This window comes from Teleopsis dalmanni, chromosome 2, assembly GCF_002237135.1.
Source record: "Teleopsis dalmanni isolate 2A chromosome 2, ASM223713v2, whole genome shotgun sequence".
NCBI classification, from domain to species: domain Eukaryota; kingdom Metazoa; phylum Arthropoda; class Insecta; order Diptera; family Diopsidae; genus Teleopsis; species Teleopsis dalmanni.
Genome location: NC_051847.1, coordinates 181406940 through 181479028, shown reverse-complemented (window position 1 = coordinate 181479028; position 72089 = coordinate 181406940). Strand labels below are relative to the sequence as shown.

General features: G+C 28.1%; 7 protein-coding genes across 9 annotated transcripts in view; 4 read left to right on the top strand and 3 right to left on the bottom strand.

Moving 5' to 3' along the window:
* Positions 1-5959, top strand: part of LOC119684879 (protein single-minded-like) — a 10700-nt gene extending 4741 nt beyond the window's left edge. The window contains exons 4-8 of the mRNA XM_038099012.1: positions 1-99; positions 160-359; positions 2579-2685; positions 2803-2950; positions 4818-5959. The exon at positions 1-99 is cut by the window's left edge and continues 90 nt beyond it. Coding sequence (XP_037954940.1) covers positions 1-99; positions 160-359; positions 2579-2685; positions 2803-2950; positions 4818-5835 — 1572 coding nt within the window. The 3' untranslated portion in view covers positions 5836-5959. The remainder of the gene's footprint in view (positions 100-159; positions 360-2578; positions 2686-2802; positions 2951-4817) is intronic.
* Positions 5960-10923: 4964 nt separating this feature from the next.
* Positions 10924-18611, top strand: LOC119685159 (V-type proton ATPase 16 kDa proteolipid subunit-like). Its single transcript, XM_038099372.1, has 4 exons — positions 10924-11101; positions 11512-11604; positions 17471-17663; positions 17736-18611. The coding sequence occupies exons 2-4, from the start codon at positions 11517-11519 to the stop codon at positions 17938-17940; spliced, it is 486 nt and encodes a 161-aa protein (XP_037955300.1). The 5' UTR covers positions 10924-11101; positions 11512-11516; the 3' UTR covers positions 17941-18611.
* A 2123-nt stretch (positions 18612-20734) lies between these two features.
* LOC119685161 lies at positions 20735-21711 on the top strand. The gene is made up of 3 exons (XM_038099375.1): positions 20735-20875; positions 21105-21191; positions 21315-21711. Exons 2-3 carry the CDS (start codon positions 21114-21116, stop codon positions 21633-21635), a joined length of 399 nt encoding a protein of 132 aa, XP_037955303.1. The 5' UTR covers positions 20735-20875; positions 21105-21113; the 3' UTR covers positions 21636-21711.
* A 2350-nt stretch (positions 21712-24061) lies between these two features.
* On the bottom strand, positions 24062-38698 carry LOC119685158 (ionotropic receptor 93a-like). Its single transcript, XM_038099371.1, has 16 exons — positions 38593-38698; positions 36154-36306; positions 34246-34382; positions 33642-33750; positions 33196-33578; positions 32950-33117; positions 32786-32888; positions 30620-30765; positions 30323-30490; positions 30201-30269; positions 29986-30141; positions 29753-29903; positions 29465-29685; positions 26299-26396; positions 25918-26237; positions 24062-24194 (listed from the first exon to the last, which is right to left on the bottom strand). Exons 1-16 carry the CDS (start codon positions 38696-38698, stop codon positions 24097-24099), a joined length of 2586 nt encoding a protein of 861 aa, XP_037955299.1. The 3' UTR covers positions 24062-24096.
* On the bottom strand, positions 26567-27718 carry LOC119682355 (CCR4-NOT transcription complex subunit 7-like). The gene has a single exon (XM_038095771.1). The coding sequence runs from the start codon at positions 27461-27463 to the stop codon at positions 26567-26569; it is 897 nt and encodes a 298-aa protein (XP_037951699.1). The 5' UTR covers positions 27464-27718.
* On the top strand, positions 29589-58564 carry LOC119685160. Of its 2 annotated transcripts, XM_038099374.1 has the most exons (4): positions 29608-29670; positions 57061-57185; positions 57960-58069; positions 58137-58564. In XM_038099374.1, exons 3-4 carry the CDS (start codon positions 57969-57971, stop codon positions 58477-58479), a joined length of 444 nt encoding a protein of 147 aa, XP_037955302.1. In that variant the 5' UTR covers positions 29608-29670; positions 57061-57185; positions 57960-57968; the 3' UTR covers positions 58480-58564. The 2 variants fall into 2 exon arrangements, with proteins under 2 accessions (XP_037955301.1, XP_037955302.1); XM_038099373.1 differs by lacking the exon at positions 57061-57185 and having other exon boundaries at positions 29589-29670.
* On the bottom strand, positions 45511-56261 carry LOC119685157 (glutamate receptor ionotropic, kainate 2). 2 transcript variants are annotated; one of them, XM_038099368.1, is made up of 13 exons: positions 56040-56261; positions 55593-55748; positions 51112-51206; positions 50938-51027; positions 50704-50861; positions 49959-50634; positions 47122-47291; positions 46804-47064; positions 46609-46740; positions 46342-46540; positions 46171-46282; positions 45930-46061; positions 45511-45872 (listed from the first exon to the last, which is right to left on the bottom strand). In XM_038099368.1, the coding sequence occupies exons 1-13, from the start codon at positions 56131-56133 to the stop codon at positions 45577-45579; spliced, it is 2571 nt and encodes an 856-aa protein (XP_037955296.1). In that variant the 5' UTR covers positions 56134-56261; the 3' UTR covers positions 45511-45576. The 2 variants fall into 2 exon arrangements, with proteins under 2 accessions (XP_037955296.1, XP_037955297.1); XM_038099369.1 differs by having other exon boundaries at positions 45577-45872; positions 45942-46061.
* Positions 58565-72089: the final 13525 nt, after the last annotated feature.

The following is a 72089-nucleotide window of genomic DNA, read 5'->3' as shown; positions in this document are numbered from 1 at the left end:
CGAGCTTCGCATACGATCGAGATTGAGAAAACTTTTTTCCTGCGCATGAAATGTGTTTTAGCAAAACGAAATGCCGGCCTTACTTCATCGGGTTATAAGGTATAGTTATACTTTTATAGAATATTGTGTCTTACTTAATATATATATTAATTTTTTAAGGTAATACATTGTTCAAGTTATCTGAAAGCGCGTATATTTCCTGACTGTGGTGATGGTCAAGGTGGTTGCATACAAAATTTAGGATTAGTTGCCGTTGGTCACTCGCTGCCTTCATCTGCGATAACAGAAATTAAACTACATCAGAATATGTTCATGTTTCGAGCTAGTATGGACTTAAAATTAATATTTCTTGATGCTAGGTAAGAACTTAACATACGCTTATAATAATTATAATTGATCTAATTGAACTTGATGCTGTTTAAATTTTTTAAAACTCTAAAAATTCATCACTTACAGTTTTCCTTATATTTTTTTTTTATAAAACTTATATTTGAACTGTTTCTAGTATGTCTTCCAATTAACAATCTTTCGGTAGAATTTTTTTTATAATACTTAATATAACATTATATAATAAGTAATGAAATACGTTTACATAAAAAGTAGAATAAAAACAAACAAATGCCTATAATTCAATATTTTGATATTCTATATCCTTAACCTCCATAGTTCGAAAACATGAAGCCAGGCTCGGTCAGTCTTACTATATCTCCTATAGTACATGTCTACGGTGCTCGATGAAAACAGACCAAAGCACCTGTTGCGTTTAGGCTTATCTAAAGCCGGGCTTAATATATTGGGCGTCCCATTCTTAAACACATTCGGCGATATTTTGAGCATAAGCATTAATTAGATACTTGCATTTATCTATTCCAAGGAGTGTGGAAACAAAACGGCTTTCTTAGCTAATTAACGCGGAGGTTTCGTTCCTCCTTTTTTTTTACGTACTTACCCGATGCTGTTAAAAAATTGATGAAACCAATACATGTACAACATATTTCTTCTGTCAATTTTTGATCATTTCAATAATTTTTAATAATAATAATGATAATTTTTTTTAATAGAAATTTTTAATAATTTTTTTTTTTGATAATTTTTTTTTTACATTTACACGAGGATTTTATTCTTAATGCTAGAAACAATGAAAGAGAAAGTTAGAAATTTATATATAATTTGCGATTTCTTGTGAATATCAAAATAAGTGTTAAATTAATTTTCAAAATGTTTCTTTTGCTTTTCTACACGAACACAATCAAGCAGAGTTCATGTACCCGAATTTTCAATCTGCAGAATTCATCAAGTATAGCAAGCATCAAAAATTAATGCACTAAAATTAATCCTCAAAAATTACTTAACTGTTGCATAAATTTATTTTTCGATCATTGAAATTATTATAACCTCCTCGGTCCTGAAGGCTTCCCACAAAAAAAAAATTCTTAAAATCTTTTAGCTTTTGTTTATATGTATTCAAATAAAAAAAATAAATTAATTAGACGATTTACAGCAAAAGGTGCACTAAAATAACAAACACGAAACTATTAGTGAGCTGTACAGATGGATATATAGTAGTAAAACCTTCACAAAACTTCCAAAAAGGCAGTAGAAAAGTGTCCAGCCGGCTGCACGCCAGGACCGAAGAGGATAAATTAGATTCTATTTAAAAATAAAAACAATTTTATTTAAATGTTGACAAATTTTCAATCTGCAGAATTCATCAAGTATAGCAAGCATCAAAAATTAATGCACTAAAATTAACCCTAAAAAATTATTCGATCTTTGAAATTATCATTAATTAATTTATATTTAAAAATAAATACAATTTTTATTTTAATATTGACCTTTTGTATACTATAGACCGGAGAACTAAAATTTATCTACGTTCATTAAAAATCAATAGCTGACATTAAAATTGATTGAATTTTAATAAAATATTTCAAAATTTAATTTTGAAATTTTATTTATAGCAAATATTTAATCACCACACTTTCACTTTAAAAAAACTTACAAGTGATAAGATATTACATTACCATCCACATACATTACTCGTTATATTTAAAAACACATGTTTTTTCTTCTTTCTTCTAAATTCGAACCACCCACTGAACAATTTACATACAAACAATGCAGAAAGAAGTTTGTAAGAACTTAAGTTGGTGTGAAGGGTAGAAAGATGGGGACAGGAAAACAAGAAAAACAAATCATTTGCCACTTGAATTTGATTTTTTATGCTTTGTTCGTTGTTGCTGCCGCCTACCCACAAAATGGGGCGCATAAGAATTTCCCATGTGTCTGGCATTACCGACACTCAATTACCCTCATGATGGTGCTTTGCTCTTTGTCAGTGAAACAAGAGAACAAATTTCAAAGCACAATGTATTTAAGTGGACCCGACCTCTTGCGTTTTGCTTGCTTTGCTTTTTCCATTATGCTTTTTATGCATAATTGAATCTTAGTTGGCAGAACAGTAGTGCGAAATACCCATTTATTTTTTATTTAAATTCAGAAAAAGCAAAAGAACAAACAATAACGCAAACAACAAAAACAATAATAAAATTAAACAAAACACTTTATTTATTTACAGAGTATCACAACTTACTGGTTATGAACCGCAGGACCTTATTGAAAAAACGCTGTATCAGTATATACATGTCTCGGATATATTGTATATGCGTTGCTCCCATCAGATATGTAAGTGTGTATAAAAATAATAATAGCGGCAGTAGTTAGTTATTCTTTACTGCTCTTTATCCCATACGAATTTTAACAAAATCCTTTTCTTTCTTCTATTTTTTTACAACACTATAGTGATGTATAAAGGACAAGTAACCACCAAATATTATCGTTTCCTAACAAAGGGCGGCGGCTGGGTTTGGGTGCAATCCTATGCGACTGTTGTACATAATACACGCTCATCTCGTCCACATTGCATTGTCAGTGTGAATTATGTCCTTAGGTATGTAAATAATTATAAATGTACAAAAATAATATTAATTTAAAAATTAAATAAATAAATGTCACACTAATGGCATTATGCAAAACAAACCATCGTATGTCTTAAAATAACAACATTGTTGGGATTGAGTAGAATTTTAAAGTTTTTGCTATAACAAAAACAATTCAAATTTTTTAAATTAACAAATAAAAAATGAATCTATTTAAAATTGTATTAAAAATCCTATATTCTATTATTTACAAAAATAATTGTGTCAGATATTGGAAATGTAATTGTTATAAAGTGGGCTTACTTGTAAAAATTCTTACAAGTATGAAACAAACAGTTCTTATTTCATAGAATCGAAATTAAAAAAAAAATTCCTATAATATTGTCCTAAAGTTATAACACTTTGAGATAATAAAAGAATTGAATAATGGGATTCAAATAAGACCAATATAACAGTCGGATTAAGGTTAAACTTTAATGACTAACTTCACTGATTTGAGGCTCAACTTACCCCGATATTATATTTTTTAACTTAATATTTAAATTTTTAAAATGAGAGTAACCGCACCACATTTTTGTTTAATTTTTCAATTTATATTATAGCCACATAAAACCACACAATATAACAAAAAGAAAATGAAAAAACAAAAGACTGCACTGATTGTCATACCTATGCTTTCATAAGCAATCACTGTCAAAATTTAATACTATCAATAACGTAGATATTCTCATCACTTCGTTCAGTCATGCAGTCAGCGCTCAACTTAGTTCTAATTAAAACATTAGAATTAACAACAGCCAATATGCCAGCTAGCATCTACATCTATTCTTCTATTCTACTCAAAATATTATTCTATTCTTATGATTTTATTACTTCATTTATCATCACGAACAACTTCAATCATTAGAGAGTTTTTCTATTAACGAAAAACATTCTATTTCATATTTTAATGCTGTTTTCGATTGGAAAATCTAGGAAAACTTTTCCAATCGAGATTAATTTTTAGTGCAATTTTCATTTTTGATTTGTAAAACTCGAGCGAAGTGTATAACACACCAGATTAATTTATAACACTCTAGATATTTTGTTAGAGTAGCAAGATCACCCTGAAATTAACAGCCGTTTTATATGACTATACAGATAAAGTGTGATTTGATTTGACAATTTATTTATATAAAATATTAGATTACGCTAAAAACGTTAAATCGGACAACAAAATTTGACAGATCCAGACTAAAACTAGATTGAATATAGATTTACCAATCGAAAATGAAATAAATTGCATCAGAATCTTCGTTTCAATAAGGGTCCATGAAACACTTGAGTAATTTTTGATGATTAATTTTGGTACATTAAATTTTGAAGCGTGCTACACTTGATGAATTCTGCAGACTAAAAATTTGTGTACATTAATTCGGTTTGGTTGTGTGTGTGTGTAGAAAAGCGAAAGAAATATTTTCTCAAGTAATTAATCATTAATTTTGGTATTCACAAAAATCCCAAATTATATATAGATTTCTTGCATTCACTGTTGACTGTTCCATTCTGACATTAAGAATAAAATGCGAGTGTATATGTAAAATAAAAAATATTAAATTATGTCAGAAGAAAAATATTGTGGTTGTACCATATTGTTTTCATCAATTTTTCAATAGCACCAATGCATGAGTAAAATTTTAATCAACTAAATGCAGTAAACTGTGCGAAAAATGTTATAAAAACTAATTTAAATCCTCAATTTTATTGAAGTGTGAAGGCATAGGCCAATAAGTTGCTGATTTTAGACACAAATAATTAATATATTATAACTTTAAAATAATCTACAAAAGAAAAATAAAATATTAATGCGTAAAAAAATAAATTGTTTTCTCATTTTAGTGAACAAGAGGCCAAAGACTTACTTTTAAATGAAATTCAAACGGGCATAGTTAAAACGGAACCAATCACTCCTACCGCAAGTATAACACCAACCTTACATGCAGTACACTCAACTCCATCACATTCTGTGGTTATGAGTAATGGATTAGCAGCAGCTAGTGTCGTACCAAATACGCTGAGTTGCAGTCCTAAGCTGGAAGCTTGTTACGAAGCAGCTGGACGTTTACCGAATGCTGTAACACCAGTATTAGCCAGTAATAGCAATGGAAGCAATAACAATAACAGTTACTTACCGCAAACCCATCAACATATACAACACGCCCACCACGCTGCGCACATACATACGCACCCACTGCATCCACAAGAAACAGTTGGACATGAAAATCTAAGCTATACACAGCTATATCCTGTTAATGATCTCGTAGTTAGTTCCAGTAGTAGTACGTTAACACACGATATACAATTTCCTGACACTACAACAGGTAGTGGCTACTACGGTAATACCAATAATAATAATAATCCATATTATTATGATGCAACTGTGGATGTGGCGAATGCTTCTATTATACGACCATATTCCGCAAATTCGAATAGTTGTTCTAGTAGTTCGGAGAGTGATCGACAAATGTCCACCGGGAATGCCTCCACGGTGAACGACACATCACCGCAAACTACATACAGTGAACTAAGTCATAATTTTGAATTAAATTATTTCTCCGATAGTAGTTCACACCAGCATACACATCACGCCCCGCAGCATTATTCACACGCCCATCAACACACGTCACATGATATGCAACAGCACATAGCAAGCAATCATACCGCAACACCACATCAGCAACATCACCACCAACTACATCATCATACACAACAACAACAGCAGCAGCAACCCGAACAACATCATCCGCACGTTGTGGCCAACAGTTTCGCGGATAGCTTTAAGAACGTCAACGGACCCCATTACACCAGCGTCATTGTGGAGCCCCAGCACTATATAGCCAATGATTTTGTGCATTAGCAGCTGCTGTTCCCCTGCAGAAGCCTTTAGTGTTCATATAAATATTATATTAATACGTTGTTGTTGTTGCAATGCTAGATTTTAGTTTGTTCGTACATGGCTGAGCCATTTTTATTTTTGAAATATTTGCATTAAAACTTTTATTATATTATTAATTACATATATTTTTCTTAGATATACGTATATTATTTTAAATCATAAATTATAGTTTTATTTTGTTATGTTGCAATCCTATATCAATATTTTGTAAGAATTTCATTTACATATTTTTGTTCACATTAAATTCGCACCAAACTACATGTAAGCGTACAATTAATTGTTAATGTTTAATATATAAAAATTATATAAATTCAAATTAAAATTTACAACAGAAATTAAAAATTATTTATTAAATAATGAAATTATTTTTAAGCTAAATTGTTTATTGGCTATATAAGCGAATTGGTAAATATTTATAGCGAAATGTATATATACATAAAACTGTCATTTAAACACAACTACAAACATACATAAACAATAAATTGTTTAATATTGATCTTCACACAAAGAATACATAAATACATGAATACATAAATAAATAATTATAATAATTGTAATTGTATTGTAATTAAATGTAATTTTTTTAAACTAATACTACGCGTAATGATAAATAATAAAGTGATAAAAATATTTATAATAAAAACATTTTATACAATTTTTTTATAATCTTTATAATCTATTAAGAAATATTATTAATTTATACATTTTAATGTGTTGACTAGGGTTAGGTACAACAGGTAGGTACATAGGTGAACTACAACAACAAATATTCTTTTTATATTATTTTAATTAATTGAATTTTTGGCTGACCATACAGCTGTTTCGAGTATTGCCAATTACCCATCATCAGTGCTCTTCGAAATAATTGTTACATTTAATTATTCGTAAATAATTTTTTTTGAGACTGCAAGTACCAGGAATCGAATTCGTGTCCTGCCAAATTGGAAGCTCAGAGTCAGCGCACCTTAATCTATTGACACAAAGCCGTACTTGACTTTTTATGTTCGCCTATTTTTCTGGAGTTTTGTTATTTTACTGTTAAAGTTTTATTAACAAATTGACTTATTGTGTTTATATTACAACGAAATTATAAACTAGCTGTGGAATAATTGAATTAAAAAATTAATTATACTTTTATTTTTAATTGTTTAATTTCAGTGCTATTCTGTTTGTAGAGGCATTATTTGTTGCATGATTTATATATTCTCTCTTATGTATAGAACCTAATCTAAGAAAGTAATGCTGAGAAAGTCATGATACTGTTACTCTACTAGTCGCACGGGCAAGACCAATATTTTGTGAATATAAGTTGTAATTTAACGTCAAATTTTTCAGACGGAAGTGACTATTATATTTATTAGAAACTTAGTATATTTCATAAAGAGGTTTTTACGAACAGTAGTGAACTGCAATGTATATAATTTTTTAAAAATATTCAAGAAAGAATGTCTCACGCCGCACTTATAATTCGTTATAAATTATTAATTAATTACTGATGTCCCTAAAAATATGCAATTATTTGGTAACAATTTTAATAAAATAGAATAAATAGAATAATTTCTTTATAACAAAAGAGTGTGTTGAATTATTATTAAATTCTATAAGTGTTTAGATATTCCTAAATAATCTTTCTCACGTGCCTCTTGCTGATTAAAATAAAAACGTAAACTGAGGCCATTATTGATAAGATTTGAACAATGAATATGAGGAACTATAAAAATTTTTTTTATTTTATAAGATAGCTTTATATACATTTTTTGTATAATATTAATCAAACATTGAAATAATTTTTATTGGAAATTAAATTAAAATGCGTTTATTAAGATAGATTTCACTTAAACATCTCATATTGATTATAAGACAATCTATTGCCTTTTGGTTTCAAATTTTAAAGTAAAAATTGAATTAGAATGTATTATTGACATAGGTAAAAATTATATCGATAGGCTTATTCAGAAGTTATTAAACTAAAACACTCTCAAACTCGTCCTTTGCTTTCGGTTAAAGCTTTTTCGGTATTAAAATCAGGTGTTGAAAGAAATGAGTGTAGCAACATCAAATTCAGAACACCTTTGGGCATATTTTTTATTAAGGATGGATGGTACTTTAGAAGAGCATGTGCTGTAGGGAAATTTGATATTCATTAAAGTTTTGATAAGTTTAAACTAAATCAGCATTTCTATTCTTGTGCAACAAAAGTTGTTTGAATTACCTTAGATATTTGATACCGGTCCAAAATTTTAAATTTCGGAAAACTTGTTTTTAACGTTTCTAAGTGCTAACACGATTTGAAAAATAAGAACTCCTTTAATATAATTCTTTAAGAATCCTTCTTTAATATTTTTTTTCCGTTCTAAGGTTTGTTAGTTCCCCACTACCATTGAATTATTTGTGTATAAAATACTTAATGAATGTTACTTAATTCTTGTTAGTTAATTAATTAATTATTTTCATTTCCAGAACCCTAAGTTGAAGCGATTTTATAACCTATCTATACGCATGTATAAATTTCTTAACCTTGTAGTTCTATATTAATAATTACTTATAGTATAATTAAGTACTTATAGTAATATATATCTATTAGAATTATTTGTCTATTGATATTTTTCATTTTTTAACTTTTAATTATAATGCGATAGCGTACTTATGAGTTATATTTCACTTTTTATATATAGATTCATAGTATGAAATCTGCAAAATAAATTATTTTTACTTTTACTAAATACTTCCTTAAAATTTTTTAATTGTAGTTTACACAATAATCAAAAATTTTTTATTATATTTAAAGCTGAAATTGCAAAAATCACTTAATGTCAGCATATGTGACTTTAACATTCTAACATTTGATATTAAAATAGTTATGATGTTATTTGATTCCAAAAAAAAACTGATACTGTTAATGATTATTAACTTATATTAATACTGTTGTAAGATCTATAATTGAATTAAAACTTTTAAAGCTCAATAGGATATGCATATACACGTCACTGTATTTTGTAGTTAGTCAACAATTTTATTTAGCTTCATGATTTTTGTACTTGAACTACTACTAAATCCCCGACTTTAGTACTAAAATTCCAGTATCCTGGCTTCCAGAGAGTGAAACACTGAGACTTTGATTGATCTCTTGTGCCACTTATCGACTCTAATTCAACGGAAGACTTCCCTCGTTTTTAAAAGGGAAGCGGAGTTCATATTCCATCTCTTCAGGCAGAACCATTTTGTTAGTATGGAAGCGCAGGTCATAATGGCCCCTCCAATAATCTCTTAATAACTGCAGATGAATTTTATTGTGGATGGATATCTTACAGTTGTTGTACGGACTTCACCAACTTTGGCTTTGGGGATCAACTGGAGTGTACCACCAGTAAAGACTTCGTTCAGCTACAAACCATTACAGATATTATTGTAAACCAACTTATACAAACACGCATTATTTGTAAACTAAAATAGTCAGTCTGGTTTGTGTTCTATGAAGTAGTCAATAAAATATACTTAATTTAAATCCATTAATCTTAGAGTAAATAGACAGTTTGTATTACAAATGTGACCATACTCAACTATTCCAAATATTTTTGATAATAGTTTAGACCTTTCTTGTTCAAAGTTATCTATCTTTGTCTTATATATAGTGCACAATTGATTTGTTTATCTTGAAACAATACTATGAAACAATACTAGTCACACTGTCGTTCATGGAACTTGTACCAAAATAGTAAAATGTTGCGATGTGGACTTGGACATAATTATTAATCTTTCATTTTAGTATTAAAATTTTCCATGCACTGAGCTTTATTTTAAAATTGTAAATTGTTTAATAAGAAGTGTTTTTGGTCATTTTTAATGATTCTTAAAGTATTATAGCATATTTTCAAATATTTGTGGTGTTATATATACATAAATAAAGCAGAGAGTTTTGGTAGTTCAATATATATTATTTCTGTCTGAAATAATTGCTGGTTTTACCATGCTGTTTTACTGAAATACACTAAACAGTGGCGTTTTCAGAGGAGTGAATATGAAATTGATCCTCCTCCTTTGAAAATTGTATCTATAGATAATAAAATTTAAATACATAGTCAAAAAAAAAAATACTTTCTAGTATAATCCCTCCTGAATGAGTGCAGTTTTAACATCTTTCAGAGTTTATAAATTTGCATTGTTAGATTTGCAGATCCACTGTTTCCTGATATCAAGTATACTTTATATTCGTATAAAATGTAGTGAAAGCATTCAGTCTTCTCTGAACCATTTTTGGATTAGTTGTTACAAAACTGTATAAGTTAACTGCAGCATGTGTAATTATACTATTGTAGTATAAGTATAAGCATAAAAATATTTTATATCTTGTATTACATTAATATAAATCATGTGTTTTTAAATAAGCATAACGTTGATTCAAGAGTAATAGGAATACAATTTTACAGGGGATGAAGAAATTACTGTAACATATCACTAAAGAGAAGATTTTAAAAATATTATTTATGCATATTTTAAAAATAATGCTTTTTTTAAACATAAAAAACATAATAAGAATTTTAATTAATTATAAAAATTGAAATTTTATGCATACATATATATCTATAACAGATTCTTTTATGAAATAGTTTAAATATTAATTAAAAATATTTTAAATATTTTGTTATATTCAAGCAAAGCTCATAAGACAACATTAAAACTTGAATTTAAAAGATTTTAATAGATATATAACAAAATAATTTTTAAATTTAATATGCCAACACAAAAAGTAGTGAATTTTCCGCACACAACATAAAATAATTTAATACATAGAAATGTGCACGCACAGAAAAGTACACACTTCCAGTGTAAAAGTAGCCATTATCGTTCTAACGGGCAAAGCTATTCAAACGATTTACGTGAAAAGCACCAATCATATGACTTGCACGATCATATGATTAACTTATAAGACAAGGAAACTCCCATGGCGTATTTCATATGCGCAAGCGAGATGCTTGTATTATTTTGATCAGGTGGGAAGCTTTTCAGTTAATATTTCCAACAGGAAATGTTGCTTTTAAAAGAAACTAACAAAACACCTGAGACGAACACTCAACGACAGCAGAGCCAACCGGTTGAATCATATTGATTCTAGCGACCAAACCTTACAATTGTGCGCCTAGCCAAATACTTTAGCCACAACAAAATCGTTAAGATTTTAAAAAAATTTTAAATTTTCCATCCTTGTTGAGAAAAAAAATTTAAAAAAGTGAGTGTTGATGTTAATAAAATTAAAAATTAAAAATTAAAAATTACTAAAATAAAACAATACATTTTAGTGAAAGTTGTTATTATTGATGTGAAAATAATTCATAATTTAAAAATAAAAACATTTAAAAATAAAAAATAATTTATATAAAAAAATAACTTATTTAAATAAAAAATTTTTATATATATTTTTTATATAATATAACATTGTAAAATATTTTAAATAAGTGCTATTATTTAATATTTTATAAACAAAATATATTTATTATATTTAATTCTTCAAATTTATTTAATTAATAATTTTAAAATTATTTATATTTAGTGATAAAAATGTATTGATTTATTTAAAAATATAAAACATTTGAATGTGTAATTAATGTAATTAATGTACTTATAATTATTATGTTGCAGACAAAATGAGTTCCACAGATACTACCACAGACAATCCAATCTACGGACCATTCTTCGGTGTTATGGGTGCAGCTGGTGCTATTATTTTCAGTGGTAAGTTAACGAATTTAATATTTAATAGGAATCATTAATAATTAACTTATGAAAAAGGCAGTAAATTATATATATTTTTTATGAATTATATTATAAATTAGTTTTTTTTATAATATTTAGTTTTTTTTATAGTATTTAGTAGACTTTTCATATATTTATTTTCTTCATTATTTTAAAAAAAAAGGATTTTTCAAATAAAATATTTTTTAAATTGATTGAAGTTTAAAATATTAATGTGTTTTACTATATAATTTCAATTATATTATTAATTATTATTATTATTAAATATTTGAATTATTTACAAATTTTATGATATTTAAGATGAAAAAGAAGTTATTTTATTTTGTTCTATTCGTGGCCAATGTATATCTACTGCAAGTTAATCTCTTTAGGCCACATTTTTTTACTTTAAAGATATATCACGGGGTTCTAGTTAACGATAGAGAGAAAACTAATTGTCATAATAGGCCATTAATAATTTCAAACCAAAATAATAAAAAATATGATATATTAAGAAGAGTTATAAAAAATGAAAGTTGTAGTTATTACTTTATACTTTCACATATTGTTACCTTTTTATTTAAACATATAATTATTTTATAGATATTTTTCTAATAGGGCGAAAAATATAAGCAGTATTCTAATTTTCTCAATTCCCTTAAAGTATATAATAATCGTTTGACTTATAGTGTAAAATTTAGAAGAGGATAATTAATTTCGAAATAAGATTGATCAATTAATAAAATAAAATTGTTTGGTATTTTAAATGTATTAAATATTTTTACATATTCAGAAACAAATCAAATATAAGTTAAAAAAAGTTTTTTAGTATATTCAATATAGATCTAATCAATATAGATCTCAGATCTAATTATTAATGATTTGAATTTATTTTAAATTTATAGAACCAATAAAAATTTTCGAGTTATTTAATGAATTTGAAATACAATGTAATATAATTTTATATATATAATCTTTCTTAATAGATAGCTTTATTTGAATATTAATAGGTGATTCTCCATACTCCTCAATAACATAAGTTAGAAACAAATGGGAACCCACAAAGCACACAATATATTAATAACATCTCAATTTTAATTAATCTAAATACATTATTAATATACTATATTAAAAACCATAATTATGGTTAAAAATCAAATCACTTCTTAGTACACATTTTGAATAGACTGGATTATTCTAAAGAAAATATCCACAAGTGGTTTCACCGATAGGCATGTGATAAATGTCATGTGATTTCACTTGTGAGCCACATCAAGTCTATTCGTATCTGATAAATAAAACTGCAAAGCTACAAAGTTTTAACCACAAAACAAAAAATTAAATTAAAAGTACTTATTCTTTTTAATAAAGTTTATTTATTAATGCTCACAACTCTTCAAATTTACAAAAAGAAATACTTAACTTAGGAAAAAATAACAACAAAAATATTTTAAAATACTACTTTAATAAATAGAAAATAAATGAATGATTAGATATTGAAGCAATTGATTTTAATTTTACAAAAAAAAAAAATAAAAAAAAATTGTTATTAACAATTATAAAAATTCATTTAATAAAAAAATTGTTTAACAAGCAATCGAGAGCACTTCGCTTTGGTTGAGTACGTTTTTGGGGTTATGTGCAATAACATTGTGAGAACACATACGGTTTGTTTATTTATTATGTGTAGTTATTATCAATATTAGATTATAAATATGGTATACAATAAATACTTCTTTGTTCCATAAAAGTTGCTTTATTATGATTATTTTTTTTTTTTGATTAACATGAGTTTCCTTCAAAGTTAACTGATATCCACATCTATTGACGTATACATATCTGAATTTTGTTTGTACATATATGTACGTACACCTTAATGTAAATGGCTTATCTGACCATTACAATTTTTATACAGTTAGTAACATATATTATTTATGATTGCTGGTTTCATAAATCTAGTTAATATATATATATTTTTTCATAATTTTTTTATCATAATTAAACTAATGGACATATAAGTCCAAAATCTTTATCTGGTTTTCACTGAAATTAATGAGGCCTGATCTTTAACTTAGAAATATTGTAGGCTTACTAATAGGCTTAATTTGCAGTAGCTAACTCAGAACACTTTCTTCTGGTATAGCAGAAAATACCTCATAGATTGTACTAAAGCATTATTTTTAATTTGTGTTAGCTAGCTTAGGAAATTTTCTCACAGATCTCATAGATTTTACTGCAGTATTAACTCTTCTTAATATAATATATAATTTGAAGTATCTATTTTCTCTGGGTATAGCATTTTCTCTGGTATTTTCTCTTTTTCTGAGAAGATCTTATTATTTGTATTGCAGTACCTATTTTCTGTTCTTAATATAGTATACAATTTCTAGAAGTTAGCTTAGGAGATTTACTCCTAGCTTAGGAGATTTTATGATACAAAATTTTCAGTGCCTATCTTGAGATTTTGTTCGGGTATAGCAAGGATCTCGTAGGTTTTACTGAAATAAAACTCTTCTTAGTATAAAATGTTACTATATTATTATAATTATATATAATATATAAAATATATAATATATATGATATAGCTATTTTTTTTGGTTATAGCAAGGAGGATTTAATGAGCTCTATTGCGGCATTATCCTTTCTAAATATAATATATAATTTGTAGAAGCTAGCTAGAATTTTTCCGGGTATAATAGTAAATATATGATAGGTCGTAGTAAAGCATATTATCCCTTCTAAATATAAAAATTAGTAGTACCTAGATTGAGATTTTCTCCCGGTATAGCAGAAAAGATTTCATAGGTTTTACGGCAGCATCAACTTTGCTAAATACCATATAATTACATAGGTATATTGTTTTTTGCAGTAATAGCAATTCAATATATTCAGATCTATCAAATTTGTGAACTTTCTATATCATGTTGCATATATTGTGTATATTATCCAACCTTTAATGTTCTATTTACTTCACACATTTTAAATATATATGCAAATATATAAACCATATACATAAGAAATGCATTACTAACAAAAAATGAGTAAGCTTAGTTTATTGAAATATTGCAATAAATTATATATTATTATTATTATATAGTTTATTGAAGTTATTATATCATAACAACCTTTCAGTTACAACTTGTGCAATATTTATATTAACATTAAAGTTAATATTTAGTTTATAAGGTAATATTAAGTTAACTTATAACTTATCACTAATAATGATAAGTTATATCATATTAATAATAATATGAGTTAATAACTTATTATTAATTTTATATTAATAACAATCTTTATGCAATTTTTTATTTAACCTAAATATTACTTCGGTTTTTGTTTAAATTAAAAAATGCAAAGTATTTTACTTGCCGCAAAATAGTTATTAACTAATAAGAACAATAAATTAACGTTGAAATTAATATTTAGTTAATAAGTTGACATTAAGGTTAACATTGAGTTAATAAAGTTAATTATTAATTTTATATTAAAAATAATCTTTATGTAATGTTTTGTTTAACGTAAAATAAAATTTTTATTTGTTTAAATTAATAACTGTAAAGTAGTTCACTTGCCGCAAAATAGTTATTAATTAATGAGAAAAGACGATTTGTCATAGCACCGCACCGATTTCATAGTTCAAACTTACTGAAGTAGGAACCAAGTCAGCAAAGTTATTAACTTAAACACGACTTAAGTCAGTATTGACTTAATTAAGTGATGACTGTTCATAAAGTTTTCTCGCCTTATAATTATTTATTTATTATTTTTAAACATGAAAAGAAAAATATATATAAAATTTAAAAAAGAAAAATAAATATCAAAAAAAGAAAAATAAATTATTTAAAAAATAATAAAAGTCTAATTTGTATATTGATTAAGTTTATTTTTTTTTTTTTGTTTCTAATACATTCATTGTTAGTAATACACAATCATAACAATATCATATCACATAATCAATTGATTATTTTTTTTTAAGAATTATTTATTTCTACGAAAAAATCGTCAACACTAGAAAATGTCTTTAAGACCTTAAAGAAAAATGAATCAATCTTGTCATATCAATAGAATAATAAATTAAAAAAAATTGTAGCGACGATAATGAAAATTTGTCAAGATTAAAACCAGCGTCAAAAGTAATTATCAACGTGTTCTCCACGTTAATAGACTAAAATGTGAGTAAATTAAATTAACATTCAATAATTTTGACTGTAAAATGTCAATTATATGCCTTCAGCTAACAATTAAGGTCGTCTCAGTATTGAAGCACAACTGCACTTGATCGAATTATGGTTTGGTAACTCGCATGAGACACGTATAAATCTTATCAGACCCATTATCAGCCACAACGGCAATTAAGTGCTTTAGGCGATAACATTTGTTTACTTACAAAATACCCTAAATACTCTAAATTAGTTTGCTTTACTTAAAGAAAAAAACCAATAACTCAATTACATGTAACTCCCGATGACTTAAAAAACAATTGTACATACTATAGTATCGCAAAAGTAGGAGCTTAAATATATTAAATAATGTTTGCGTAACAAATAAATTTTTATTACATTCATATCAATTGCACATTTGTTGAAATCAAATTATTAGATTAATAAGTTTATTTCAGAATATTTTTAGTCATCTACATAGTAATTCTGTTATAAGAGTTTGCTATATTACAAAGTATATGAAAATGTTAAAAATTATTAACACTGGATTATTATTTTTTATCATCTCATATATTTATTTCAAAGTGAAGATTTATTTGTAGAGATGTTCTTTACAGAAATCGTAGTTCTTTTTATGTGTGGTGTATATGAGACTGCAATCCGTAATCCTGTACTTCTTTCTCTAAACAAGCTAGGCTTCACAAAATTATGCTACATTATTATGGACATTTAATCTATACTTTTATTAGGAGCTTATAGTGTCTACATAGCTTAATCGATTAGGTTGTTTATTGATCCTAACTCCGTAATATCTATTTTTCAACTCAATTACTGAAAAACATTACATTAAAATCATTTGCTATCTACAAAAACACATGACCATAACTTTATTCTTGATCTATAACATATATGGGGCACCTTTTATTCCCAGACCGTTTTCTCATTATTAATTATTACTTTAGAGACATTTCATGGCGTCAATGGTCGCTTATGCTCGATTTCAGATTACCAGTTATTTGCATTTTCTTTTAAATCAAGCCAATCTATATATATTTGGCAGCTAAAATAAATTATAATAATAGTAGTGATCTATATATTCAAGGACCGGTAAGCTTTAATAAGCATTGTCAAGAATATTATTTTTATGCCGTCCGTCACTCATCGAGATAATTTAATATAGTATAGTTATCATTACCTTACTAACTGATTTGACATCTACACTGGTTAAAATTTGACAAAATTTTTATGTTCGAAAACAAAAATGTATTATTTTCGAATTTTATATCCAAATAAAATTTTAACGAAAAAGTGAGAGTGTACGCAAATATCTGACCAAAGTTTATCCAGAGTCATAAAATTATAATAAATATAGAGATATCTGGCGTCTGATGAAGATCACTGACATCTAGTGAAGATTACTGACAACTGATTTATATAATTTAAAACGAATACCAGTAATGCAGATACATATAAATATATGAAATGTTAAAAACTAGAAACTGTTATATATATGTATTTGTTATATACCTAGAATGTAATATAAAAAAAATTTAGAGTATGAATTAATAATTATATGCAAATACTACATTAATAGTTTAGTTTTACTTATTGTAAGTTGACGTAATTATAATAATTAAATCTAATAAAAATAAAACAAATCTGATTTTACCACAAAGTAAATAATATGAATTTTCTTCTATTCATAGCAATGGGTGCCGCCTATGGTACTGCGAAATCTGGTACTGGTATTGCTTCCATGGCTGTAATGAGGCCTGAAATGATAATGAAGTGTATTATTCCTGTGGTCATGGCGGGTATTATTGCTATTTATGGTTTGGTCGTAGCCATTCTAATTGCTGGTGATTTAAAGAGCGCATCAGATGGTTACACCCTTTTTGAGTAAATCAATTCATAATTATATATAACAAATAATTATTTATCAATAATCAATTTTGTTTTAATATTTAACAGTGGCTTTATGCATTTGGGTGCTGGTTTGGCTGTAGGATTTTCCGGGTTAGGTGCTGGCTTTTCGATTGGTATTGTTGGTGATGCTGGTGTACGTGGTACAGCACAACAGCCACGTCTTTTCGTTGGTATGATCTTGATTCTGATTTTCTCTGAAGTCTTGGGTCTTTATGGTCTTATCGTTGCCATTTATCTATATGCCAAATAAGTTACATGATATTTTGCCTCGCAAGTCGTACAAATCATGTGCTACTGCAGCAACAACAAAAATTAATTACCAATTATTAATTAATGTTCGCATTTTATGTTAAAAAAATTTTATGAAAAAAATTTTGAATTGTACATGTAAGTTTAGAGTAATAAACAGAAGATTTTAAATTTACATGTACAATTTGAAAATTTCCACCAAAAGCAACAGTTAAAAATAATTTTATTCACAAACTCGATTTAAATTTATGTATTTTGTGTATCAACTAAGCAAATACAACAACCATGAAAACACACATGCGAAACACACACACTCAAACATAACATACATTATACACTGTAATTAAGTCTCAATTTATTTATTTGTATTATTTATTGTTGAATATATAAATAAAGTAAGAACTATAAATTGTAAAATATATAAAAAAACTTAAACAAAAAAATTGTAAACGAAGAAGAAACAAAAAAGAACAAAAAAAGAGCAAAATCCCTTTTAAACGAGAAAAATGCTTATCACAGCAAAAACAGCAACACTGGCAGCTTTTGCTGAAGTTTTTGGTGAAATATTCGTGATGCTGAGAATATGACACAATTAAATTGAAAACATTCGGTGTTGTTGTTTTTTCTTGTGATTGTAGAGAAACTGTATTATTAGTTATTTGAACAAACAAACTATGAAATGAATATCAATAAAAATTGTATATTTAAATTTCCAACAAAAAATAACTTTTTATTACTCTCCCTAATAGCGATGTAGCTAAACAGATATATCGAATTATCAAGTCATATAAAACAGTTGTTAAGTTCAAAGAAATCTTGCTACTCTGGTAAAATATCTAGAGTATTATAAATTAATTTTATAGTAATTTTCCACTGTTTACTTAGTAAGTGTAACTTACTTAGTAAATTTCGTTAACCATACAACGAGCTTCCGTGCTTTCCAATTTACTTAAAAATAAATCAAGGAAAATTAGACCAAAAATGTCGAATGCAAGCCTTTAAAATAAATTTCCCACAAGGCATATTATCAAAATTAGAAATATTTGTCATATGCTGAGCTGTAAACCAACGCGCTGAGCAAATAAGTATTCAATAAAATCTTTGTTTTTATTAATGCAATATGCAATGGATATATCAAATATATATATAATTAATTTAATATATCAATTAAAAACTCTTTCAAATGCAATAAGTAACTTATGTCAATGGAAACGACAAAATCTTAAAGTTACCTAAGTAACTTACTAAGTAAGTAGTGCAAACGTGTCATTTTAGTAGAATAGCTTATTTTACAAAGATATATATGATTATTATACCTAACTTGTCAAATAATTGAGTTTTGAAGTTTTACATTTTTTATGTTAACAATAATAAAAAACAATACACTCGCCATCTAGCGTCCACTAGTATATGCAATATTTGTATTGAGTACAATGTCGGTTAGCAACAAGAGGAAGTTCTAAGAGGAAGAGGAGACTGTACTTGTTTTTAGTGGTTTTTAATTAAAAATGTTCAACTCTAAAATCTGAAATCTCGAAAACTAAGCTTAAACTGACATATGCCATAATGGAGAAAACTGTTTTTACTAAAACCAATAATTTCACAAGCATATGTGGGAAATTTAAATCGTGCCTTACAGAGTAATAAAAACTTTGAATTCGGCCCTCGTAAATTTAAAGTGCTAAATTATTAATTTGTAAAGGGTATTGTGAAATAAAAATATATCAAAGAAATTTGTAAAATCTGACAATAAAATTTATATTCAAATTAAAATTTGATACTATAATTATATAATTAAGAATAAGAATACGAAATTTAGGACGTGTGCGAGTTAGGCTAAGTTGATGCTAAACCAAATGGGAGATTTTTTGGGATTTTTTGCACTGCACACATTTAGCCATTTATCAACACGTATCGACACATCACTACATTATCGGCACAACTTAGTATTTCCCTCATTTAGAACGCAACTTAGCCTAACTCGCACACGACCTTAAATAAACATTAAAATATTCAAAAATATTTGTTTTTTTCATTTACAGTGAATCTAGTCTGCGCTAGAGACCGCTATGTAAAAATTGTTCGTAAGATTATTGTTAAAACAAATGAACAAATTTATGTAAATGAAAAAAATGTCACAAGCTATGTACAATAAAAAGTGTAAGTAAAATAATACAACATTAAATCATTAACATCATTAATAAATAACATTATTTATTAAAAATAATGTCAAATTTTTATTCGATTGCTTTTGGGACATTCAAAACTTTCTCATTAGTGCCTTTAAATTGGCGATCAGCCATCAAAGTGTCCGATTTGTAATACTTAATAGTTGGTCTATTTCTGATTCTATTCTAAATAATATATTCACAAATATTTTACCAACTAGCCTTTAAAAAACATTTACTGTTAAAAATATTCTCTAGATAAAAAAATATATTAAAGCTAGTAAATTAGTCAATAAAATTTCATTTATAGCATCCATATTTTAGTTAAAGGATTTTATATTTTATAATATGTTATGAGAAATAAATAACAGGATTATATAAAATATTAAAATAGATATAAATATAATAAATAACTTCTACGAAAGTTTTCACATAATAATGAAATTTATAGCCATTGTAAATAAATTTGTAACTAAGTAGGCTATGTTTACATTTATATGTTAAATATACAAAGTATAAAATTTATGTTTTAATCATTTAAAACAAATTAAAAACTTTTTATATTTAAAACACATAATTAAATGTTATACACATATTTTACAGATTTCAAAATATATTTTTGCTTTTAACCGCTAGAGGTCAACTCCAACCAATCTGACATTTGTTAACGTCAAATTTTGTGTTCGAAACGAGTCTCGTTTTTCTGATATCGAAACTCCGACAGCTCGGCCATCTTTCTTTTTCGTAAATCCTCACACAAGTGACAAGGTGAGATATAAAAATTATAAAATATTTGCTAAAATTTCGCAATATTGTGTATAAAACTGTGTATAGATAATGATTTTTCGATCGTAATCAAATATATAATAAAATATTTAGTATGTCTGCGGTACTTAAATAGTTAATTATAACAAACGGCATCACACGTGTTGTGCGCTGAACTGACAAATAAAATAGTGTTTAGTGAAATTTACAAATAATTTGTTTTAAATTTCAGTAAAGCAACATGCAACTGTTCGTACGTGGTTTGGAGAATATTGAGGCTCTTGAAGTCCAACAAGATGCCAACATTGCCGCAGTTAAGGTAAGTACGATTGAATGAAAAAGTGATAGCAACAAGGCGTTTATAGTCGCTTTGTAGCTAACCTCACATATAAATATTTTTTTAGTTAAAATTTTATTAATTGACGTATTCTATTTCGTTTAGGCTCAAATTGCCCAATTGCATGGCTACAATACTGAGGAATTCAATTTGAATTGTGAAGGTACTCTCTTGAACGATGATACCAGTGTATCTGCTCTTACCTCATATGAGTTGGATATCACCATTCCAATGTTGGGTGGTAAAGTTCACGGTTCTCTTGCTCGTGCCGGTAAAGTAAAGGGCCAAACACCAAAAGTTGAAAAGCAAGAAAAGAAAAAGAAGAAGACTGGCCGTGCTAAGCGAAGAATCCAATACAACCGTCGTTTCGTTAATTTCGTGCAAGGTTTCGGTCGTCGTCGTGGTCCCAACGCTAATGCTTCTTAAATATTTTTGTATTTAAATTTCCAGATGTTTGAAACATATTGAAAATAAAATAAGGATTTTCCACATTACAAATTAATGTCGCTTTGTATATTTTTAAAAAAGGATTTGGAATATTTGTGAACAATTTCAGTTGGTGATGATAGAGATAAAGCCAATATGATGATATAGATGTGTTTAAAAAATCGACGAAGTAAATAATATATTTTCATGCAGACGAATGTTTAGCATAACTTGATATTGTTTATAAGATTTTAAACATGTGTGTAATCAAAATCAAGTTAGAACTATTAATAATAATGATTGAAAAGTTAGTAATATAAGTACTTATAAGATTTGTTCGCAAATATTCTAACAAAAATACATATATGTAAATATATAATTATTTTATATATTATGCAGCTACGTGGAGTGGAACAGTAGTAGAGTAATAGTATAGAATGTTGCGGTCGGATTTATACGTTCTGCAGCCACTGGTTTCTTCAAAACACAATGTGCTGTTCGCCTTTCTCAACATGGATATCAACAAAAATAATAAGTCGTTATTTATAACGTTTTATTTTTATTAATTAGTTGAACCACAATATAGCTAGTATCCTTCTTCCAAGTTTGCTGCTTGGTTAAATCCATGGAATTATGATTGGTGGTCGAAAACTTTAAAACGTGTAATTGGTAAATACAACCTAATTTGCAGCTGACAACTGATTACTAAGTTTTTTTTTAATAATCGACTAATAAGAGTAAACAATCGAAACTACATAACATATTTCATTTTCATTATTTTTATTATTTTTTAAATTTATAAAGTGAAGGCATATATTATCTATTGACTATTCGTTCATGTTGTATTTGTTGTTCTTGAAGTCCGCGTAGAAAGTATTGAACGGTATTTCCTTGTCACACTGGACGAGTGGTTTCAGAACGTCTGGATCTGGCCATTGTTGATGCAACTATTCCTCCGTGGTTGAGTTTTATTGTTGTAATGTTTGTAATTATATATTATCAATTATTAATAAAGTACATATAAAGCAAATTAAAATATACTTTATTAGGAATGAATTGTCGTAATATCCAGTTTAATGCAGCTATGGAATACGTAAAAAGAATGAGCGAAAATAATATTTAAAATACCTATTTGAGATGATAGCGTAGGTAAATATTTTCTATTTGCAATGATTCTGCTTTTTAATTGAAACAAAAAACAAGTTATTAAGTATGACGATAACCTGGACTGTTGCGTCAATAACAAGGTTCTAATTGTTTACCAATTATTGATCAGACTTAACTATGAACAAAAGTCATTCCAAAATAAGACATCTACATAGAATTGTATGCTTACATTGGTTCTTGTAAGATTATTCACAGATTCATTGCTATCGATTCTAGCATGATAAGACTATCAGTGAAGCATTAGCTACTTTTGGTTTGATATTGGCTGAAGCGTGTTACAGCCATGCAACAGGAGTCTTGAGAAGAGTTTCCAATAAGATATTCGATATACTATTATTATAGATCAGTAAATAAATAGATGTACATAAATAGTATTACACATATATTATAGAAATATTTTTTTATTTGATATACATATATATATCAAACATTAATATATATCACATTATATATATATAACATTATATATATCAAACATACATATATCAAACATTTAAAATTAAGTTTAAAGCATTTCAAGAAAATTATATAAATAAATAGTAAATACTAAATTTATTTCTAATATATATTTATTTCTTATCGCACTTAATATAACAAAACTTTAAAATTGAGTTTAAAGTTTAACTATTGAATATTATATAAATAAAGAGGATATATTATATTTTCCATATATATATATTTTTTTATTGCATTTAATATAACAAAAATTTAAAATTGAGTTTAAAGTTTTACAATTGAAACTTATATAAATAAAAAGTTAAAGTTTAACTATTGAATATTATATAAATAAAGAGGATATATTATATTTTCAATATATATTTATTTTTTATTGCACTTAATATATCAAAAATTTAGTTTAAAGTTTTAAGATGGTAACTTTTATAAATAAAACGAATATATATTTATTTTTTTTGCACTTTTATCAAAAATTAAAAATTGAGTTTAAAGTTTTACAAATAAAATTTATATAAATAAAAATGATATATTATATATCCCATATTTATTTTTTATTGCTCTTAATAGATCAAAAATTTAAAATTGAGTATAAAGTTTTAAGATGGAAACTTATATAAATAAAAGGGACATATTATATTTCCAATATATATTTATTTTTTATTGCACTTAATATATCAAAAATGTTAAATTGAGTTTAAAGTTTTACTATTGAAAATTATATTAATAAATAATAAATATTATATTTGTTTACACAATAAAAGTTAAATTTTAATTGAAACTTTTTTGTTAGTAATTTTGCTCGATAAGTTTTCTTTAAACGTGGATCATCATATATATTTTATGTTGTAAAAATAGCTCTATTGTTTTCTCTGTCTACGACGTATAGTCGATAAAACCAATATTCAATAAACAAAATGAATATAGAAATTGCGAATCCTGAAAAAAAAAAAATTTTGCGTTTATATGATATATGTATATGTATTTATTTATAATAATACAATAAAAAATATAAATAAATAATAAATATAATTTAAATAATATAATTTAAAATGAATATAAATTAATACATATAAATGAATATATATAATAAATTTATTTATAACAAATGATATGAGATGTTTAATTTGGTAATTTTTTTTTTATAATGACGTACGGTTAGTGTAGCCAGACTTTTCAATTTTAGTAGAAGAGTTCTAAGGAAAGTATTTTAACAATTTAACATTGAAATTATTTTTTAAATAATTTTTCACGTTTTTAAGATTTGCAGTTAACCCATGTGAAATGATAAATTTTCCCTAATGGAATCCAATGAGGTCTATCACTGATTTTATCTAGAAAATAGGAATACTGATATTACTACTAATAGAGGAAATCACATATTCTTGTACATTGTATTAATTATTTAATATTTAAGATAACGTGTTAACGTGGAAAGAATAACTTCAATAACTTAACTTTTAAAATGAGATTTGTTTTAAATAGGGCTGAGATGAGAAACTAATATCGGGGGACTTTCAAGTCCTAGATCGACTATAACTTTGTTTATTTCTTGAGTCATGTACATGCATATATATACCTACATTTAGTTATGCGATTTATTTCGGGGGGTGGTGGGTGACTAGAGCATTTCAAGCGCATTGAAAACCTGCAGGATTAACGTAAAACAGTACTCCCGGAAGTAATTTGGAAAAAGTATATTATATATAACTTCATGTAAATCATATATATAATCTTAAATTCAATAAGAATGTTCTTGTAGCCGGCAGGGATTTGCCTGTTGAATTGTGCTGAAAAGGATTTGGTCGTCGAATTCGAGGAGTGGCCCCAAATAAGTTTGTATGTTAGTATTCAATTTATTATAGAAGAGTACTAAATAGAGTACAACAGGGTTTAGAAAGCAAATTACATACAATTACAAAAAAAAAAATTTTAAATCGAAGTCTTCAGAAGTCGAACCTTTTCTTTGCAAAAACTACTTCGTGTTATGGAAGTTAGACTGTATACTAATTCTTAATATATACTAGGCAATTAATTTATTGTTGAGAGGACGAGAGGATATAAAGATATACAATAGTACTGAAAATATGAAGATCGCTATGAGTATTACTTTTTTAATAGATGATTGGTTTGCCACTGGTTATTGATTACTGAGCAAATTTTACCACACCAGTTGTGATTTCACCTTTCAATAAAAATACGTTTAAAATACTTTCATAAATCTACATTTATGGCGACCAAGTGCCTTTTACCACTCCAGCTGGGATTACACATCTCACAAGGTCCCAAGAGTGGTTAGATCTAAATTCCGGAGTTCGTTCAGAAATCAGTTCGACGTTCAAGTCCCTTTCAGCACACATAACACGGACTACACAGGAGCCTTGTAAGATATAACAACAACAAAAACAACAACTACTACAGCAAAAACAACAACTACTATTACAACAACGACAAAAACAACAACTACAGCAACAAAAACAACAACAAATCAATTACAACAACCACAACAACACCTTCCACAGAAAACACGTTGAATAGAATGTTGACCAGTAATAGTAGGCAGTATCGTCCTTAAGCAAACTCGAAATATTGCAAAATTTTAGATTTGTTTGATATACATAAATATGAATAAATATTATAATGATTTTGTTAAAATATTCACCTAATAATAGTACGAGAAAGCATCCTTGCATATCATCTAAATTTACTTTGTGGTTGGTGATTTGTCGGAGTACACCTTTTCCATTGCATTTCTCCATTGAAGGCAAATTCGTTTGGTGCCACCTCTCAATGAAACCCATTTGAAAAAGACGCGTTATTTTTTCATTGATCAAGTGCAGATATGGATTGTTGCTAGGCATAATTAAGCCGACTTGTTCATCCACAAAATTCTCTTTACCAAGTGCGAATTTACATTCTTTATCCTTGTCAAGATGATTTTGTACGATTAGTTGTAAATTTATGCGCCAATCAATATTAACCCTTTAGAAATAAAATCACTAAAAATAAAAGTATAAATTATTACCGAAAATAATATAACTACCTTTTACCACTTTTAACTGCATTAATGTCTTCATCTTGTGGATTACTGTAGATCTTTGCTCTAGCCATATATCTATTAAAATCAGTTCGCACAGAGGTCTGCATTAGAATCGAATTTAATAAAATAAAATCAAATTAAAAAATATTATTTTCAATTTAATGGATATTATTATTATTTTTAAACATGAACTAGACTAACATTGATAGATAACTTTAAAGAAGCATATAAATAGTTTATTAGTATGGAAAAGCTTTTTGGATTGTTAAATTTATTCAGATTGCCAACAGACTGCGGGGTGTGAAATCTCGTAGTGGTAGTCCAAATAAACTGATGTGGGCTCAAATTGCATATTTTTAATTTCTTTATATAAAACACACATTTTGAAAAAAACCATTCCGGTTAGAAGAGCATCAGAACCGGCTTGGTGACGTGGCCCGATACGATGTAAATCCAACTGATCTGCTAGTTCTTGTAGACCACCTCGCAAAGTGCTAATATTTTTCATCAGATATTTTATGTCGTAAATTGTGGGAAAATACAAACGTAAGGTCTCAAAAAATTGTCTCTCTTCCGCTGGCAGCGTTGTGTTTGTTAGTAATCTTATCAGATAGCCAAAATCGTAGCCGGAGTGAAAACTTACGAACTTCACATTTTTCATTAACACCACACCAGACATCATGAGCAGTTCCGCAAAATCCGTTGGATCTATGCCGTCTATCTCATGCTGTTTGAATTTAATACCGGCATTTTGTAGCAGTTCAATGGAGTTCACAGCGTACATATCACTACGAAGACTGAATTTAAAATTAAATTGCCAAGTGGAATAATCAGCTGGTTGCTTGCCGTTTTCGTCCATAAACGCAAAACCAATTTGTATAATGTTTAATAAATTTACATTGACCCGCAATTGTTGATAGTGAAAGTCGCCAGATCTGCCACCCAATGGTCGCGCAACAATTCCCGGAAACTCTGTATCCAACGCAATGACAGGATACGTTTGCACAACTTTACGTATTTTACGAAATTCATCTTCAAGGTTGTACCGCCAAACTTCTCGAATCAATGGACTTTTTTTATAATTTATAATTGGAATTTCCTTTGAATTAGCAAAACTGCTTGAAGAAAACTCTGACATCATAATACTGGCTAACTCCAAGAACTGCATTAAAGCTACCTCAAAAACATTTATATCATAACAAAGAAATCCTATGGTCAGAAGCAGTCATTTCAATATTTTGAACAAGTTTTAAAGTCACTGATTCGTGGCACAGTTTTACGAGTATTGCTTATATACAATATTCGTTTTCTTATTCTTCTTCCTTACCATATGCTTTCAAATTCGTTTCGTATACGTTTTAAGCGGCCTATAAATGCAAATACAAGCTCAATTTTTCACCCACCCACCGATTGTAATGTATTGTCAATACTTTGTTTTCAAATAGTTAAATTCTGTAAATACCTACTTTATCGATTTACTTGATTAATTAATATTACCATGTTTACATTTACAATTAACCAATTTCATTAGCACATATTTTTGTTTGGATTTGAAATGGATTTTGTAAAAAAATCTCATTGTATGACAATTATGTGCTAAATGATGGCGTTCATTGCGTTAATTGTGATTGCATAAATGAGTTGCAGGTCTATAAACAATAGTTAATAAATTGATAATACATTTCTTACAAACATATGTTTATTGTGGTCGGTAATTACATGTGCGAAAAGAATTTCAAGTTGAAAATTATCCATAATATAAATATATTTATATATTTAATAAATGGAGTAAGTTAGAAAAATTAACAACTGCAATTTATTTGAAATAAGTATGTACTTATTAATTGATTTATAAAGCCGTTTCTCTAAACTAACATAATAATATTCAATAACATTACTTGCAGAGTGCTGCGAATCCACTAAATTCTGGCTATAACTATTTTAAAGTCAGTTATAACTATTTAATATAGTAATTAATATTAAACACTACTGTAAGTAAACAATATTTTTTGTAAAAACATGACAAAACATAGCTTGACAATTGACAGGTAATAAAATTTCAACATATCTATAGTTTTATTTATTATAACAAAAAGTGAGATATAAATAAATAGTCCATAAGCATCATATGAAGACAATTGAGAAATTGTGAGCATAAATATAAAAAATTTTAATCTTTTTGATTTTATCAGTATATTAGATTATACTGGTGTTCCCTAGAGGATCCACCATTGGCTCATTGTGTTATCAGTATATTAGACAAAATCAGTATGCGGTTGATATCTAGCGAGAATATTTATTTTTTAGTCTACCAACATTATACGTGGATTGTTATTTCCATTCTTTTTGGTCCTTTTCTTGTGTTCCGGTGTGTAGTAATCCTTGCATATATTTCATAATTTTATCATTTTCAAAACTATCTAAGCTTTTTTTCTGTTAATGATTTACACGACAAAAATATAATTACATGAAGTTCATAACAATGGTAACTAATTCTTTTTTATTAAAGTTCACCACTGTAGTCATTTTCCAATGCGATTATTGCATTTACAAATTTTTCAGCTAAACGGATCTGTATCATCTGTTATTATAACAAGTTATATTGATCACATGTGTGATTTTTAAATAAATTTATATATCATTTAATATAATGTAATATAATATAAAACTGATAAAAAATTAATTTCAAAAACCCAAATAAGTATTTAAACATTTTTATTAACTAAAGTTAGTATCTTATTAAGTGTTTTCTAATGTTTTCGAATAGCAGTTGCTAAAGTAGTTCTCTTTCAGCTGCTTAATATTAGCACAAAAAAACTATTAACTGTTAATTTTTATTAGTGTAGGAAGCTATGCATTCGACACTCACAATAACTTTACAACTGTACGTTTAAAAAAAATCACCGCCTTCATTTGCGAAATTTTATTCGAAATTAAATTTCTGAGGCGCTCGGAAGCTAAAAAAGTTTGTTAAATGTAAATTGATAATTAAAAATATAATTAAACGATATATATTCGCAGTATTTATACTATTTTAAATATTTTACTATCTTTAATATTTTGATATAACTAATAATTTGTTTATTTGGCCGCTTTGTCGTATTTTTCTTCGTCGAAGTTGCACGCAACATTATATGTTAACCCGTAAATTTGTTGTTTTTTAACTTACCGCTGCGTATTTTTCAAATAAAGTTCCATTTCGTAATCCAAATTGTTCAATATTCTTGCCTTTGAATAGTTGAAACAGATAATCAACTCCAGGTTGAAATTTGGGAAAAGTTAAAAAGGCCACCAAATTGCCGCAATAAGTTGTCACCAGAACAATAACAACAAGCCACCAGAAACCGATAACCAGACGACCGCTATCAGCTTTTGGTAAGTACATGCCTCCTGTGTAATAAATTTATATATTTAATTTAAAAATAATCCAATGTATATTTAGTTTATTTATATTAACCTTGCTGCAGTAGTGCTCCGTAGACATACCAAAAACAATTTCTCAAAGTGCATAAGCCACGCATTCTTAGGTGCTCCATTGGCACAAAGTAATTGATCAAATATAGCACTGGTATAGTTAAGGCCATTGCGCCTAATAAGCAACCCCAAGTCTAACATTTAAAATATACGAAAATAATAATATTACTTTTCAAATGTTTAAACTAATATAGGTTACTAAAAAGGTTACTTTACCTCCAGTGTAAATGGTGCTGTGAAGAGATAAATTCTGCTAACTTCATCTGGTCTGCGCAATATAAAGGAATATCTTTGTACACTTATAGGCTGCGTATAATTGAAAGGCTTTTTATGTGGCTCATCAATAGTAGCAGCGACAGCAGCCATAAAAAACTGAAGAGTTTTATAAAATATTAAAAGTAAATATAATATTATACTAAAGACATATTTACTCGACTTCCTTGCATTAAATCTATGACATTATAAGGTATTATATGTGTCAAGGAGCCCGTTAAGGTATTCTATATAAAATATTTCCTATAGTAAATGAATTAAATAATAAATTAAATATTACGTTTTCATTATTATAGAGTAAATCGTCTTCATCTACTCTTTTTACTTCATAAAAGTGATATGTAAAGTTTAGCATGCGGCTGAGCTCCTTCAGAATTTCTATAACAATGCCACTATGCTCTACAACAGCACCTTTGTTATCTTTCTTGAGTATTTGCCAAGGTGGATTCTATACAATAATTATTCATTCATTAGTTATTAAGAATTCGTTTTGTAAATCGCATTATATAATATATATAAGTATATAATATTAGTATTAATAAGTATTAATATATAAGTATATAATTCTTCAGCTTACATGCATAGTTACAATATCTAGAGTAATATTTCGGAAATAGTGTTGAATGTGTGGAAAAGTTAATTCATGTGTCACAAAACCATTAACTGGACTCCAGTAACCAATATTGATAAACTCAAAATTCTTATTTCGTCCCTCTCTTGTCACTGTTGTTATAAAATAATAATAAATTTGTAAATTTTTAAAATACATCCACGCTTCCATAGATAAATTTCAACGATTAACAAAGAATGCCAAAAAAGTTTAGGTCTTTCAACTTCAAGAAGTTAGTTTGGTTTTTAGTTAAAGAATACATATAGTAACTTTACTAAATTACCAAATAAAGAGGTGTTTAGATCACTTTTTAAATGATCAGATTATAAAAGTATTTAGACCAATTTTCGTTTGTTACTGAAATCATTATAATAGCACGCTATACTTTTATAGACAATACTATATTACTATTTCTAGTGACTATAATAGTCACCACAAACTATTTTTAATTTGGTTTGTAGTATATGTGTTTATATTTATATAAGTATATATATTTCTTTATTTTCTAATAAAGTTTATTACAAAGTACAGGGATATAATTATGAAATAATATAATTACTAGTTATATTAGTTATTTTAGTTTATTTAGTTGTATTAGATATTAGTTATTTTAGGTACTATAAAATAGAGAAAATCGTTCGTGATGAAGAAAAATTATTGGTGTTAAGTTAGGTTACACCGGCAATCGAAAGGAGCCATTTAGGCCTATTGGCCCACTCTATTACCGTATAAAAAAGCTCAGAGGTTTGAATACCACCTTGAACTTTTAGCAAAGTTTAAAATGCTATTTACTGGGATGTCTTGAAGTTGGACAAGATCCTTAAAAAAAGAGAATCCTATAATAAGTGTTGAATCCAAAAAAAAGTCCTTAAGAGATACACGAAATTTTTTGAACGTTTTTGCTATAGAGATTATTACTGACAAAAATTTAACAAATATATATAACACATTAATTACTACAATTAACTATTTCTTTCTCATTTTACTATTTATAAAAGCTTACGATTTCTATGTGCGATCAATTTGTCAATCCATTTTTTGTCAGTGAAGATAAGTATATGCAGACTTATCATTTATATAACTGCGCGTTTACACTTGTTAAACTTTGGCAAGATTTTTATATTCGAAAGCAAATACGTATTATTTTTGATTTTTCTCTGGGGTGCTAGGGTTCTCTAGAGTTAGATAGAGTGCTATTGAATCACTATCTACAGTAACAACTTTTTCTAAAAAGTATATTATTTTTAACCACTTTGCATTGTTATTATGCTATTCGATTAATTAGTTCATTATTCGAAATCGTGTTTAACACAATTGTTTACTGTTTTTTAAATTAATACAGATATCAATAAATAAAATAAAATTAAATAAAATATAAAATAAAATTAAATAAAATATAAAATAAAATTGAAATTAAAATAATGAAAATTTAATAACAAAAAAAAAAAAAATTAAAAAAAAAAATAAAATAAAATAATTTACATATGAATTCAATTAATACAGATATCAATGATATACAATAAAATGAAATGTATATTAAAATATAAAATAAAATGTAAAATAAAATGTCAAATAAAATATAAAATAAAAAACTAAATGAAATATAAAATAAAATATAATATAAAATAAAACAAAATAAAATAAACTAAAATACAATAAAATAAAAAAATAAGAATAGAATAAAAATAACACATAAAAAAAATATATAATAAAATTTAAAATAAAGTAATGTGACTACAAGAAAACAAAAAACAAAGAAAAATAAAATATAAAATCAAATATAAAATAACATATAAAATAATATATAAAACAATATATAAGATAAAATATTAAATGAAATATGAGGTATAATAATATATAAAATATAATAATATATAAGATATAAGAAAATAAAAGAAAATATAATGTGAAATGTTAAATAAAATAATATATAAAATAATACATAAAATAAAATATGAAATAAAATATTAAATTTAAAATATGTAAATGTAAAATAAAATTAAAATGAAAATAATGAATATTTATTAAAAAAAAAAATAAAACAAAATTACATATAAAAGTTGGGATATGTAAATAGCATTTGATAATTATTGAACATTTTCTATAAATCGGGTGTGTATATCTTACTTCCACCAGGACGAAATTTATAATGTTCCTGTGTACGTCCCCATGTAATCGCAGTAATAATACGCCAACGTGAACAGCTTGTGCAGCTGCTCTTTAATTTCAAATAATCCTTAAATAATATACATATATAAGTTATAAGCTTAAATGGTTAAATTATTTTATAATTTTACTTTCATATAATTTAAGATTTCATCTTGCTTCTCCTGCTTAGTGTAACGTATGGATTCCCATTCTTCATCAGATATTTCACCATAAATCGACTGCTCTTCGTGTATCATACGTGATATTGAAGTTACGAAAGCCATTGACAGTTCAGCAATTGTGCAGTTTATTGAATGCTAAAAAAGCATATATACTTACAATCAGCCGTAATTGATATAAACTTAATAAAATCAAGAAGAAATTGTTTTACTAACCACACAACTTGGGTCTGTTTCATTCAAAGCAAACGCTATATTAGTGCCTTCAGCTAAGTTCTGTGTAACTATAGCTGGATCGAAACTTTTGTATGTTTGCTCATCGCCCAGAATTATGAAAAACCATTGATTGTTTATATGGAACATCTGCATGCTATCAGCAATTTCTATGATCTCGTCATGAAATTTTGATACTATCAAGAACTGATGATGATTCTCAGTTGGTTTGTATGTAAATGGCGCTAATGCATTTCTGATCGCTTGACGTCTTTTCTGACCGCGCAGTGTGTCGTCGATTGTATACAGTAGGACTGATATTGGTGGTATGCGACTCTGACTACTCTCAAGTACTACTGATTTAATCAAATTTGTATTTTCAGTCACTGTATTTTTAAGAACAAACATATTAAGTTTTTATAATAATTCAATTTATGCGAAGTATTTACATATAGTTTGGTCCAATAAGACAACAGCTGTTTTCCATTTTAGTATTTGTTGCATCTTAGAGTCCAGTAATATCTGTGAAAACTCTTCTCCATTGTTTACAATGGGTATCTATTTTAAATATAAATTAAAAATATCAAATTTTGGAAACTAGAATTGAGTTATGTTTAAAATAAAGATAGGGAGCCATTAAGCCACTTTTTAGTGGTTACCCACGAAAGAATATATTCCCGTAACCACTTTTGTGGTTACCCAAGAAGGATATCTCCAGAATATCTTGTATTTCTTCTTTTAGTTAATAATGTCTTTAGTATTTATAGTATCGTTTTGTAAATTGTCCTAACAGAAACTTGTAGAATTTATACCGATAAACTGACAGATCTTTTAACGACAAATAAGTTAGGAGATTAGGAGAGATTATTAAACAATTTTTTGGTTTTTAATCTATAAGCTCCCTTCGAATTTTTGAGGTTTGTAACGCTAAGTGATGATGACAAATGGTTAAAACAAAAATTTCATTGCTATTTTAATTTGATTTGATTGAGTTCAAATATATAATTAATATACGAATATCAATAATTAATATAACATATTTTTTCTACTTACCATAATGGCGCGGTTAAGTGGTAAACGAGGACAATCGGAATCTGTTATAGCTATTAGTAGAATGGATGAGAGATGAGTTGCTTCGTAGAATTTCCACGTGTTCTCGCAATCAGTCACAGTCATAGCAGCAAGAAAGTCTTTATAAAAAAATGATATAAAATTAAAATTAAACATTAAAATATGTTGTACTTTTATTTTAATGAAGTACACAGTTTGAGTATATTTTAGCTACTATTTTTATTTAAAATAATGTTGTGTTTTTATACAAAAATATTTTAAGACTAATTTCTACATCAAGGTTAAATTATTATGATTTTAGTGGACTGTATTACATTTGTCAAAAAAGGTTAAAAAAGGACGGAAGTCCCAACACTTGGGATTTTCCTCCTATTATTTTTATGAATATATTTTATTTTAATAATTTAATATGGTTGCTATTTATCTATATTTTTCCTTAGTACATTATTCTAAGAATTTAGGTGATAATATAAACTATAGTAATATGGTATAAATTCATGTTCATGATTGAACATTCTGCCGGAGGTCAAACTCATGTTCGTGATTGAACATATGTTGAGCGAGTTTATGTTAGAACAGCAATAGTTGATGATAAAAAAGTTGCATTTTTAGTTAAAATTCACTTACTAACATTTATTTATTTGCAAGTATATATATACGTTATTTTTTAAGTTCCGAAACCTTTATGGGTCAACTGTTTATGATTTCTATATTGGTAGAATTTTGCTTTTCAATATATAATGCTGTTTAATATATAAGCATGGAGACTAGGTTTTGCATTAGTCTATTGCAAAACTCTCCTATCTGTTCTATCACTCTGACCATTATATGCATCAGAAAGCGTCTATCTATCATAAGCTCTCATTTCCTTAACTGTTTATTTGACATCCTTAATATGTAATTTAAAAAATTACCCACCTTATTAAAGTGATGAAGTGATTGTTACATAGTCAAAAATATGTGTATCTCCGTTCAAAATTCCTTCAGTCAGCTAACATTGCTTAGAATTGTTCTACGATAGCATAATAAGCTCACTTTTTAAGGCCAAGTAAGTCTGTTTTATGTCAGACTGACAGTTACTGACTTTTATCTTTTTATATATGTATCTGTTTTTTTTTCTATCTATATATTTATCTATCTATCTATATATTGATCTATCTATCTATATATTTGCTTATCTATATATCTATCTATTTATCTATCTGACTATTTATCTATTTATCTTTATTTATCTATCAATTTACTTATCTATCTATTTATTTATTTATCTATTTACCTATTTGTCTATTTATTTATATACTTATTTATCTATTTATCAACATATTTACTTATATATTTATTAATTTGTCTATCTCTTTATTTATTTACTTATTTATCTATTTAACTATTTACCTATCTATCTACTTATCTATTTATCCTTGTGTGACTGGATAATTATTATTATTTCTAGGGATTTGAAAAAATTAATTCTTGAAAATAGAAATTGCTAGCATAAGACTAAAATAAATAAAGACTTCAGTCGTTATTATTCATATAGAAAGTACTACTAATAAATAAATTGATCACGTATTGATTGTATTTATATAATCTTAGTGTATATGTTTCAGAATTTGTATTGGTTGTACCATCACTTCCTTCTATGTGTGGGCATCTTGTCTGTGTTTATCTTATTTTCTGTGGTTCTACGATAAGTCTTAACTTAGTCTTCACTTATTCATAATTCAATTTTAAGAACTCTAATAAGTTGAAGTCTCATGTCTATCGCCATTATGTTGTGTTATATTGCCGACAATTTTATAACTGCTTATTTGTTTTATTCTTAAATTAACTCAATAATGTTTTACCTGGTTTTAATGGTTTTTAATATTTAACCGTGATAATTCAGCATACCTTTCTTTAAACGTACTGCATTCCAGTTGAAGTATTTAACATTAATGCCACCGTTTTTTAAGTTTTCTCGGATAATGTCACTGAGAATTTTTTGAAAGCTTGCTAGTATATTTTCTCCACGTTGTTGCATGTATTCTTGATCAACCACAACGGCTATAAGATATATTTTATTATGTTATATTATATTTGTTTAATCGATAACATGTAATATTTTGTTGAAATTATTCTTTATGAAATCAAAATTTGTTTGAACGTATGTAAAAGGTTTATAGCTATTGATTCAAAATCTGATTTTCAGAAAAAAAATTACAGATAAATGTTCATGTTCTTATATATTTATTTTAAATAATTAAAAATCTCTGCAAACGCATATATAAGTTTTAAAAAATTTGTGTTACTTCAAAGAAAAGAAAAAATTATCGAAGGCCCACCACCATGTCAGATAAATATAGTCATTGTTAATCTGTTTTGAGAAGTTTAATCTAAATCCAGTTATAACTCAAAACATGATCTATTGGGCAAATGCTAATACCTTATCTCAGTTCTTAGAGATGTATGTAATATATTGGTTCAGTTGGAAGCGCGTTTGTGGCATTCATAACAGGGTCCATTGTCATTCATAATATGGGTTCGTAAATATTTTTTATTTATTTATTTATTTTGGTATCAAGTTATTCTTTTTATCTTTTATTTTATTCATCTTCTCTAGCAAAATTGCCTTATTAATTATGATTTCACAGTTTGTAAATATATTGAAATCTATTTAAAGTAATGAATCTATCTCACTTAACCAGCTGTATTGTTTTTCAGTAGAAACATAACTTAAAAGCGTTATTATTTTTTAGAAAATTGAGCTCAAAATTGATGAAATAATTTTTGACACTTTCGAGGTAGATACTCACTCAGTCAGTGTTTTAATTATTTATTTAAGAATAACATATGAAACTTCTTGATATGACAATCACCAGAATTAACTAGTTGATGATAAAATATTTTTTTCTCCTAAGTGGAGCGAAGAGCCTTAACTAGTTGATATCAAGACATTATTATATTTTCATTCTATTATATTTTTTCAGCATCGTTTTTCCTACTTCATATCGTTTCGAATGTACTTGCAATATATGTCTCCTATATAGTTATTAGTCATTGAGTGAATCTAGCGGCAGGAAATTACCTGCGTAATCAAACTGTGGTTTGTATGCTTTCATCATCTCTGATGTCGGTTAAATCTTCATTTAAAGTCCTAAAGTTATATTTTGATGTTTGAAAAATAAATTTATTCCGAAGTAGAATATTGTATTTGTTTCTGATATTCGAAGCCTTTGCAATAAATTTAAAAATTTTACAAAGGTTAGACAATCCTAACCTATCCTATCTAGAGTAATCCTAAGAATCTATTAAGGTATGCTAGACCATTGTGTTGTCATACAAATTTAGGACGGTTTTAAACTATTTCCAGCTTTTAATAGAATCTAAATTGTTCTTCAGGGGACGCACAGTGTTAATTGTTGTTAATATTGACCAATAACTTGTATGGCAGATGAGCATAAAAATAGGTAGACTACGGCCATACTTTTGAAATTTCTTACTATCTTCAACATTTTTCCCCCATATGCGAAATTTCAGTAAAATCGCTCAACATTTACTAATATTGGCCGTTGATCTAGTTACACTGTGTGACGTTTTTGCAGTTGACTACAATCTTCTATATAATAAGATTATTACACCCTAATATGTATGATCTATGATCTATGCATGTGTGCTGGATAATGATCAAACAGATGTGAATCACTTTCCTCATCTTTAATACAGTTGTGATTGAATGGAATATTTAATTTGCTATGACTTCCTGATACAAATTGACTCGTCATCAATTCTAGTGTCTGCCGACGGGCTCGCAATAATACTCGTATTAATTAAAATTAATTAAAATTTAATAAAAAAATGAATTTAGTAAACCAATAAGTGGTTTTCTGTTAGACAAAAAATTAAAAGTTTGGGACTCCCCAAGTCATTTGTCTCTGAATACCTAAATTTTAATTTTATTTATCATAATTTGATTAGCAATAATATGAAAGAGGCCTCGCAAAGCTAATGGCGCGATCCCCACGGTTGGATTAGCACCAGTGACGGTAGATCCTAATACTATATGAAACAGATATATCTAGGTGACATCGCAACGACATCGCTAGAAGAGTGAATATGCGTGTAAGTTACTGTAAATCATTGATCTAAAGATGAATTTGTGTGCAGATGTCTGCAAATCGTTGAACGTTACATCTTCTATACTTAACGTAATTTTTCGTTAAATATTTTTATAAAATTTTTTATTTTATTTATTCTTCTCTAATTCCTCTTTAATTATATTTTATTTCATACACTTCCACAAAAAAGTTTCACAAAAATCCATCACAATTCCATCAATAATTTTCGATTTACCCAATGAAGCGTTTGCACTCAAAAATGATGAAAAATCGTTTGCCTCAGAATGACCGAATAGAATCGGTGCTATAACCAAAATTGATACCAATTGAAAACACTTCATAACGCCACGAGGTTCAAATGAAAACTAATGCAATTGGAACTTTATAAAAAGGATATTTGGTTTGGTAAAATGTTACCACATTTGGTATTCTAATACAATTAATTTCCGATTGATTTTGCGTGTGTAAAAATATAAATGCGCTAATATCCTTGTTGATGGTGTGATGAAGTATTTCATGAAATTTTAAAGCCTCAAACTAGAGAAATCCTCATGTGATATGAGGTGCACTGATTGTTTACAACTTGATTGACATTTTGTGGTTTTGCTATTGAAATACCAAATTAACTGCAGGTGTCCTGAAATGCAGGGGCGGTTTTGTTTTCAATTGAAAGGAAGTACATTGCATGATAATCAATTATCATTGATTTTGATATGAAAAATTTTTAATTGAAATTGTTAACCGCTAATAAGAGGTCCTTATATTGAAATAAAACAGTAATTAAAAATATTTTAAATTAAATCGTAGTTAATTGCTTATTTATGAAAATAATACAATAAATATATCAAAATACATATTTTATTGTATATTTTATTTTATTTTTTTTTTGAAATATTACAAACTTAAATTAATATTATGATTACAATAAATTTAATTGTTATATAAATTTGTATATAATCGTTCGTATTTTGCCATTTTGTTGAAATCTCTGTAGATAATTAATTTAGTTAATTGCACCTTCACAATGTCTCATTTAGGCGGTTTTGCTCATTATATATATATATATAATGCGGACGATTAACCATTCAAAGTGTTTTCATATAAATGAGCGTATTAACAATACATAAATCAGCTCATTTAAAGCGAAAAATGTGGAATGCCACCCTTAAAAATAAATTTCCCACAATGAAAATTTCCAAAAATTTAAAATATATATTTTATATGTAAAATGTAAACAAACAACAGCTGAGCTGTAAACAAACACACTGAGAAAATAAATATTAATAAAATAATATTTGTTTATATTAATTGAATATGTAATAGATAAATAAAATATATGTAAGTAATATATATAAATGATTTAATATGTGAATTATATATTTAATTTTTTTTTGAGTGATATATTATTAACTAAATTTATAAAAGTTTATAGAAGTTCTACCAGTTTTATCAGCAGTTCTATTATAAAGTGAATGTTCACTCATTAATATAAATGAGTGTTCACTCATTAATATAAATGAGCAATTATCTAAATGAGGCAGTGCGAATGTAGACTAAAATTAGATTCACACTAGAGTTTTGATTATAATTTTTGCAGTCATTTTAATTTATTCTTGATTTCGATAGCAAAACAAGTTCGAATCAAGAAAATTTGTATGAGAATTTTGACAGTTGAAAATCGTAATTAATTGTAATTTCTACAAAATCAAGTTGATTTAACTTGGACAGTTCATCGTAGTACAGTATTATGCAGTACAAACTTGTGCTATTGTAAATAGTTTTGACGAATGAATGAAATTTTCATACAAAAAAACAAAATTTTGATTTGAGATGTTAGTTTAAAATTTTTAACAGCTAAAATTACAAACAAATCTCTCGTCTGAATCCAGTATAGGACTATATTAAGGGCGTGTGCGAGTTAGGCTAAGTTGATGCTAAACCAAATGGGACATTTTTTGGGATTTTTTGCACTGCACACATTTAGACATTTATCAACACGCATCGACACATCACCACATTATCGGCACAACTTAGAATTTCCCTCATTTAGAACGCAACTTAGCCTAACTCGCACACGACCTTAGTTTATAATTTTATATTTTTCAATTATAACATTTTTTAATAGCATTTTAAATTATCTTAATATTCAGCATCAGTTTCTATCTCTATTTCCGAATTAAACAAATATTACTAAATAAAAAAATGTGATAATCAACAGTGTAAATTCTTAGGTCGTGTGCGAGTTAGGCTAAGTTGCGTTCTAAATGAGGGAAATTCTAAGTTGTGTCGATAATGTAGTGATGTGTCGATACGTGTTGATAAATGGCTAAATGTGTGCAGTGCAAAAAATCCCAAAAAATCTCCCATTTGGTTTAGCATCAACTTAGCCTAACTCGCACACGTCCTATATCGAGAGTCTACTGTACTTTGTTGTCTAAATTGTATCTTAAATTCGAACTAGACATTTTTTCGTTTTAGTTTAAAAAAAAATAACGATTAAAAAAATCGGTTGAGTTTTGGGTTTTTGTTCCAATAAAAATAACGCTTTTTTCGGTTGATTTCCGAGTGAATATTTTTTATGTAATATTGTAACAATTTATTGTTCTAATTTTAATCATTTCACTCATTATTTTGAAAGAACATACCAAACAAATTTATTTCATAAAAAAAATTTTAGGTTATAAATAAAAACTTTTTTTTTAAACTTCAACTTATCATACATTGAAGTTTTAGCAACTGTAGAGGTTTGCGGCTAAAGAGACAGGTACTGAACAGAATAAATATTAATAGCCAGGTTACGGTTTTTACTCTAATAGATTTGTGGCATTCTTTCGGTTTTTGGTTCAGTTCTGGTTCAAATCCTTTATTCTAATTTTACATAATACTATAAATTATTATAATATATATTATGTATAATATATTATGATATTATATCGAAATTGATTTAAGATTTTTTTCAACTTTGTATATAAAATTATTATATTTAATTATTAATTATATCTAATTATATTTATTATGTATGCAAAATATTAAATAATTAAATGTTTATAACATTAAAAAATAGTTTTAATTACTAATTGAACATATACTATATCGGTTTTTTTGGCTAATCATATACATAATCATCTATATGTTTGTTATAAAGAAATTTTTAATTGATTGATTTGATAATAATGAAAATAAGAAAATATTATTAAATTTACTTATATATTAACTTTTGTTAAAATATTTAAAAAATTTATTTTATTAAAATAGAAAATTTAAAGAATCTAATCAAAATATAAAAATCTGATCTAATTATTAAATTATAATTAAATTATTATTTAACAGTAATTATTAGAAATAAGAACAAAAATAAATCAAGTACAATATATAAAAAATTGTGATAAATATTAAAAACAGATCAAATAGATAATACTATTATTTAGTTAGAATTAGAATTCAGAATTAAAAAAAAAAATAAAGTTAGTTTAAAGTAAAAAGAATCCAAACTAAATAATAAAAACTAGATAAAAATTAAGTAATGATAATTAATTAATAAAACTATATAATAAAAAGTGTATTTCGTGATCTATAGCGCCAACTTCGATTTATATTGGTTTAAAGGGATAATTTTTAGTTTTCGCCATTTTGTTTCCTTTCTATTTAATACCATCAGTGATAGACATAAATACGATTTTACTTTTTCGTTTTTTTTTTTCAAAAGAAATACTGGTCTGATTATACCAGTTCAGTATGTTTGCTTTTTGTTCCCTTCCTTCAATAGGTTTATACTCTTATACCTTACAGACTTATGTCCTGTAACCGTTATCAGGTTTCTAATTAAAAATCGTATAAAATTATTTTCGAACAACCAATATATATAAATTAATTAATAATAGTGCAATTAGTAAAAATATTATGTTTAAATAATAAACACAATAAAAGGATATGCTTCAATGAATTAATTATGGTTAATACTATTTTAACGTTAACGTTAAGTATATTCGATCCATGTATATCACTTTTAATCCTAAATTTTTGTATTTATCAGTTCCTAATGATTTGTATGTATATGCAACGTTAATTATTTACTATCTTTATTAAAGGAAAAGTAATGAGTAATGATTAATAGTAATACTAATAGGATTATTATTTGTAGTCATTAATAATAGTAATAAGAGTATTATTATTAATTGTCATTTAGTTGACTAATAGTCATAAAAGCTGACTAATAGTTATAATAATAAATGATAATAGCCATTGTGTTTATTCTTTTTTTATTATATATATTTATCGAATTGTAAAAATTATATAGTCCGCAAACCACTATTATAAGCACCATCACGTATGAAATTCTATTTTCGTCTTAAGTGATATTATTTATTGGGAGAATATTGGTAACATATCGGAGAATATATTGCAGAACATATAAAAAATTTTTCGAAAGAGATGACAAATACACAGACTTATATTTGAATATAAATACAGAGAACTATTTAATTTAGTTTAAAAAATATTATCATTGTATTTGAAAAGTTGTTTAAATCGCAAATTGGATTTTATTGTAGCATAATAAATAAGTAGATTAGGTCACGACAGCGATCCCAGATATCTATTTAAGCCTATAATTCATAGCGTTCCCCAATAAAAAATTTGAAAACTATTCTATACCTTGGAATGCTTTTTAAGCAGGGGTCTTGTAACTAACTAGGTTCCTCTGTATATTAAGTTTTTAATGTGTTTAAAATAAATTAGTAAGTAAACAAAAAGACAGAGACACTTACAGATCATTTGACCCACTTTAATAACAATTAGTTAGATTTCTTAATAAAGATAGCTTCTGTCGAAGAGTACCATATCTGATTTGTGTTGAGGGAATATGCTGTGTTCCTAATGTCCGCTTTATAATTCATTTTAGAGTTAGACAATTGTATTAAATATGTGAAGTTTTGTTCTTCTGTAGACATATATGATTGTATAATAAAATTTCCCACTGAACAGCATTCCAAGCTTCGCCAAAGGTTGTAGGTGGTTTTGAAGTTTTCTTTATACACGGTTACTTAATGGGTCAATAGCCCTAAGAGGATCCTCTAAAGATCGCCAGTATAACCTAATTTCATCTATGATTATATAACTGTTGCTAAATATATTTATACTAACATATTAGTAAAGTTCAATCCTGAATTTAAAAAGAGATAATTACAATTCGGTGGAACTATACTACTTTTGAATAGGTATATCCTGAAATATTGCCTCTAATATTATTAATTAATATTTATATATATATGTATATTATTAATATTATTATTATTATTAATATTATTATTATTATTAATATTATTATTATTATTATTATTAATATTATTATTATTATTAATATTATTATTAATTATTATAATCACTTCACGGGTTCTTTATATTTAATATGCGACATGTCGTAAGGACCAGTTACAATAAATAGAGGTTGAATTAGTTGACATAGAAATATGCAACTACAAAATAGCCAAATAGCGATTAGTTGTGCCGTAACATAAACAAATTCAATTCGACTGATATAATACAATATTTCAATGTATATAGTCATTTGAAGAGACAAAGACAAGGGAAAATTTTGAAAAGGCTGTAGGAGGTAGCTGCTTTTGGAACCTCATAATAGAATCATATAGTTTGCTCTTAATTCTCCACTAGATATTTTTACCTTTTTAGCAAAAGTAACTAGCAAGTGTTGACACTTTTTGGAATCAGAAAGTAAAAGTTGATGTTTAGATTAACTTTTGTGGAATTTTCTAGAGTTTACAAGGTTGACAAGAAACAAGTTTTGGAATTTTCTGTCTTAAAAAATTATATATTATATATTAGTATCATATTTAAGATATGGTACTCTCAAAGCACAATGCTTTATCTGTAAAGATTTTTGAATAATATATTGGATACAAAGTGTACGCAAAAAGTTTGATCATGTGAGACAGAGAAGTTATTGATTAAAATTTTTTTTTTAACTTCATAAGTGTATTTAATAGTTTGAGAATCAGTACATATATGACTATTTGAGTTATATAATATATTTATTATATTGTATGATAAGCTTAATTTTGAAGAAAAGCTTAGTGGCTTAGTACACCATAAGATTGTTGCACATGACTGTGACAATTGTTTTCTAAAAAAAAATAAATTATTTTTCACAGTGTATTTAATTGCAATACTTCTTAATCCCACTTTTATTATAGAAGAGTTATATTTCATACGTCGACACCGGTAGGGGTACGTGAAGTCTTCAAATATTTAAGGGCTGTATAGTGGGTATTTGGAAGTTTGTAAGAAATAGTTAGTAAGAAATAGTTGAAAGTAAAATATAGTAAAATACTAAAAGTAATAGTAAAAGTTTGTTTATATTTCAAAAATAAAAACTAAACGTTTTTGTTACAAGTGTTTTTTTTTTAATATTAAAAGTTTTAGCATTACTATCGTTAATTACTAGTCTAATAACATAAAAAGGAAAATACTTAAGGTCTATAGATAACATAATAAGGAAATTTAACAATTGTAATAGTTAGCATTCATTACATTTTCTTATTCATATAGAAGTACATAAGTATGTAAATAAAATATTAGAATATATTTTTTTAAACATTGTATATGTGTATATATGTTCGCCTCAATACAGGTTAGTAATGATAATAAGTATATTGTATATTGAATGTACATTTTTAAGTAAAAAAGATTTTTTTTTATTAATACTTGTTTATTTTTTGCGCTATATCTATAGAAAAAATTTCGAGTATCTTCTGGAAATTATGTTCCCTTTGCTGATCAAAATTGGGTTATGTTTTGAATATATATGTTCTAATATATAATTTTTGTTATAGATAGATTTAAGAGATGTGTTTTTATAAAATGAAATAAAGTTATTGTTTGAGATATATTTGTATATATAATGTATTCTTCATAAAAAATCTATATATATAAAAAAAAATTCGTTTAATAAGCTAAAGGAGTACAAAAAAATGTCTGCCACCTGAAAAGTACCGTATTGTGAAATGAAATTTTACGGCTCTATATATTTTAGAGTCCATAAAATCTTTCGTTAATGAAACATCAAAAAAAAAGTACTAACTTTTGATTACTGGTTTTTGATTACATTCTTTAAAATTAAAAAAAAAATTAACAAAAATAAAATTCTTTAAATTTATTGTTTCGTTTTAATCGTAACCCATTTCGCTTGGGTTTACGATTTTTCTCATTCATGAAGTATTGCACTTAATCGCTCCTCCACTGCTACTTTTCTAGACTTCCACACAAATTCACATACGGCAATCACACAAGCTACACCCATACCGCCCATTAGTACTACGAATACTCCACCCACATTCGCTAAACCCAATTCATTTGCCGCTGATGATGATTTAGAAGTTTCCACACGGCAATTACCACCTCCGCGTTTTTCCTTCCACCATCTAGTTTTCAGTATGTGCAGTTTACCTTCTTCTTGCAATTTTAGAATAACACCGTTTATAGCCGTACGATAAGGCGAATCTATATTAAAAAAATATAAGTGTATTATAATAAATATTTGCACAAATAATTTATTACAGTTCAAATTACTTGGTGGAGTGGCTATGCCATAGCTCTTTGTGTCCAACATGCCACCCACTTGAGTGAGCTCACAATTACGTTCTGTCACGTATTCAATAGATGTTGACTCCATTAAGAAAGCGTAAGTGCCTGATTATAGTGAAAAAAAATATAAAAATTTGACATAAAAAGTAATGACAGATATCAACATATACTATCTATGTATGCTATATATACATATATATTTATATTAAAATACCTTTGCCTTTTACTACACGATCTACACCTTCACCATTACTCGAGGTAAATACGGAAGGTCTTGCGGAGTCCATAAATGACCACATTCGTTGATATGTTGAGATTTTAGAATCCTATTAAAAATGATTTCTATTGTAAATGATCTGTTTCTTAATTGTTATATTTAACATACCCTAAAGAAAGCGGCTGTGCTGCCACCTTTAAGTGCTCCGTACTTTATACGTGTCTGCTTCGCCAAATCTTCAGCACTTTCGATTGGAGAATCCATACGTTCCACAGTCAGAAATGCTGCCAAGTTAGCAGTGTATGAAGAAATCATAATTAATGTGAAAAACCACCACATGCCAGCTACCATACGTGTAGATAAAGCTCTACGGAGTTAAATAAATATATTAATTAATTAACTAAATCACTATATTAGTACTGTAGTCACACTAACTTTGGTAAGAAATCGCAACCTTGTTGCATCAGTGATCCAATAGCAAACCACATACAATTCAGTAGAGTAAATTGACTTTCCACTTTTTCACCATGTGCATCCGCATATGCTGGCCACTCATATGGCGTAAATCTTTAATTTATAATCATATATATTTCGTCTAATTATATATATATTTTACAGCTGTTAAAATACCTTGCCAAAATAAAAAGTAAAACTGATACACCCAAGTACGCTGTAGCCATATAAATCCAAACATCTAAAGATAATGGTGATAGGAATGAAAAAAGATTTGGTGGTTGCTTCACTGGTTTTCTATATAAAATTGAAACTCCTAAATTCATAAAAGGCATAGTGAAGTCTACTGCCTGCTCTCGTTCAAATGTAATGGTTAAGTCCGCTATTGCAAGATCTGCTCTTTGTTCCAGTAGTTCGCGTATCATACCGTTCCATTCACTGTGTAGAGAAAAACAATGTAATAAATTTGGAATATTATTAGATATATTTACAGACCCTGTTTGTTTGTTGAAACTGCCATAGCTACCGTCTGGTACCAACTGAATTTTATAGTTGAAACCAAGAGCAAGCGATATTTCATGTATAAGATCAACAGCGTATCCCTCAAATTGATCATTTCCAGTTAGTGGTACTGAGGATTCTTTACGCATACAATAAGGATTACTCTGTAAGGAACAATTTTAAAAAAATGTTAATTTATTGTTTTTGGAAAGATAGTTGTTTCTATCTATTAGTAGTTGTTTTTAAAAAATTAAAAAAAGTGCAAATTAAATGAATTATTCTTTTTCAACTATTTATTAAAAAACTTGTACATTTTATCAGTATAATTTATCAGTATATAATTGGGTTAGACTATATTATTCTAGCTGGTCGTAAACCACATATGGACTTTATAGGTTCAAAGCAATACCAATTCCAGGAAAGCCTCTTTATAGATTTGTAGTACCTATCATTTGTAGTATGATGACGACGCTTTATGCAAATATAAGGATGCTTAAAGTTTCATTCCAGAGATGTACTCCAGAGATGTACAACACAGATCATAAACATAAGTGGTATCACAAAATCTCAATTTTTCAGTATTTATCTATTTATCGACCAATTTATTACAATGAATTTTAGTGTATTCCGGTGTCGATACTTGGAATACTTTTTCTTTAATACTCATATTAGTTTATTTAACTACATTATATATTTGAATCTATTTAGCACTAATTTTTTTTTTGTATATATATAGAAGTGTTTACTCTAAAAGTTATGATCACATTTTTGACAGCCTATTACTTACTTACTTACTTACTTACTTAGTTGGCTATTACAGACGTGTGTCGTCCTTGGCCGCGTCGAGTAGCCTCCGCCAGTCAGCCCGATTAGTTGCTTTCTGACGCCAGTTGGTAGTACCGAGCGCCCCCAAATCGTTGGTCACCTGGTCCTTCCACCCAAGATGCGGACGTCCTCTACCGCGTTTTCCACCTGCGGGTACCGAATCAAATACCTTTCTAGTCGGAGCACTTTCTTCCATTCGCACAACATGACTAAGCCAGCGTAGCCGCTGAATTTTTATGCGCTTAACTATGTTAATATCGCGGTATAGCTCATACAGCTCATCGTTCCATTTTAATCGATACTCGTCGCCAACGCGTAAGGAACCATAGATCTTCCGAAGAATTTTTCTCTCGAATGCTCCTAACGCCTTCTCATCACTGTTGGTAATTGTCCAAGCTTCTGCACCATACAGCACGACAGGCATGATAAGGTATTTGTAGAGCCTGATTTTTGTTTGTCGAGAGAGGGCTTTATTTCTCAATTGCTTACTTAGCCCGAAGTAATATTTGTTGGCAAGAGTAATTCTTCGTTGAATCTCTAGCCTGACGTCATTTTTGGTGTTTAAGCTGGTTCCTAAATAAACGAAGTCTTTCACAACTTCGAACTTATAATTGTCAACAGTGACGTAGGTCCCAAGACGCTCAGGAGATTTGTTTGTTGACAGAAAGTACTTTATTTTGTCCTAATTTACCACAAGACCCATTTGTTTTGCTTGTTTTTCTAAGTTGGAAAATGCCGCACTGACGACGCGGGTGTTCAGACCAATGATATCAATATCGTCGGAATACGCAAGCAGCATTACACTTTTTTAGAATATTGTGCCAGTACGGTTTAAATCTGCTGCTCGAATTATCGTTTCCAACATTAGGTTAAAGTAGTCACACGACAAGGAGTCACCCTGTCTGAAACCTCGTTTGGTATCAAACGGCTCAGAGATGTTCTTTCCAATTCTAACGGAGCTGGTGGTGTTGCTCAACGTCATTTTACATAGCCGTATAAGTTTTGCTGGGATACCAAATTCAGACATAGCGGCATAGAGTGTGCTTCTAGTCGTAGTGTCAAAAGCAGCTTTGAAGTCGACAAATAGGTGGTGTGTTTCGATTTGTTTTTCTTGAGTCTTCTCCAGGATTTGACGCACTGTGAGTATTTGGTCTAGAGTGGATTTGCCAGGTCTGAAGCCACACTGATAAGGTGCAATCAGTTGGTTGACGATTGGCTTCAATCTTTCACATAGTACGTTTGATAGAACCTTATATGCGATATTTAAAAGACTGATCCCGCGGTAGTTGGCGCAGTTTGCAGGATCACCTTTTTTGTGGATTGGGCAAAGCACACTTAAATTCCAATCGTTGGGCATGCATTCATCCGACCAAATGTTGCGAATTAGCTGTAGCATGCATTTTGATAGCTCTTCGCCACCAGCTTTAAACAGCTCAGCCTATTACAGTTGGTAAATTTGGTAAATACAAAAAAAAACTGATTATGTAGGGCAAAAAACCCATATGTCTCAGAATTGACAAATAGAAGAATAGTTTTGTGTCCCAGAAATACCTTCTTACAAATAGCTCTCAAGAACTCTGCAGTTTACGCATATCCTTGATATATCCTTGATTCCTTTCACTTTTTCACCAATGTTAACCTACGTTATAGTGTGGTAAAAACTTCTTTTAACGGATTAGACGGCGTGATTTGTAACCGAATTGAAGCTCTACAGCAAATCTGAACTCAATTGATATATCACTTCATCTCACAGAGAATGTCATACATACAATCAAACTACTTTCAATCTCCCCATTTCAAATGCCTAGTTTCTAAACGTAACTTAATTAATTTCTTCACATTTCCACTATTATTTCTAATGTACCCTTTAATGTATAACCCTTCACCTCATTTTCTGTACTTGTTATCCTCTAACTCTTTCTCATATCCTCTCATCCTAACGCTTTTTAAATCTTATCTATCTTCTATAAAATAATATAATTTTTTCATAAAAATGATCCACTCACCAAAATAGTAGTAACGATTAAAGTTTTATTCTTAAGGTTTGCTTCGATTTCTTTTTGCTTTTGACTGAAAGTACGAGTGAAATTTATTCCTTCCGGTAATGTAGAGTTCCATGTGCCAATTTTTCGTACGCCACCTGGTCCTAACTCTACAATATCAAGTATAAAATCTGTGCGAAAACCTTGATGATCGAATTTGATCACATTTGTCAATCCTTTCATTTCAACAATTTTCATATAATTGATTAAACTAAAACCATGTTGCCAAGTATTTTGTCCATCACAGCTTATTGGATGTATATCAATCTGCTGTGATGTATCCAAATCATGTAATGCTTTTGCAAATAAATGTACTGCATCATACATCAAAGCTGTCTCAGCCTTCACTGTGGACAAATTTGCTGAACGTAGTTGACCCTTCTCTTCGATGCTCCACTGACGTACCATATCCGAAACAATTTTATCGTTTATTAAACGAAAGCCTGTGATATTAGTACCACCATAACGGAACTCTTCAAGATTTACTGTATGCAGGTCAAGTGAGGTTATTAAATAACTATGATAATCACTCATCATGCCAACTTGTTGAGCTTGTTTGAGCACCTCATATATCTTCTCAGTTGTACAATCGAGCACAATATGTGCCTCTGCAGAATTTTTTATTTGTTTTAACAGAGGTCTGCAATTGTTGGGATTAGTATTACTTAAAACATTTGTAAATATAAAAATATCAAAAGGATTTACGTACCTGTAATCACCTGAATCACTTAGTTGGCGCACAGTAATGGGAAATGGTGAAGTACCGTGCGCTTTGAGTAACTCTTGTAAACGTACTATGCCATCATTACTCTCATAGATGATAGTAAAAGTTTTCCAACCCCAATACTTAACAATATCCACATAAGCCTGCGGAAATAAGAAGGATAATATAACAATAGTTGAAGGAAACATACTACAAAGCAAGTGTGCATTAGTATTTTACCTTTGATAATGTATTCGGATGTGGATAAAGATTGACTAGACAACTTTCGCGGCGCAAACGGTAGTCCCAGCGATTTTCCAAATGTGGTATCTGTAATAAAATATACGTGATTACTATTATCATTATTATTAAGGATTAAGTAGTTTAAGACTTTTGTATGCAGTGTAATCCTACCTCCATGTTGTCACAAATGCTTTGCACATGACTTGCGGTGTGAGAGGACTGCGGCCCGAATATCGCTGCCACTCCAATATTAAGTAAACCGCAAACTGCAAAGGAAAATTAAATCTCTTCAAAGACTTATATTTATGTTTATACATCTAAAGATAAACATATTTAAATAGTTTTTGTGGATAATATTATTCAAAGTTTATGTTTTGAAAGGACTATAAAGAAAGTATGTTAAGTATATTTTTATGCTTAAATAGTTTTTCTTCTTTGTATGGATTTTGTGTATTAAAAAGTTTGTGTCAATGAATTTCGTTTCAAGAGAAACTTAAATAGCATTTTTATTTAATATTTGCCAAAATCAAAAGAAAATATAAAGAAGTGGCTACTAAAAACTTTTATTTATTTTTATATATATTTTATGTTTAATCTTAATTTTTTTGTATACTTAATATTTAGTTTTGCAGTATGAAGTTGAGTTGCGAAAATGATTACATACTTACGGAAATAAAATATACAAATTATAGTACATAAAATATAATATATAAAGTATTGTCACCGATATTTAAGTCACGACTTAGATTTAAGCATAAGTAGCAAAAAAATTTTGTAAATAATTAATTATTACAGAGGCTTCGAATAGTAGTAAATTGTAACAACAAGAATTTTATAGTGTTGTAATTACTACTGTTCGAAACCTTTCTATTAAATTCAATAGTTTATATTAAGTAAAATAGGCCTGCAAATCATCATTATTATTATTATTAAATTTATGCTATGAATGCACCCCGACCTAATAGAGTAAATCGTCGTAATTGGTGTTAAAATCAAATTTAAAAAATTAGATTCAAATAATAAACTAAAGTTATAATTATTATATACGAGGGCGGTTTGATAAGTCAGTGACTTTTTGAATTTTCCGCGCAGTTACTCCAAATGCAACAGTGCTGCGTTTAGCTGTAATCTACCAGTGGGCAACTTTTTAATTTTGAGCAAGCTACGTCGTTCAGTTGGTGTTTGATAGCCGTTCAAAGCAGACAACATCGTGAATTTTTATGAAAATGGAAAAAAGTGAATTTCGTGTGCTGATTAAGCATTCGTGGCCAAAATCCACGAATTGGGATACGAACTGCTACAGCATATTCGCCAGAATTAGTCCCTGGGACTATTTTCTGTTTCCAAACCTAAAAAAATGGCTGGGCGGTAAGAGATTTGAGTCGAATGAAGAAGTCATTACCGAAACAAACGCGTATTTTGAGAGCTTTGAGAAAATCTATTATTTGGAGGGAATAAGAAAATTAGAAAAACGCTGGGTTAAATGTATCGAGCTAAAAGGTGATTATGTAGGAAAATAAAATGTTTATTTGCCGAAAAAAATTGTTTAAAAAAGTCACTGACTTATCAAACCGCCGTCGTATTATATATAATTCTTATATTTTATATATTATTTTATATAATTATACATAATTATTATATTTGCAAAAATGATAAAAATAATACATATACATATACTTTTTAAATATAAATTAACTATTTAACCAATCGATTTGAAAAGGTATTAAGTTTAAAAAAAGAGAAGGATATAGCTTTTAACTTATTAACCAAATGTTTTACTTATACATAAAATGCTGTTACTATTTAGATAGATCTATAGTGTTGAATAGGTCTATGTTAAGTCTAAAAATTTTTTTACTAAGGAGTATAAAAGAGGTCATAAAAACTGTGCTGTTGTAAAGTTCTTTACTCAATTTTGAAACTGGGACTGATATCATATTAATTACCCTTAGCAAATAAGATCATACTAACCTAATACCGATACACTATAAAACCATAAAATATATGAGTTGTCATTGAAAGATAGATTGAAATACTGTACTTTTAAAGAGTGGTCAGTCTGTTAATATTTGTATCGATAGTTAAAATATATCGGAAATACTTCTATACGTTTTTTATTATCGTACACTCTTTATCAATAAAATGGTTTCAGGTTACAGAACTAATGTACTGTATTACGAGAAAAAGGTGAATTTATTCCAGAGGAATATAAAATTGGAAGATTTAATATAACATAGTATAGCGCTGTCTATATTCGATACAAAATAAAAGCAAAATGCAGTTAAGTCATATCTAAGCGTAAAGACGATTAAGATTAGCTTGTTTCTGTCATACGATTTTTGATTAGATACATGAAAGCAAAAAACAACCTCCAAACATAGGTCTAGTTCAATCTAATATTACTTCAAACTGTAAAGCTATATCGGAGCATGAAAGAGATAATTCAGTCATTTATTTTTTTTTTGGTATGTACTTGCTAGAAATAACAAAAGCTGTATGATGTTTTCTTCCTTCGCTCAAACTATAACGACGGCTTCATTTTGAGAGAAAAAAGGCTTGTATCTTAAGGTAAAGGATCTTTTACCTTAAATATTCTCAGACTAAGTTTATTTTTCTAAACGCACGAATGGTTTGGTATGACTGCTGTTAAATATTTTTATTTAATTTATTAATAATAGAATATATGTGAACAAATTTATTTAATTTAATTAATTAAGAAATTATAAATTAGAAATTCTTAAAATTGCTGATTAACTTGATAGGTAATTGAATTTTACAACAACTTGGCAAAAATTGTTTCAAGCAATAAATTTTAGATCAACTTACTCGTATAGTTGATAACAGAATTATAGTATAAAGAGATTTATTGTTAGGTATGACATTTAGTTCATAATAAGTTCAAAACAATACTATGTATGCAATATAGAATTTTAGATATTTTTTAATAAATTGTTTTAAAATAGCTACGTAAACATATTTTTATACTCTAAATATGGTATATTTAGCATTCAAACGACCTTTTGCGCTCAGATTATTGCAATCAATCTTTTCTTTAGAAATAAATATGGATGAATTAATAATAAATATTTTTACAAATAAATCTAATTTATATATAATGTATTGTACAATATTTAATAAGAAATTTGATAAAATTGTTAGAAAATTCCTTTGGATTAGAAGTAAGTGGGAATGAAAGCCATCAACTTTAGAAAAACAAATCTATCTGATCATTTTAAGTTATCGTCAAATGTGATATCGTTATCCAATGAATATATATCATGCTGGTGTAGATTCACATATTTTATTTTATTGTCTCAGAAAGGCTACAGTCACCAAAAAATGCCCTGTACCATTACGGTATATAAAGATATATATGTTTTACTTTATAATTTATAAGCAGTCGCCATATGAAATAGTCGATATCGTTTTTAATTCAATAACCTATTATCCTCCTTAATTCATAATAATAGGTATAGGCTTTAGAGATGATTAAGCTTAGACAATTTATATTTTATTTTTAAAACATTTAAAATATTTTATTTTTAAAAGAAATAAAGGAAGGTTTCTGTTTTTATTTGACGATTATATTTCAGGACCATTTTAGCGATAACTTTTGTAGGTCGTCTTAGCGTATGAGCGATCCATTCAAATTCATGTTTTCGAAATTTCATGTTAATATTAATATAAAATTAATATAAATATATATATTATATTAATATAAAATTAATATAAAAGTTTGTTTTTTTCCATTGGTCTTCGTTGGATAACCACTCTGTTCAACTTCGAGGTATTTATTGTTCCGAATCTCGTATCGCAGTCGTAAAACAGTACTGACAAAAGACATGATTTAAAAATGGATATTTTAGTTTTGGAACTGTATTGTTTGGAAGATTAGATCTTATTCGATCGCGTAAGTGCACAGGAAGTCATATTTATACCTGTGTCAGTGTCTTTCTCTATACAACTGCTTGAGATATAATTCTTTATATCTTTCTTTTGAAAATTCAAAATTCTTTTGAATTTTTCTATTGCATTAGTCTACAGTTTCAAAGGGTTGTCAACTTTTATACTGATACGTATTTTTAGTTTGTTTTGAAAACATAAAATGTATTACAGAGAATTTACACTGCGTCCTAGAAAGCCATTGCCTCCCTTTCGCCAGATATAAATTGCTGTATTGAACCAGGGGTTTAAATTTTTACTGTTTCTTAGTCCTAGTCTTAGTTCTCTGTTTAAATATTTCTTAGTCATATATTTCATAGTCATACTGTTTCTTAGCGCTATGAGTTCGCAATTTTATTTTTTCTTAGTTCTTATGTCTTCACGGTTTTAGTGTCTACTAATCCTATGAATAGCTATATTATGAACCCTAAACTAGAATCTAGACAACATACGCCTTAAGTAACTTATTGAACGTATTTGAGTATATAAACGAGGACATTATGGTGTGATTCAGTAGCAATTCTTAAATCTAATTGATTGATTAGTTAATTATTAATTAATTAATAAATATTAATCTAATTATTAGTTTTTTAACTTTTTATAATATAAATATCATATTATATATACAAATATTTATTAATATGTAAATAATATTTAAGTTGATAGTAGTTTATTTAGTCTGTCTCTTCTAAATTAGTTTTCCGACTTACCTTTTTTGCCGGCATGAAAACTATCAAACGGCGAGATGCGCTCTATTTGCGCCACTAATTTTGACCGTGGCAAAATCAATCTATCAGCATTGATACGTTCAACAGCTTGTCGGAAGGCCAACTCCTGGTTGTCATCAGTGGGGTGAAATAGACCACCTGAAACAATGTTAGGTGAATACCGGAAAATAGACAATAAACAAAAACATTTCAGGCACGCGGGAAATTTTTTGTTTGTTTACTTATTTTTTCTGTTTGCTTTTTGTTTTTTGTTTTTTGTTTTTAGTACTTTTACTACAAATTTAACAAACATACGCACACACATAGTCATATATACAATCCGCACACACATAAAGTTGAAAGCAATAACAAAAAATCAATATATCAAAACCGTAGATACATCCTTAAGGATGTCAAAAACTTTTACTGCTTTCAACAGAAGTTATTTACCTATTTTGATAATATCCGGCAGCGAATTTATGATTTTCAAGCAAGTTGCAATAATGCAAAGTGACAGCAAAATAGTTAAACTCTTGCCTCGCATTTTGTTTATCTTTATTTTTTTTAATTACAAAATTCCTTTGGGTTTGTGTTCTTTTACAAGTTTTTTTTATACAATCGAAATATAGCGCGGCATCTTTCGTCTCCTCGCACGTTTGAACGCCAGCAAAGTTACAGTTGTACTAAAAGAATTTTTGCTCGAGCTCCGTTAATGACTTATGCTGTTATCAGCCAGCATCTGGCTGTGGTTTTGACAACTGCAGCAACTGCGCAGTGGATGCTGGCAATAAAAGCTAAATTTAATAAAAGCTTCAAAAGAAAAGCTTTTGTTTGGTCGTTAATGTAGACCGTATTAATATTACGGTCTTTGCCTATAACAAAAGGCACTGCTTTATCTACAAAATGAAAAGTTTTAAAAAGCTTTATTGCTTTTGGATTTTTAATCAGTTGAAGCTGAAGTAAACATTATAATAATGTAAAAACAGTGGCGGCATAAGGTGCAGACTGCCCTAGGCATAATAATGAAAGAAAGCGAACGAGTCTTTAATTAGCTTTGTATTTACTAGTCAGATGGTTTCATTAGAGTGTCGAAATTGTCCGTAGTATAAAGTATTATAATTCATAGATTTAGGCCGTGTGCAAGTTCGAGTAAATTGATGGTAAATTGAGGGAAATAGTAAATTATATCGGTATAGCGAAGGTTGGTATTTACCAGAATTTCGAGTAGAGTAAATTTGATAAAAGCTAGCTATATTAGGTTTTAAATAAATAAATAAATAGATAAATAAATTTGAAAACTCCTAACCAAAAATAATAAATAAGTCCAATAAATAAATAAAAAATATTTACATAAGTGCAGTGCAAAATTTCAATTTACTTTACCTCAATTTACTCGAACTCGCACACGGTCTTAAAACTAATTTGCTCATTACAATGAAATTTTTACATTAGCCTTATTTTTTTCTTTCAGAGTAGCAAAAAAATACTCGCAACTGACTAAAGAAAACGTGTGAAGCAACAACAATCTTAGAAAACTCGAAATGATAAGATAGACAAATTATTTATGTCGGAAAGATTCGATAATTATCTTTATATGTTTGTATTATATTATTTTAACTATAGTTATGCAGATTATTTTTGAATACAATTATAATCATAATCAATAGGTTCTTTAAATTATTTAAAATTTTTTCAAAGTGATATTGGAAATCATATATACAAACCATGTACATTAACTCTCAAAATTGGACACCGGGGTCAATAATTTTGTTCTGTTAAAAGAGCATGTTTTGTACAAGTAAATAAAAACTTGGGACTACCAATATAGCACGGTTATGAGAAATGATCGTTTAACAAAATTTTCACTCTATATTCCTTATCAGCTTGTGAAGACGAATCGATTGAGCGATATTTACTACCTAACTCATTCTGTTTTTAATGTAATCAAAATGTAATTAGAATTAGCAGAAGAATAATCAGAAAAATACAACATGACAAAGTTATCTAATCTTTGATGTAATCTGTCTGATCCGATATCCCAATAAAATTCATTGCAATGATCATTCTCTATATGGTGCTTTATTTATATATGTGTAGACCATAATTTACACCGATAAAATTAAAGATCACTATTATTAGCAGATATTATTATCTTACACATAAAAGTCCATTTTAAAAAATATTTTCTATCAATATTTTCACATCGTTCTATACTAGATAATAGTATTTAATAACTTAAATTATTTAGATTAAGTAAATTAAATGCAAAATTATTAGTAATCTATATATTACTAATAATAATCTATATATATATATATATATATATATATATATATCTATATATAAAATTATATATTTTATTGTTTATAGTAATTGAAAATGGAGTACGAACGTAACATGGATACTGGAAAGCTTTTGCTATTGGTCAAATTTAGGTTGGAGGAGTTGCTTGCGGAAGGCAAGCTTACTCCAGTAAATAGGTAAAAATATATATATTTTTTTTTATATAAATATTTAGTCACCAAATTATCTAATATCTAATTATAGCGATGACTCTGATTCTGCAGCACAATCTTTTGTAATGATCAAAAATCAAAAACGAATGCTAAAGAAAATTTATGAGAACGAAACTAAAGAGGCGGCAAAAATATCTGAGCTAAACAAAGCACATATAATAGAAAAGGACGTTAGTGTCGTCAACGAAATCTCTGCTGAAGAAGTTCCAGAGGAACCTTTTGTTTTTGTAGAACCAAATTATTGTCCAGGACAATATTCAGATGTTGAAGAAATGATTGTTAATGAAGAAGAAAATGATGCAATAATCCTAGATGAGGTACCCTTTGAGATGATTGATGCAGAGGAGTTTGCAAATATAGTTAATATACGTTAAAGCTAAAACGCAAACGATAATGAACTTAAAGTTAACATTTTATAAATTTTATATATACGCATACTTAACCATTTATTTTATCATCACATTTTAAACTTATTTTTAAAATGAAATTTTAAACTTTTAAATATATTTTTCATAACAAATAATATATATATCGAGCTAAATGCAAATATTTTTGTATAATGTAACATCTCAAGTATTAAATAAACAAAGTTTTTAATTTGATCTGCACTCGTTGAATGTAAGTGTTGTGTTTTATTATTAAAGTTTACAAGTCTTAGAATAAAATTAATCCAGTTCGGTTATTAGCTTTATAAAATAAATTCAAAAATGTTAATATTTAAGCGTTAAGTATTCGAAAGTTTTACTTATTATTAATTATACTAGCTATAATGATCAACTGTCTTACGACTTGCCTACAACATTTTGCCTAGTCTCGAAATTAATGTACTCCTCTCCAGGCAACTCTGCTCTGCGCACGCTTCTTCACTCTCGTATATCAAAGGCGATTAAGGTTGATTATTCCACCGGTGGCACAATCTACCTTTACGCTTTTTACCGCCAATTGCCGCTTCAAGTACCGTTTTCGGTAGAGCGTCGGTTCCCGTTACTACGAACTGACTTAGCCAGCGAGCTGCTGGATATCAATTCTGAATTGCATAAATGTGATAAATCTCGTATATCATCTAGTATATATCATAGACGCCTAAACATTTTGTTATCATTCAATCCAATCCAATAATTATTATTATTATCATTTTCATCGTCTCTAATATTGTCTAAGGTTTATAAAAAGTATTCAATAGTTTAGGTGAACGAAGTTACATATTTCAATTCTTAATACATATATAAAATAAAGAGGTTCAATCCATTCTCAGTAAATTCATTAAAAAACGAAGGCGAAAAGAGTTTGCTTTTTTTTTGGTATATAGCTACCACAGAAATCTTTTCGATTATAGGGTTTGTCGAAATTTTTACTTATTAAATCACTAAGAGCAATTTATTTACTGATTTCTTTTGTTTTATTGCAGTTTTTTTAAAGTAAAAAAAAAATTTCAAATTGTGGTATCTAAAATTCATGAGCTTAGACGTTCCTTACTCGGTAATATTCCTCTAATGCAGAATTTTCCCTCTGCTTCAGTTTTCGCCCTGTAGCTCAGATTAAAACCAAGAACTACAATAAATGTGATCAGACGTCTCATTTTTTCCAAGGTAGAAATAAATTTTTAGTTCAGTTAGATCTAGTAGTTGGTGACTTAAAATGCTGAACCAAAGTAGCATCTTTTGGTTTTTAACCATTTATTGATCAGGAATTTGTTGTTGATGGTTTAATTGTAGATTAATTCTATCCACAATACAGAAATGGGTGTAGCCAATTCATAAACAAATCTTTAAAAGCAAGTATGGGTTGAGTGGACCACACTCAACGCAAACCCTTCAGCGAAATCGCACATGCTGAATGGCATCTGTTAAGAAAAAGAAATCGCCGTCGACCAAAGGGTACATGGAGAAGGACAATAAATAGAGAATCGGGCATATCTTTAACTAAGAGCTATAGCGCGTAATAGAAACAGTTTGAAATCTTTTGCGATTAAACTAAATTCTTTAATTTATATTTTTGAACATGACAATAATAATAATAATAATAATACAGAATTGGGTATACAGAATTATATAGTTGACTTGATTCATGCTAGAGTCATCAGATACCCAGTAAATTATAATTCTGGTCCGGTTTATTAGCGGTTGCAGTAAATCGTAACAGTCTAACAGATGTTTCAAGAAAAGAGATAAATAATTTATTAATTTTAATTTCAATTTAATTAAATATAATTTTAACTTTTTAACTCATTTATTATTGACATTCAGGTATTTTTACAAATTTCATGAAAAGAAATTCTGTACTTAAATAAATAATAAAATAATGTCTTCATAAAAAGAGTATGTGGAAAGGTGAAAAAAAATTAATTTCTCTGAAGACTTTTGTGAGATCTTTTATTTTTAATTTTATTTGAATTAAACCACAAATTGAATCAAAGACGTTGAAATTGAAATGTCTTGAGCAACTTTTTGATTTCCACGCTTGTATGTATTTAAATTAAATTTTCTTTTGTTTGTAGCCGCGGGTCTTTTGTGTTAAGAAGCAGTTCCGTCAATCCCAAGTAGCACAAAGGAAATGAAACCACAAAACCGTATAAACAGAAAGTTTGTACGATATTAAGATTCGTGGAATTCACTGGGAGATGGGAGACTGGGAGATATGTAGACATGCAGACACACTGACACTAAGACACTAAGACAGTAAGACAGAAGTTAGTAAGATACATTAAGCAAAATACTTGGTTACAAATAAATTAGCAAACACGTTGTAATAAGCGTCTGTAACGAGTATAATAAATATGTGCGTTCACAGTTAATTGTGTAAATACACTTTTCAGTTTTACATAGTTCAGTTCAGTTCAGTTTAGTTCAGTTCACTTCGAAACTTCTATCCAAAGCAATAAGAGTACATATGTAAATGCATACTTAACTACAATTAAATATGTATAGATACCAGCATTTATTTTTGTATGTTTCGTTTTATATGTAGGCTAAAATGGATGAGTGTAAGATTGTGTACATTGGCCGGAAGCTCCTGCAACTTTTATTTGACTTTAACTTCGTCTCATTAATTTTAACAAATACAAGAGTGAAATAGTTCGTAAAAGACAAAAGCCCTCTGAAACCCTAACCCCCATACATGATTTTTCATATGTAGAGTGAAATCCACTTGCACGCCCACACCTATTCAGATACCTGCTTAGCGAACATGGTAGGCACGGCACATTCATTTCGCATACGCATAGAAAACGTAAATCAGACGTAATTGTTCGGGACCTGAACATTTATGACCCGCTCCATTTGATATAAATGACAGCAGCCTGTTTGCTTTGCTTCGGAGGTTTCAGTCGGAATTGTGTGTGGTAATTATTTTAAATTTAAATAGCTTTGGGTGCTGTGGGATATGGCAAATTGGAAGTGGTAACAGCTAAAAAATATGCTACACATTATTAGCACCTGTGTGCAAATATTTGTTTCCCTCCAAGTTGAGAGTGCAAGATTTCCTTCCAATGCGTAGCATCTTAAGTAGAAATTAGGTTTTCTTTTTGGTAGCTTAGAGGCTAGGACGTTTAGGCTTAGGTTTAGGTTATGTACACATTTGTAATGCAATGTAAATGATGTAAAAGATTAACTTAATGACTTTTTGTTGCCATCCGAAAGTATAAATAATTTTTTTTTATCAGAGTTCGGATCCTTTTTGAATACGTAGATAAAAATATTATTTTATAATTACTTTAAGGAATATACGTAAGAAAAAATTCTGGTTACATTCTCAATCACAGGTCAATATTTAAAAGATGTACAAGCGATTAGATTAGTTGCCCCTTGTAGAGAATTTTGTAAGAGTTGTCAGGAATACAGTATAATCTTGAATATTAAAGATAATATTGAATATTAAAGTTAATATTGAATATTGAAGATAATATTGAATATTGAAGATAATATTGAATATTAAAGATAATATTGAATATTTATTGCGCCAGCGTCGTATTCTTTCCAGACAACTTTAATTTCTCTTTTCATTTTCTGAGAGAATTTCATTTGATGTATTAAAACTTATGGGAGTTATGGTTAGCCAAAAATGCAATTAGTTAAAAATAATAAAATTTTGCTGTTGCAATTCACTATTGTTCGAAAAGAAAACTCTGTTGAAACAGTAGTTTTTATTAATAAAATAGTTGCTACCGACAAATCATAATTGGCTTTAAAATCAAATTTAATAATAATAAGAATTATCAATGAAATTAAATGATTTAGGAGTTAATGCTCTTCCAACTAGACTAAGGTCAATTGACCTTGAGTTCCTAAAAAAAGTTTAGGGGGCATATGAAGAGCGATGTTTTGAGAGAAACCAAAATAATGATTTTTACAAATAATTGTGAAGTATACTTAAAAAATCCGCTAATAAAGTAGAGTAAAAGAGTAAAAATTTTACTCTGAGATTAATTCGTTTCATTAATTATATTTTTAAGTAATTTTAATGTGGTGTGAAATATTTTCTCCATTGGGAATTTGCTCATAATACCTGTAGACAGTAGCAACTGTAGACCTGTAAAAAGTGATAAAATATCATTGTTGGAAGCTTGAGATCGCCTACAAGAAAGCATTTGGGTTATTATTCCTTGATTACTCATTAGATATTTTAAAGATCGGGGTATGCGGAGGAAGGTTTTAGCACAAAAATTTAATGTTTAATTATGTGAATTTTTGGACGGGTTCGGACACCGTCAAATATCTAACAATAGTGATTTTTGAAACATCAATTGCTTTACTTTTCCGTATATAAATTTTTAGGTAGAAGATCTGACAGGTAAAGAACCTATTAAATTTAAGTTATGGTCTTAGGTGCTGACAAAAAAATTCAATAAAACTAAAGTTAATTTTTTTAGTTTTTACGTAGAAATTTTGGAACTTTTCTATTTTAAGGTAAATTTCTTTTTAAAAAATAAAAAAGTTTTAATATATTTTGAATATATATAAAGTTACCATAAGATATTGGAAAAATCCTTATTATTGCATACTTGTGAAATTATTAGAAATCATACCTTTATGTCATACCTCTATTTTATAGTTATATAGAAAATATATTAAGTAGGGAGGTTTCGAAAAGTATTAAACTAAAACAAAAATTATTTTTATATTATTTTAATTAACTAAATACCCTTGTATTTAATTAATCAAAAATAATTTTTTGAGACTGCAAGTACCAAGGGATGAACTCCGACCCTGCCAAATTTGAAGCTTAGAGTCAGAGTTCATTAGTCAATTGACACAAAGCCGGAGTTTTGTTAATTTGCTGTGAAAGTTTATCAACAAATTTACTTTCCTTGTTATATAAGAAGTATATAATATATTACAAAATATACATGTAATATACATACATTAAAAAAAACCTAAAGAAAACATTTTTAGGTATGTAGAGAATATAGTTAATCTACACGTAAAATTTGTCCGGAATGTGCAATCTGCCCGACTTTTAAATAGTAAGGATTTAATTCAATTATTAAAAAAGTGAATTTAAAAAAATGGATTAATATGAAATAAAATATAAAAAAACATTAAGTAAAATATACTGAAGTAAAATGGAATCAAATATACAAAACAAATTGAAAAAATAAAAAAAATTTATTAAACCTTTAAAAAGTTTTATATTTTTCTGTTTCTAGAATCCTTTCAAAAGCAGCTGTTGAAACTTACATGATTTGAGGTATTACGAAACTAGCTTTGAAGGATATTATACTAAGTCCACCTGACCGACGTTGTTTAATCTGAGGTTTTTATTTTATGTACTGACATCAGTGTTTATGTATTTGTTGAGTGGGTTCGTAGGCAATAATATCAGATAATTAAAAGTAGCCCAAGTTTGCTTCTTTTCCATAGGTTTTTCTCTTTTCTTTAACTGACACTAACTGACAAGAATGAAATCCTGCCGGCGACAACTCGGCAAAAAACATGTAAGCAAATAGAAGAAGTGAACAAGGACGCTTTCACAGTCTTACAATGCCTACGGGTTTAATAACCATAATAACGCAAACATCATCGCATCAAGGTTAAATTAGGTCAAAGACAGCGCGGTAGTAGGACAAGTTGAGCTGGACGGCGAATCTAGTCCACCAAAGTGACAGAATAAAAAAGACAATACGAAAATTACAGAAATGTGAAAAACCAACAAAATATGGAGGAGAAAACCTTAAGATTTAAGAATATAAGTGATATGAAAGGGGGAAACTTTTTTTCAAATAAAAAAATAAAAAGAAAATAAAACGTTTTTGCAAAGGCGAAAGGCAACTTCTATTCGGGAAATCCCTCATCAGACAAAGGAAAAAGGAAAATGCTTTTATTTTATTTGCGCAATGTTTTTTATTTTATGTGTTTCTTCTTCTAATATTACTGCCTGCTACATTGTGTTCGTATGAATGTGTGATTGTGTGAGTGTGCTGTTAAGTGCATGTGTGTGATGTGTCCTGCCTAATGAAATTGTCAAATTGTATTCGTAAGAGCTTAAAGTGTTGCTTTAACTTTACGGAATTAGTATGTAACTGTCAACCACACAAAAATGGCGTCATATTGTCTTTAGTTTCACTTTGTGTGTCATGTCCTCTCTCTCTCTCTCCCTCTCTACCCAGAAGTATTCACACTTCAGATTAAACAATTAGAATTTTACTCTGAGATTAATTTCTTTTATTATTTCGTATTTTTAATTAATTTTAATTTGCTGCGAAATACATTCTCCATTGGGGATAATTTAGTTTCATTTTAAAACAATTTTCGGACAGTTTTTATGGAAAGGCTTCAGTATATATACGAATAGGTATGTGATTGAGGTAAATAAAAAACCTATAAAAAATGTGTAATTTGAATTTTAGGATTCATTTATATTATTATTAAATGTTGTATTAAATACGTAGTCTTCGAAAATAATTTGCTCTTCTGCTTAAAATTTTAATTAATTATGTTGAGGCTAGTTGAGTCAGTGCACTTTTACTCTCTATTAAATGCGAGGTTTCTTCAAAAGCCCTCTTTGCGCTTTGATTAGATTATTGTTTATCACTTCATCAGACTAAGCAATAATTGACCTCAGATCTGCATACTTCCTTGAGGAGCCTGTAATCATTCTGAGATTTGATTTCGCAAATAATTTTAGGGCACTATCCTTTATGTATTTTTTGATGAGAGAAATTTCATGAAATTTAAGAAATTCAATGATTTATTAACAAATACATATAAAAGCAATCTATTTCGACGATATTTTAGTATTTACCAATCGTGGTAAATATGATTTTACTAAGGCTTATAAACTTAGTCATATGGCTTATAAATCTTTGACTGGTATGAAAAGCATCTTGTGGCTCTAACCTTAAAATTTATAAAAATTAATGGCTTCCTATAAGTTTAATAGCTTATACTGAGCAAGTTGTTAAATAAGTTTAATAAAAGAGAATAAATATTAGATGTGAATTATCTAATAGTATATAATAGCAAATAGTTTTTTTGATATTACAAATTAAAGTATATAGCATTTATATAGCAACACTAAACTTTTTAAAACAGAAGTGAAGTGAAAGATGGAATAAAACCTACTCAATTAGCTAACAAAACGGGTTTTGATTCCACAATTCCTCGTTATTTTATAGTTTTATATTTATGCAATACTTTAAAATCAAATACCTTATGTTCTAAGACAAATATGTCTTTGATTAAAAAAAATTAAAGATTAGTCGGTATAGTTGACCAATTTACTTAGAACAATGGTGTTCACTGTGACACCATTGTTTAACGTGGAAAGTTAACTTTTTATTTTTGAATCCGTTTTATTAAGTGATGATTGTTTTTAATCACAGCGCTCGAGAACAAGAAAAACAATAACATCAGACTACTATTGCATGTTGTTGGATCGATTGAATGAGGAAATCAAGTAAAATATGCCAATATATGTCGAAAAAAAAAATTTTGTGTAGGATGACGCACCCGCTCACACTTTAATGAAAACTACGCAAAATTAAATGAATTATTGCTTCCTCACCTATTCTCGGCAGAAGCGGTTTTTGTAATAGCAGGTGTAATTCCAATAGATCTTCAAGCAAAGGAGCGCCAAAGAGTATACAACAGGAAAACAAACGGCGATTATACTCAACAAATGGCAAGAGAAGATCAGGACCAAACCATCGAAATGTGGCAACAAAGATGGAACAATAGCACGAAAGGAAGATGGACAGCTAGATTGATACCAAATATAACCACTTGGCTCAAACGGAAATCGGGAGACACAAATAACTATCTCACTCAGATGCTGACCGGACATGGATACTTTTGTAAGTACCTGTGCCGTATGGGAAAAATGGATTTGCCCGACTGCATTTATAGTGATGGGGACTGTGACGACGCAGAGCACACCTTCTTTTACTGTAACAGATGGCTCACAAATAAAGAAGAGATAATAGCGCAGATTGGACATATAAGTCCCGAAAACATAGTGGAAAAGATGAAAGCGAACTCAGAGAGTTGGCGAACGATAGAGTTATATGTGATTCAAGTTCTCAAAACGAAGAAATTAGATCTAGAAAGGAGAACTAGAAACTAGAATAAGAAATATAATAAATAGAGTGGACACCAAGAAAATGCGGTGAAAAGTGGTGGTCTGGACGCAGATCGAAAATCAAGAGAGCATGGCTTGAAATGTCAACATAAAAGAGACCCTCCTCGAAGTAATGCGAAAGCGGTTCCGAGGGGGAATAAGCCTCGCTGAAGAGGGGGTGTTTTAGTCCGTATACTACATATTAATGTTAGGGAGTCGGGCACACCATTCCGACGACGGTCGGTTAGACGGTGCATAAAGCATTCCACCTCCTCACCACAAAAAAAAAAAAAAAAAAATTATTTCCTCACCCATCGTATTCTCCAAATTTGGCTCCCAGTGACTATTACCGATTTTCAAACTTGAAAAGCTGGCTCTAGGGAAAGAGATTTGTATCAAATGATGAAGTGGAATGGGAAATTGGGGTATATTTTGGGGGACTTAATAAATCATATGATTTAAAAGGTCTTCAAATATTGAAAGCTCGTTCAACTCGGTGTGTCGAACTAAAATATGACTATATTGAAGCATAAAATATAATTTTCAAAAAAAATGCGTAGGCTGGGTATTTATAAATCCACCTAGTAGATATTTGGCAATATCATAGATGGTATGCTTAACCCTAGAAATACTTTTCCTATTATTGTTCATTTACAAAATAAGTTAAATATTTCTACTGTATTATATAAAAGAATATGATGATGGGTATTTGGCAATACTCGAAACAGCTATATGGTCAGCCAAAAATTCAATTAATTAAAATTTCATAAAAAATAAAATTTTTGTTGTTGTAGTTCACTACTGTTCGAAAAACTTCATTATAAAAGAATATAGTATTATTTAAAATATCTTCATATTAAGAAATTAAATAAAATTAATCAAGAAAAGTTAGCGTACAAGTCGAGTAATAAAATAAAATGACATTGTTGCAGATCTCCAAGAAGATATTCTCTTTTCCAAATCCTTAGGTGTGCAATTTTTTTTTTATTCCAATCCTAAAGGAATACAAAAACGCTCTTATTTAAATTCTTAGCATAACGGGCTCAACGTGCTGTACTAAGAATTGAATAAATTTTTAACTTATCTTATCAGTGAGTTGGACGTAATAAGGTTATTTGAGCATCAATTGCCAAAGGAGCTCGTTCCAAGTATAACTACTCAGAGTAGCCAATATTTCACTGAAATGAAAATTTTTTCTACCTCCTGGTACGCTCTTTTGAAATTGAATTTTAACGCTACATTGACAGCAGTGCACTGTAAAAAATATTTAATATTTGACATGAAAACACTTGACGCGTGCTGGCAAATTGAGTATATTTTTCATTGCTTGCAGTGCAGTTTGGGTTTGAAGAGAAACGATTTTTTCGCTGGATGAAGGATTGTAAAGAATGGTTGAGATATTTTTAAATAAAGCGCATAAAATATGCAACAATATTTGCTGTGCGAAATGAAAATAAAAAGATATAAAAGAAAAATATATAAAATAGCTGAAGTAAATCCAAAAAAACCTAAAGAAATTGAAATTGATGAGCGAAAGATAAACTTAATAATTTAAAAAAAAATTGTATTTCACTGTAATAAATCTTGGAAAAAAAGTTTTAATTTATTCATGTTGTTCTGCCTTGCTTTTGGTAGAGTTTTTACGTTTTATTACTTTTTCTTGATTGGCACAAAAAAGGGATTTTGCATGTTCTGGCGAGCAAAAACTTTCTTTCCCATGGATTACATATTATTTTTGGCAACAAAATTTGCTTTGAAGCAACATGTGCTTTTATTACATACATTTTTTAGAAAGTATCTTTCTTCTTTTCAGTGGAAATATAAAAAAGTTTAGTTTGAAACTATTACAAGTACTAACATTATACATAATGATGAAATCATCGTGAAATAAGTGTCAGCAGTTTTTTAGTTTTTAAATTTGTCGAAAGCAGTTTTGGGCATGGGATATATGGATATAGGTCTAAAACAAAAAAATAAAATGGTTTTGGATTTGCTAAACATCTAGTAGTTTTTTTAAGTTCATTATTGATATATCATTAATATTTACTGATAAAAAAAAAATAGGTTGTTGATTTAGATATTTCTTATTATTTTTAAACATAGATAGAGATTAGAAGTATACCATTTAATCAAAAAAGAACGAGAAGTTGAAAAAACACGCAAAATTTTAATTTTTAATAATTTCCTTTATTATCGCATTCAAAGTACTCTCCTGCGGCAATACATGCATGCCAACGCTTGATCCAATTTTCCATACAAGTTTTATAGGCCGCCGAAGGTATGGCCTTAAGTTCACACAGCGAGTTCTCTTTTATAGCCTCTATGGTCTCAAAACGCGTTCCTCGCAATGGCAATTTGAATCGGGGGAATAGGAAAAAGTCACACGGTGCCATATCTGGAGAGTACGGTGCTTGGTTGATGATATTGGTGGAGTTTTTGGCCAAAAACTGCGACACAAGCAACGCTGTGTGAGTCGGTAGGTTATCGTGGTGTAAAATCCATGAGTTTTCCTTTCATAAATCTAGCCTCTTTTTGCAAATGACCCCACGCAAACGACGAATAACGGCAAAATAATACTTCTTATTGACCGTCCGGAAGGCATTCATAGCGCACTACATAATGAATATCGAAGAAAACAGTCAGATTTTGAACCGACTTTGGCGTTCTTTTCGGTTTCGGCTCATCTTCGAAGCACCATTCGGTCGGTTGTTGTTTGGTGGGCATGTCAAATTCATAGACCCATGTCTCATCACCTGTTATGATGCGTTCAATGAATGTGGGGTCACTATCTGCGTTGGAAATCATTACAACGACGCTTTTTTTGAATGCAATTCAGCTAAAAATCGCCACACGAAAATATTTCGACTTCTTTGTATAGACGCCGAACAAAAACTAATCGTACGATATGCGTTAAACTTTTATAGAATGTGTATAATAGTGTTGCCAACGTGAAAATAAAAAAAAATTACCGATTGGATAAGTGCGGGAATTTAAAAAGAGAACGAATAAGTTCGTTTTTGATCACAAGGTATATGGTTCACACGGTGTCCCATGCTTTATTCATAGCTTTAAAAATAAATGACAAAATTATATATGCAAAAATAATATAAAAAAATGTTTTATTTAAAATTATATTTAGTTTTCAAATTTTTGAGAGAACTGTACACTTGCAGTAATAGTATGTTTCCATTGCTTACTTAGAAAGTGTAACTTACTAAGTAAATTTCATTAACCATAAATAGAGCTTCTATGCTTTCTCCTAAACAAATTTTTAAACAATATATAATAGTAAATATTTCTTATTGTAAAGTGAGTTCACAAAATTAGCTTTAATTCATCTTTAATTGCTAGATAGGTACTACAATATCTTTAATATTTCAAAGTGTGTCTATTAAGCATTAGAAGAAACATAAAACAAAATGGCTTTGAATCTAAAGTTAATTATATTCCTCTCTCCATACTTTATCATTCAATACAGAGTACCTTTATATTAAATTAAACCAAAAAAAAGTGGTATTAGAAAACTTATTAAAGTAAAATAAAAATAAAAAGAATTTTAAAAATAAAATTTTACTTCAAATTGTGGTAAATTTTTCGTTTTGAGTTTCATTACAAATTTCTAAGAATGCAGCTTAAAGATATTTCAGTATCTTTATAAATTGACTAAAATTAAACTTCCTCTTCGTAAGTGAATTAAATGCTTTCACTAAAATCCTTTATAAGACCAAATTAGAGCAATACGACATATGTATATAAATTTGTATTAAGAACAACTGCATAATACTACGTACGAGTATATAACTATCCATCTACTACTACTCTGCCCGTATATGACCTGACCATGAATGAATCTCACAATATGTCAGCACATACAATAATATGTTCGTATGTGTTCACAAGTAAGCTCATCACTTAGTTTAGCATATCTCTTTATACCATTTTTATATGAAATTAGAAAGTATCTTTTTCAAAATTAAACAAATTTCTAAAACACTTTATGAGAAATGAATAAAATGGTTAAATTCAATTTTGTTTTTATATTAAAAAAGAACCAAAATCGCATGAAGAATTAAGTTAAGAAAATTTTGTAGACACACGAGTAACCCTAATCCTGTTGTGCTCTATATTTCTGTATTCTGCCTTGTCATACACTGGGCATAAAGAAAATCGAATTTCTAATCCTAAGAAAAACATTACTGGTAGGAATAGTAAGTTTTGGAATTTGGACAAAAGAAGCTTAACGTCTTATACACACTAGAGAAATACAATATACGTCCAGGCAAGTTTTATAATATCTTCTTTTAGGTGATAAAACTAAATAATCCTTAGAACACGCACATACCCTAAAGGATATTATTTCAACAAAAAAGTTTTTGGGGTATTAATTTTATTTTACGTTTATTTTATGTGATGGAAAATTTATTATTTCAAAAATTTTATAGTTTGAGTAAAATCGTGTTTTTTTTTTACTACCGCAAACTTAGCACTTGTGTGATTTTCACTTTGAAAGGATTATATCATTTCATTTGAAATACTTAATTTATTAAAATTGTAAAGGATTAATTGTTGATAGCAGTATTTTAAGGATTACTTTATTAAAAGGCTTGACTTTGTCATATGATATTTAAAAGTACTTAAAGTTATTTAATTAAAATAATATATTGACTTTGACTTCGATGTATATTGATATAATGTAAAATTTGTTTAATGTTTAATTTTAAAATATTTAGAATATTTATTTATAAGATAATATAAAATTTTAATATAAAATTTTTAAAAGTTTTTAATTTAATTCTATAATATCTATAATAATTAATCAAATAAATTATAAAGGTTTGGAGCAGATTATAAATCACAGGAGCATGGCTTGAAATGCCAACATAAGAGAGACCCTCATTGCAAAAGTAGAAGTATTGCAAAAGTGGTTCAAAGGGAAAATAAATCTTCCTGAAGAGGGGATATTTTAGTCTGCAAACTACATATTATTATTAGGGAGTCAGGCACACCATTGCAACGATGATTGGTCTGACGGTGTATAAAGCATTCCACCGCCTTACCACAAAAAAAATAAAAATTAAAATAAATTAAATATAATTTCTACGGTTGAACACGTGTTCTCCCTGACGTTACTTACTTTTTGTCTACTTGTACAATTCTTTGGAGAACTAAGATCATGAGTATATAGATGCACCAAATAGAAGTTAATTAAAATCTTTTGGCTGGATTTGCTAACTTTTAAAATATAAAAATAATGTTACAAATCAATTCTTTCAATAAGAAATTGGTAGAATAATGGACTTAGGAATTAGAAATTAGGAAATGGCACCTGACTGCTTTTACGTTTTATTTGTTCCCCACTGATTTAAATATTACATATTGCTTTTTCAATACAGAATTAAATATTCATTTGATTGTAATAAATTTATAAAAT

What these genes read in the sequence shown, in the direction of transcription:
- LOC119685159 (XM_038099372.1), top strand. Translation starts at nt 11,517, where the DNA reads ATGAGTTCCACAGATACTACCACAGACAATCCAATCTACGGACCATTC. An exon ending in TGGTGCTATTATTTTCAGTG is followed by an intron (nt 11,605 to 17,470) that starts GTAAGTTAACGA and finishes TTCTATTCATAG; the next exon opens with CAATGGGTGCCGCCTATGGT. An exon ending in GATGGTTACACCCTTTTTGA is followed by an intron (nt 17,664 to 17,735) that starts GTAAATCAATTC and finishes AATATTTAACAG; the next exon opens with TGGCTTTATGCATTTGGGTG.
- LOC119685161 (XM_038099375.1), top strand. Translation starts at nt 21,114, where the DNA reads ATGCAACTGTTCGTACGTGGTTTGGAGAATATTGAGGCTCTTGAAGTC. An exon ending in CCAACATTGCCGCAGTTAAG is followed by an intron (nt 21,192 to 21,314) that starts GTAAGTACGATT and finishes TATTTCGTTTAG; the next exon opens with GCTCAAATTGCCCAATTGCA.
- LOC119682355 (XM_038095771.1), bottom strand. Translation starts at nt 27,463, where the DNA reads ATGCAGTTCTTGGAGTTAGCCAGTATTATGATGTCAGAGTTTTCTTCA.
- LOC119685158 (XM_038099371.1), bottom strand. Translation starts at nt 38,698, where the DNA reads ATGAAGTGTTTTCAATTGGTATCAATTTTGGTTATAGCACCGATTCTA. An exon ending in ATTTAATGCAAGGAAGTCGA is followed by an intron (nt 30,142 to 30,200) that starts GTAAATATGTCT and finishes AAAACTCTTCAG; the next exon opens with TTTTTTATGGCTGCTGTCGC. An exon ending in CTTTCTCGTACTATTATTAG is followed by an intron (nt 24,195 to 25,917) that starts GTGAATATTTTA and finishes TTTTTTTTTCAG; the next exon opens with GATTCGCAATTTCTATATTC.
- LOC119685157 (XM_038099368.1), bottom strand. Translation starts at nt 56,133, where the DNA reads ATGCGAGGCAAGAGTTTAACTATTTTGCTGTCACTTTGCATTATTGCA. An exon ending in TTACTTTTTATTTTGGCAAG is followed by an intron (nt 46,741 to 46,803) that starts GTATTTTAACAG and finishes TATAAATTAAAG; the next exon opens with ATTTACGCCATATGAGTGGC. An exon ending in TCCACCAAGTAATTTGAACT is followed by an intron (nt 45,873 to 45,929) that starts GTAATAAATTAT and finishes TTTTTAATATAG; the next exon opens with ATTCGCCTTATCGTACGGCT.
- LOC119685160 (XM_038099373.1), top strand. Translation starts at nt 57,969, where the DNA reads ATGGAGTACGAACGTAACATGGATACTGGAAAGCTTTTGCTATTGGTC. An exon ending in AAGCTTACTCCAGTAAATAG is followed by an intron (nt 58,070 to 58,136) that starts GTAAAAATATAT and finishes ATCTAATTATAG; the next exon opens with CGATGACTCTGATTCTGCAG.